Genomic DNA, 69101 nt, shown 5'->3' with positions numbered 1-69101 from the left:
TGGCAACCACCAGTTTGTTCTCTGTATTCATGAGTTTGTTTCTCTTTTTTTATTGTTGTTTGATTTATTTGCTTTGTTTTTTAGATTCCACATGTAGTAACATCATACAGTATTTGTCTTTCTCTGTGGACTTATTTCAATTAGCATAATACCCTCTAGGTCTACCATGTTGTCACAAACTTCAGTTTTTTTTTCAAGGTCAATACAGAAATCAATTACATTTTTATTGATATAAAGCAACATATCATTTGGAATAATAAGCAATAAACAATAAACAAGCAATAAACAACTGGAAAAGTAAAAACAATTCAATTTATGATATTTAAAATATGATATACTCAGGGATAAGTTTAACAAAAGATGTGTAAGACTTGTACACTGAAAACTAGAAAACACTGCAGAGAGAAACTGAAGTTGAAATACATGGAGAGATATAACATGTTGATGGATTGGAAGACTCACTATTATTAAGATATCAGTTATCTCCAAATTGTTCCTTAGTGTCTTTAGAAGAAAACACAGGAGGATAGCTTGACAACACTGAGAACATCTTGGTGAAACAGTACAAAATATTAATTTTATTATAAATCTTGACACTCGAGTATATATCTTTTTACTATTCTGTGTTAACAAAATGGGAAGTATACGTAAGTCACTTGTGCTACAAACCAGACCATGACGGTTGTCTCAAGGAAAAGCACCTGTACAATTATTTTAGTTGGGAACTGAAGGAAGTACTTTTCTAAAAAAAATAGAACAGCACTTTTACTTGAAAGAATGCCTGGCAAACTATAGCAATTGAAACATATCTGGCAGACTTTTTTTTAATCTTTTTTTTTTTTCTTAACCTATATTGCATTATTTGTTTCAGGGGTACAGGTCTGTGATTCATCAGTCTTGCACAATTCACAGCGCTCACCATAGCACATACCCTCCTCAGTGTCCATCAGCCAGTCACCCCATCCCTCCCCCCCCCACCACTCCAGCAACCCTCATTTTTTCCCCTGAGATTAAGAGGCTCTTATGGTTTGTCTCCCTCTCTGGTTTCGTCTTGTTTCATTTTTCCCTCCCTTCCCCTTGTCTTGTTTCTCAAAATCCTCATATCAGTGAGATCATATGACACTTATCTTTCTCTGACTGACTTATTTCGCGTAGCATAATACCCTCTAGTTCCATCCATGTCGTTGCAAATGGCAAGATTCATTTTTTGATGGCTGCATAATATTCCATTGTGTGTGTATATAATACCACATCTTCTTTATCCATTCATCTGTTGATGGACATCTAGGCTCTTTTCATAGTTTGGCTATTGTGGACATTGCTGCTATAAACATGGGGGTGCAGGTACCCCTTTGGATCACTACATTTGTATCTTTGGGGTAAATACCCAGAAGTGCAATTGCTGGGTCATAGGGTAGAGCTATTTTCATCTTTTTGAGGAACCTCCATACTGTTTTCCAGAGTAGCTGCACCAGCTTGCATTCCCACCAACAGTGTAGGAGACAAACATCAATTTCTATCATACATAACATTCTATTTTTATAGAAGAGACCACCTTAACTTTGCCATGAACAGTGCCTTCTACTTCCTAAATATATCTCCATTATACAGTTAAGAATATAATCTTGGGGCGCCTGGGTGGCTCAGTTGGTTAAGCGACTGCCTTCGGCTCAGGTCATGATCCTGGAGTCCCGGGATCGAGCCCCGCATCAGGCTCCCTGCTCAGCGGGGAGTCTGCTTCTCCCACTGACCCTCCCCCCCATGCTCTCTCTCTCTCATTCTGTCTCTCAAATACATAAATAAAATCTTAAAATATATATATATATTTAAAAAACTAATTTAGATTTTAGCTTAACTGAAAATTAAGGCCATTTGTAAGTCATTTTTTCTTCAAATGACTACCCAATTTTCTGAACAACATTTTATTTTGTTTCTATTTTATTTTATTTATTTATTTATTTATTTTATTTCAAAGTAGGCTCCACGCCCAATGTGGGGCTTGAACTTAAAACCCTGATATTAAGAGTCGCATGCTCTCCCAACTAAGCCTGCCAGGCACCCCATATCATTTAATTTTAAAATGCCTTAGGGGCACCTGGGTGACTTGGTCAGTTAAGCATCCAACATTTGATCTCAGCTCAGGTCTTGATCTCAGCTTAGGTCTTAATCTCAGGGTAGTGAGTTCAAGCCTTCCGTTGGGTCCCACCCAGCATGAAGCCTATATTAATTAATTAATTAATTAATTAATTAATTAATAATAAAATGCCTTATCATGTATGGGCTTATTCTTTCTTGTCTTTCATGTGTTGTTTCTGTATCTGAAATATGCCCTGCCATCTTCATCTTCTCCATTCCTCTTGGCTTGCTTTCTCTGTCTGAGCTGATCATAATATTTATCCCCAGTTTATCACCAGTGTCTCTCCATGACACCTTTCTACCCCCACCTCTGGTATATCCAGGTACTTTTTTTCGTTTCTAGTTTGGTTGAAGGATCTTTAGTATATCCCTTATTTTCAGAAATACAAGTATACTCAGATTGAAAAACTACACAATTCCCCACCTCAAAAAAAAAAAAGAAAAAAAAAAAAAAGGGCGCCTGGGTGGCTCAGTTGGTTAAGCAACTGCCTTCGGCTCAGGTCATGATCCTGGAGTCCCTGGATCGAGTCCCGCATCGGGCTCCCTGCTCGGCGGGGAGTCTGCTTCTCCCTCTGACCCTCCCCCCTCTCATGTGCTCCCTGTCTCTCTCATTCTCTCTGTCTCAAATAAATAAATAAAATCTTTAAAAAAAAAAAAAATCAAAGCCAAAATGAATAATGGGAGCCCCTGAAGGATAAGGAGAGAAGGGATAGAAAGAATACTTGGTTTTGGTTTTGGTTTGGTTTGGTTTTTTAAGATTTTATTTATTTATTTGACAGAGAGAGAGCAAGCACAAGCAGGAGGAGCTGCAAGCAGAGGGAGAAGCAGGCTCCCCGCTGAGCAAGGAGCCCAATATGGGACTTGATCCCAGGACCCTAGGATTATGACCGGAGCAGAAGGCAGACACTCAACCGACTGAGCCACTCAGGTGCCCCTAGAAAGAATATTTGAAGAAATAGTGGCAGAAAATTTCCCAAATTTGATGAAAAACATTAATCTGTACATCTAAGAAGCTCAACAAACTCCTAGGAAAAAAAACCTCAAAGACAGCCACACCTACACACAAATAATCAAACTGCTGAAAACCAAAGACAAAGAGAATCTTGAAAACAGGAAGAGAGAAATGACTTACCACATACAAGGGATCATCAATAAGATTAACAACTGATTTCTCAGGGCACCTGGGTGGCTCAGTCGTTAAGCGTCTGCCTCCGGCTCAGGTCGTGATCCCAGGGTCCTGGGATCGAGCCCTGCATCAGGCTCCCTGCTCAGCAGGGAGTCTGCTTCTCTCTCTCCCTCTGCCCCTCCCCCCTGCTTGTGTTCTCTCTCTTTCTCTCTCAAATAAATAAATAAAATCTTAAAAAAAAAAATAACAGGGGTGGCTGGGTGGCTCAGTCTTTGGGCATCTGTCTTCGGCTCAGGTCATGATCCCAGGGCCCTGGCACCGAGCCCCCCATTAGGGTCCCTGCTCCGCGGGAAGCCTGCTTCTCCCTCTCCCACTCCCCCTGTTTGTGTTCCCTCTCTCGCTGTCTCTGTCAAATAAATAAATAAAATCTTTAAAAAAAAAAAAAACAACTGATCTCTCATAAGAAATGATGAAGGCCAGAAGGAAACAAGGAGGCAAAGACTTGCACACTGAAAACTACAAACTATTGTTCAAAGAAATTAAAGGAGATCTAAATAAATGAAAAGACATCTAATGATCATGGATTGGAAAAATTAATATCATTAAAATGGAAATATTCTCCAAACTGAGCTATGGATTCAACACAAACCCTATCAAAACCCTAGATGCTCTTTTTGCAGAAATTGGTAAGCTGATCCTAAAATTCATTTGGAAATGCAAGGAACACAGAGTAGACAAAACAATCTTGAAAAAGAAAAAAAACTTGGAACATTCATACTTCCTAATCTCAAAACCTACTCCCAAGCTATAATAATCGAGACTGTATGTTGGGGCACGTGGATGGCGTCCAACTCTTAATTTCGGCTCAGGTCATGATCTCACAGTTGTGAGATCGAGCTCCATGTCGGGCTCCGTGCTAGGCATGGAATCTGCTTAAGATTCTCTCTCTGCCTCCCTCTTCCCCTGTCCTCCGCTCTCTGCAGGCTCTCCCTCACACACACAAAAAAAGACTGTGTGGTACTGTCTAAAGGATACACATATAGGCCAGTGGAATAGAATTGAGAATCCAGATACAAACCAAAACATCTATAATCAACTGTTTTTTGACAAGGGTACCATGATAATTTGGGGGGGGGGAAATTATCTTTTCAATAAATAGTGCAAGAAAATGAATTTTGATGTGAGGTATGCACCCTACCTCATATCACATACAAAAATTAACTCAAAATGCTTCAAAGACCTAAATGTAAGAGCCAAAACTATAAAATTCATAGAAGAAAACACAAATATAAGTCTTTGTGACCTTAGATTAGGCAATAATTTCTTAGAGAGGATACCAAAAGCAGAAACAACAAAAGAAAAAATAAGTTAAACTGGATCTCATCAAAATTTAAAACTTCTATGTATCAAAGTATACTATCAATAAAGTGAAAAGAAAACTCACAGAATGGGAGAAAATATTTGCAAATCATTTATCTAATAAAGGTCTAGTATCCAGATTATATAAAGAACTCTTACAATTCTTAGAATAAAAAGACAAAAACCCGATTAAAAAATGGGCATAGATTTTTTTTTTCAAGATTTTATTTATTTATTTGACAGAGAGAGACACAGCGAGAAAGGGAACACAAGCACGGTAAGTGGGAGAGGGAGAAGCAGGCTTCCCGCGGAGCAGGGAGCCCGATGTGGGGCTCGATCCCAGGACCCTGGGATCATGACCTGAGCCGAAGGCAGACGCTTAACGACTGAGCCACCCAGGCGCCCCAGGCATAGATATTTATTAGATATTTCTCCAAAGAAGATATACAAATGGCCAATAAACAAGGAAAAGATGCTCAACTTCATTAATCATTAGGGAAATGCAAAAACCACAATGAGATACCACTTCATAGCCACTGGGATGGCTATAATCAAAGAGACAAATAAGTGTTGGCAAAGTTGTGGAGAAACTGGAAACATCATACTGGTGAGAATATAAAATTGTAGAGCTGCTTCAGAAAACAGTCTGGCACTTTCTCAAACAGTTAAACACAGAGTTATGATATGATCTAGCAGTTCTGCTCCTAGGTATACATACCCAAGAGGAATATACACAAATGTTCATAGCAGCATGGTTCATAATAGCCAAAAGGTAGAAATAATCCAAATGTCCATCAACTGAATGGATAACCAAATTGTGGTATACGCATACAAATAATTATTAGTCAACCACTAAAAGGAACGAAGTACTGATACATGCAATGACATGGATGAACCTTAGGAATATTATGCTAAGTGGAAAGAAACCAGGCATAAAAGACCATATGGTATGGTTCTATTTATATGGAATGTTTAAAACAGGCAAATCTATAGAAACAGAGAGTAGAATAGTGGTTTCTAGGGACTGAGGGAGGGAGAAATTGGGGAGGGCTTGCTAACGGATATGAGGTTTCTTTTTGGTGTGATGAAAATGTTCAACAGTTGATTGTGGTGATGGATGCACAATTCTATAAATATAACCAAAAGCCACTGAATTGTACAATTTGAATTGGTGAATTATATGGCATGTGTGAACCATTATCTCAATAAAGGTGTTAAAAGGGGAGCCTGGCTGGCTTAGTCGGCAGAGCATGCGACTCTTAATCTCAGGGCTCTAAGTTCGAGCCCCATGTTGGAGGTAGAGATAATTTAAAAATAAAAGCTTTTTTTTTTTAAGATTTTATTAATTTATTTGAGAGAGAGAAAGCATGAGTGGGGGGGAGGGGCATAGTGAGAGGAAGAAGCAGACTCTCTGCTAAGCAGGGAGCTAGCCGCCAGGCTGGATCCCAGCACCGTGGGATCATGACCTAAGCCGAAGGCAGACACTTAACCGACTAAGCCGCCCAGGCGACCCTAAAAATAAAATCTTAAAAAAAAAATGTTGGGGCACCTGGGTGGCTCAGTCATTAAGGCGTCTGCCTTCAGCTCAGGTCATGATCCCAGGGTCCTGGGATCGAGCCCCGCATAGGGCTCCCTGCTCCGCGGGAAGCCTGCTTCTCCCTCTCCCACTCCCCCTGGCTTGTATTCCCTCTCTCACTGTGTCTCTCTCTGTCAAATAAATTAAAAAAAAAAAAAAGTTAAAAAAAAATTTTTTTTTAAATGTTAGGGCGCCTGGCCGGCTCAGTCAGTTAAGCATCTGTCTCCAGCTCAGGTCGTGATCCCAGAGTCCTGGGATCGAGCCCCACATCAGGCAGCAGGGAGTCTGCTTCGCCCTCTGCCCCTCCCCCTGCTCATGCCCGCCCTCTCTCTCTCTCTTTGACAAAAATAAATAAATAAAATCTTTAAAAAAATTTTTTTTTAAATGTTAAAAAATGCTTAGAAGAACAATTTTGGGTCAACTGACAAAATTAGAACATGGAAGGTAGATTAAAAAAAGTATTATATTGGGGCACCTGGGTGGCTCAGTCGTTAAGCGTCTGCCTTTGGCTCAGGTCATGATCCCAGGGTCCTGGGATCGAGTCCCACATCGGGCTCCCTGCTCTGCGGGAAGCCTGCTTCTCCCTCTCCCACTCCCCCTGCTTGTGTTCCCTCTCTCGCTGTGTCTCTCTCTGTCAAATAAATAAAATCTTTAAAAAAAAAAAAGTATTATATCAATGTTAAGTTTACTGAAGATGATGCCTATATCATAACTGTATAGAAGAATCATAACTTAATTCTGGGAAAATATCAATGAAGTACTTGAGAAGTAAATTATAGTGTATGAAACTTATTCCAATAGTTAAGGAGAATGCATGAAACTAATGTAATACTGTGTGTCAACTGTACTTCAGCTTAAAAAATTAGTTAAGGGGGAGAGTAGTGGCTCAGTCATTAAGCGTATGCCTTCAGCTCAGGTCATGATCCCAGGGTCCTGGGATAGAGCCCCGCATCGGGCTCCCTGCTCAGCGGGGAGTCTGCTTCTCCCTCTCCCTCTGCTGCTCCCCCCTGCTCGTGCTCTCTCTCTCTCTCAAATTAAATAAATAAATAATCTTTACAAAAAAGTTTTTTTTTTTTTTAAAGATTTTATTTATTTATTTGAGAGAGAGAGAATGAGAGACAGAGAGCATGAGAGGGGTGAGGGTCAGAGGGAGAAGCAGACTCCCTGCTGAGCAGGGAGCCCGATGCGGGACTCGATCCTGGGACTCCAGGATCATGACCTGGGCCGAAGGCAGTCGCTTAACCAACTGAGCCACCCAGGCGCCCCTACAAAAAAGTTTTTTAAAAAATTAGTTAAGGAGAAAAATATATACATTAGATAGAACACAAATGATAAAACAAATCAAGCAAAAATGTTGACCATAGGTCAATCTGGGTATGGATGTTCTCTGTCTATTCCTGCAACTTTTTAATAATTTTTTCCCTTTTAAAAAAATGTTTTATTTTTTATTGAAGTATAGACATACAACAACTTTTCTATAAATTTGAATTCTTTTTTAAGTTTTAAGAAATTACCCATTCTAGGCAAAGGACTTGAATAAAAATTTCTCCAAAGATGATACACCGATGGCCAACAAGCATATGAACACACTCAACATCACTAATCATCAGAAAGATATGCAAATTAAAACCACAATGAGCTATCACCCGTCACCCATTAGGATGGCTATTATTCAAAGAAAGAAAGAAAGAGAAAGAAGAAAGAAAGAAAGAAAAGAAAGAAAGAAAGAAAGCAAGAAAGAAAGAAAGAAAAACAAGTGTTAGCAAGGACGTGGAGAAATTGTGCACTGTTGGAAGGATTGTAAAATGGTGCAACTGCTAGGGTAAATAGTACAGAGTTTCTTCCAAAAATTAAAAACAGAACTACCACCTGATCTAGCAATCCCACTTGTGGGTATATATATCCAAAAGAATTGAAAGCAAGATCTCAAAGAGATATTTGCATACTTATGTTCATAGCAGCACTATTCAAAATAACCAAGAGGTGGAAGCACCCAATGTCCATCCACCAATGATGTATAAACAGAATGGGGCAGATATATACAATGGACTATTATTCAGCCTAAAAATGGAAGGAAATCCTGTCACATATTACAACATGGATGAACCGTGAGGACATTATGCTAAGTGAAACAAGCCAGTCACAAAAAGACAAGCATCGCATGCTTCCACTTCTAGGAGGTATCTAAAGTAGTCAAATTCATAGAAACAGAAAATAGAAGAGTGGTTACCAGGGGCTGGAGAGATGGGGTAAGAGGGAGTTGTTTTATGGGGTGTACAAGATGAAAAGATTCTAGAGATCTGTTTCACAACTCAACACTACCAAAGTGCACATTCAGAAATGGTTAAGATGGCAAATTTTATGTTATGTGTTTTTTACTACACACACAAAAGAATTTTAAGTATCCATTCTAGTAATCAGGACCTCTTAAGAACACTGCCTCCTCCCTTGGTCTTGCTTAGAGAAAGGTTTAAGTCTAACAGGTAGGTGTCCTCTCACAGTCTGGGCGACTGGAGTCCCCTTGTTTTTATAAAAAGGAATAAACAAGATTACATCTGAGGAACTCCTGGAAAACCCCTATCAACAAGGCAGAACTTAGTAGGGAATCACACTACTGCTCCCTTGACTTCTGCTGAGCTAGTTCATCCTTTCTTCACCTCCAGCTGCTGAGGGGCTTTGCAGAGCTTTTAAGGAGGTGCCTGGTATTTCCTAGACCCTATACTCTGGTCCTATGAGGTGGGTGGGATGGTTTAACTAAATCCACAGCTGGACCGCCTCACGTGAACCCAGGAAGATCATCCGGGCAGCGGGCCTGCAGAGCAATGCTGGATCCACCAGGGGGCATCAGGCACCATACTGTGCCATGTCCAGTACTTGGCCCAGTCCCCAGCCACCTACTCATGCTAAGCAAGGGTCCACTGGCCGGCCTGCCTCTGCTCTCCACAGGGGTTAGGCCTGGGGGGAAGGCCTAGGTGTCCTCTGGCAGAGGCTGGTTTGTTTATAAGCCATATTGACTCTCCCAGAGTAAATGCCCGTCAAGCATGCCAAAGGGGGCATCACAAGCAAGAAAACAACAGCTAAGTTCTCTGGGACTTGTCTTTTTGGTCCCCATTCCTCACACTCTGAGTCCATGAGTCCTCGCAGTCCTTCCTCCCAATCCTCTTCTAAATCCAAGAGGTTTTTCTGGAGGGCCAGGAGGGTGCTGGCTAAGAAAGGCTATACCTAACCCACAGCTGACTGCTTGGGGGCCTGAGTGGAGGCTCAAAGGATGAGTGACCAGATAAATAGTGCTCAGTGCACTACCACATTCCCCTGGGACTGGCCTCTGGACACAGGTTCCTCCCTGACCTGGGCACATTCTGGCAGCTTGGAAGGCTTATGGATGCCCAGCTCCCATTTCTTGGACCTCCTTGCCTCTATTTCAACAAATCCCTTAGAAGTCAGGTCCTTCACCTGTGACCCTAAACTCGGGAACCTCCCTTTCTGACTCCCACATCTGGACAACACACACTCCCTCTCTCCCATTTCACCTTGCTAACTCCCTAGATGGCTCTGGCCCTGCCCAGCTGTAGATACTGGCAGGCCAATCCCCAGCCATGAGCATCCCCCTGCCAGGTTTTGCAGCTCTCCTTCCCATAAAGCTGAAAACCAGCATGACTATGCATACCTAACTGCCAGGCAAATCTCCCAGTGCCCATTCCCCATAGGAATGGGACCAAAACGCCCTCACTTTCTTTCCTCAGGTCCCCACCCCATTCCTGCCACCCTCATCACTGACAGAGGACTGGCTTCCCACATCTTGTCAAACAAGCCTCTCAGGCAAACTACCTTGGCTTCCCTGCCTTCCACGGTTCCCCCACTGTCCTCCCTGCCCTATCTTGGAGGCAGGCCCCACCACCTCATCTAGAATCCTGCCCCTCCAAGTCCAGGCCCTACCCCACACTGAATTGCTGAATCTTCAGGCCTCCCCTCACTGCTAAGTGCTTTCTCTTATGTTGCAAACATACAAGTCACTTAGGAACAACTCCCTTCACCCAGCTTCCTTCATCTCCCCTACGCGTGTACTCTTATCTTCCCTTCACCTCTTGAATTCCTGAGGGGTAGTGGGCACATCTGTTTCTACTTCCTCATTTGCGGCTCACTCCACAATCCATTGCCCCCACAAGTGTTTGCATCTCTGTGCCATGGCTGTCCTCCAATCATCTGATTTTCAAATCAAACACCTTTTTGGTCTTTTTGCAATTGGATTTCTGTGCATCATCTGTTACACTTGATAGACTTTAACTTTTCCCTTCCCTGACACACATTCTTCTTAATTTGCCTATTTCTCTCACTCTTTTACTTTTTTTAAATTTTATTTTAAGTAGGTTCCACACCCAATGTAGGGCTTGAACTCACAACCCCAAGATCAAGACTGAGCCAGCCACGTGCCCCACTCTTTTACTTTTCTATCATAAATTACTTACCTGTCCCCCCACATACAAACACCCAGTAGATTAGGGTATATTCTTCCCCAAGTTTCCTCTTAAGCTCTCCCTTCTCTCTATACCAGTGGCTTTCTTTTTAATTAAAGTTTTTGTTTTGAGATAATTGGAGGTTCACATGCAGTTGTAAGATTGTGAGCTCCGGGGCGCCTGGGTGGCTCAGTTGGTTAAGCGACTGCCTTCGGCTCAGGTCATGATCCTGGAGTCCCTGGATCGAGTCCCGCATCGGGCTCCCTGCTCAGCAAGGAACCTGCTTCTCCCTCTGACCCTCCCCCCTCTCATGTGCTCTCTCTCGTTCGCTCTGTCTCAAATAAATAAATACTCTTTAAAAAAAAAAAAAAAAAAAAAAGAATGTGAGCTCCTAGGGGCACCTGGCTGGCTCAGCTGGTTAAGCGTTCAACTCTTGATCTCAGCTCAGGTCTTGATCTGAGGGTAGTGAGTTCAAGCCCCACATCAGGCCCTATATATGGGTGTAGAGCCTACCTAAAAAAAAAAAAGAGCTCTTTAGTACTGTTTGCCCAACTTCCCCAATGGTAACATATTACAAAACTAGTATAATATCACAACCAGAATCCTGACACTGATACAGTTAAGTCACAGAACAGTCCCATCACCACCAGGACTCCTTGTGCTGCCCTGTTATAGCCACAGTCCCCATCCCACCACCAGTGCCTTTTAAAGATAGAAATATATGAAGCACTTGAGTAGCTTCTTCTTCAACTTCTCACACACACCAGGGAGACATATCAGGACTGGGAATGGGGGGAAGCTCTCCAGATAATTCTGTTATATGCCCAGCTGAGAAACACTGCTCACACCTCCACACTATCCAACATCAGCTACTTCTGTAATGCTGTTTTTCCTAGAAAATGCTTTTTAAACCTGGGTCTAAAGTCCTACCAATCTCCAGAGCAGCCAGGACGTAGGCAACCCACTAGCTACTACCACCAGAAAATCCTGTGGCTCCCAAAACCAACCCCACCCAGCTTCCCTGGTCCTTTTCCTCCTCTTCCTAACCTTGGGTTCATTCATTCATGCACTGAATGTCTATTAATTCCTACAGAGGCCAGGGCGGTGACCTGACATGACACTCATCTAACCACGCAGCCCAGGGATCCCACAATGCCTCTGTGCTGCCCAGGTTCCTGGCCCCGAAGGGCCCAGAGAACTCACAAGTGTCATGTTTGTCTCCCGCTGCCTTCAGGGAGTGCCTGTGAAATGAGTGCCCATTCTGCCCCCCACTGACTCTTGACCACTCCCACCACAGATAAGGAGGTTGCTCTGGTGGAAAGCCTTCTGGGAAAATCAGGAGCCTCTTACCTCACAGTATACAATGTCCGCTCCATAGTCCAGGGCCAGCAGCCGCATGGGGAGAGTGCCTACCCGAACCATAGGGGCTAAGATGAGTTTGTTGTGGTAGCACAATGAGAGGGTGTGCTCAATCATTCTTCCTCTGCTAAAGCCTGCAGAAAAGGAAAACAAGAGTAAGAAATCCAAATAAAGAAAATCTCTTCTGTTATCCAGGGCAGGCTTTTCTTCTTCTTCCCAACACACAGGACTGTTTCCCTTTTCTCTGATCATAAAAATCACTCATGCTTATTTATTCACCTAAAGAATATTTATTAGTGCCAAGTCTGGGCCAGTCACTGTCCTAGTCTTTTGGGATATAATAGAGAACAAAACAGACAAAAATTCCTGCTCTGATAGAGCTTTTATTCTAGTAGGGGAACAAAGGCAAAAAAAAAAAATACATAACAAATAAATTATATAGTATGTTGGAAAATTGGTAATGCTACAGAGTTAAAAACAGCAGGGATAAAGGAAATTGAAAACACTGGGGCTGGGTTAAAATTTTTTTCCATTTTATTGAGATGTGATTGACATATACTGTTGTATTAACTTAAGGTATACAACATAGTGATATGATATACGTATATACTAGAAAATGATTCCCACAATCAGTTAACATCTATCACCTCACATATTAATAAATTTTTTTCTTGTGATGAGAAGTTTTAAGATCTACTCTTAGCAGGGTGCCTGGGTGGCCCCGGGCTCTGCACTCAGCTCGTAAAGTCTGTCTGGGATTCTTTCCCCCTCTGCTCTCACTTTCTCTCTCTCTCTAAAATAAATAAATAAATAAATAAATAAATAAATAAATAAAATCTTAAAAAATATATATCCACTCTAGGGGCACCTGGGTGGCTCAGTCGGTTAAGTGTCTGCCTTCGGCGCAGGTTATGATCCCAGAGTCCTGGGATGGAGCCCCGCATCGGGCTCCCTGCTCTGCGGGAAGCCTGCTTCTCCCTCTCCCTCTGCCCCTCCTTCCCGCTATTCTCTCTCTCTCTCTCAAATAAATAAATGAACTCTTAAAAAAAAAAAATCTACTCTTAGCAACTTTCAAATACATGATTTTGTCAACTATAGTTGCTATGCTATACATTACATCCCCAGAACATATTTATCTTCTAACTGGAAGTTCATATCTTTTTTTCTTTCTTTTTTTAGAGAAAGAGAAGGGGGGCGGGGAGGTGAGGAGGGAGAGGGACAAGCCGACTCCATGCTGAGCACAGAGCCCGACACAGGGCTCGATCCCACAACCCTGAGATCATGACCTGAGCCGAAATCAAGAGTCAGACATTTAACTGACTGAGCCACCCAGGTGCCCCAGAAGTTCATATCTTTTTACCACCTTCACCCATATACTCCACACTCCCAGCAAGAAAAATATAAATAAATGGTACATTAACATTTTATGGTAAAATATAAAAATATTTATATGAAATATTTACATTAAAATATAAAATTTTAAGTAGTGAAACAAAGATAGGCTTCAATGGGAAGATAACATTTGAGCTAAGACTTGAGTTAGCCAAGTTGGTATCTAATGGAAGAATACAGAGCAGAAGAAACAGCCAGTGCAAAGGCCCTAGGGCAGGAGCTTGCCTGGTGTGTTAGAGGAACAGCAAGGAGGCCAATGTGGTTGGAACACAAAGAGAAGAGAGAGTAATGAAAGTCAGATACACGATGTCACAGCAGTAAGCAGATAGGACACAGTGGTCAGATCCCACACGGCCTTACAGGACACTCTATGGACTTTGTTAGCTCTTCACGAAATAGAAGCCAGTAAAGGGTTTTAAGTAGAGGAGTAGCATGACTGAACATGTTTTCTCATGATCACAGTGATTGCTATATAAAAAGAAGTCTGCTGGGGGCCAGAGTAAACACAGGGAGACTGGGTACAAGGCTCTTTGGTAACCAACATAAAAGTTGATGGTGGCTCAGGCCAGGGAGCTGGTAGTAGAGGTGGTGAGAAGTGATCACATCCTAATTATACTTTGAAGGTAGAGCCAACAGGAGTAAAAAGGAGTAAAAACAGAAATCAAAATCCCATATCCCAGAGAGAACTATTAATATTAATTTATTTATTCTAAGCAAATATGGACCCCTCTAAAAAGTCACGAAGCTAGCTAGCCAATGCTATGCTCTGCTCAGTTACTAACATTGTCTCCATTTTCTTTTTACTATTCCCATTCCATCTGGCCCCCACCTCCACCGCTCCACTAAAACTGCTCAAAGTCACCAATTACCTCGAAGTTGTAGAATCAACCAGACACTCACCTGTCCACAATCTTGTTTCACTAACAGTATGGTGACATGGTTGAGCCTCCCATCTTCCTTGACCTCCGTGATCCCACACTTTCCTGGTTTTTCTCCCACCTCTCTGCCCTGCTCTTCAGTGACTTTCCTGGTTTCACCTCCTCTACTCACATGTTGAGTTTCCTCTTTAGTCGTGGGCCCTCTTCCCTTTCTAATTCCACACATTCGCCCTTGCAAATTTATTCACTCCCATGGCTTAAAATATTGGTAATATGCTGGTGATCTCCAAAGGCATTTTACACCAACTGCTCGATACACATCCCCACCCAGGTATCTTAAGGACATCTTATACTAAACATGCACAAAACAAGATCTTGATCTGCCCTCCTAAGCTGCCTCCTTTGTCTTCATTAATTCATTCAACAGACATATACTGAGCCCATATGATATGCCAAGCACTGGATGGCACTATGAGGAGGAGGAGGTACAGCAGAAGAGAGGGTTATAGAAAGGGAACTTACAAATACTTGTGAAATCATAACCGTGTACAGTGCTATAAAGGACAGGAGGTTTTGGGAATCTGTGCCAGCAGGAAAGGGATGAAGAGAAGGGCTTCCCTTAAGAAATAATTTCTTCTTCTTCTTTTTTTATTTTACTTATTTATTTTAGAAAGGGAGAGGAGCAGAGGGGGAGAGAGGTGGGGAAAAGAACCTCAAGCAGACTCTGCATTGAGCTCGGAGCCTGACGCAGGGCTCGATCTCACGACCTTGAGATCATGACCTGAGCCAAAATCAAGAGTCCGATGCTTAACAGACTGAGCCACCCAGGCACCCCAAGAAATAATTTCTGATTTAAGATTTCAAGGGAGAGAAGGTGTTAATCAGGCCAATACATGGAGAGAAAATGTTTCCCATTTCAGCAACTAGCATCTCCACTCACCCAAGTACTCATCCTTAATCCATATTCCCCACATTCCATCTATCACTAACTCCTGTTGAAACAACCTTCAAAATATAACTTTAATCCATCTGCTTTGCTCCATCTCCAGTGCCACCACTGTACACAAAGCCAGCCTCCTAACGGTCTCCCCAAATCTAATCTTACCCCCTCCTATACTGAGTGGCATTTGAAAAAGGCAACTCTGATACCATTCCTTTGTTTATATCCTTTAATGGCTTCCCACTGAGTTTAGGATAACTTCCAAACCCTTCTGATGACCCGGCAAGCCCTGCATGACCTGTCTCTGCCCACATCTCCAGCTCACCTTGAGCCTCTCTCCCCCCTCACTTTCCTTGCTCTGGCCACCCTGGCCTTCTTTGAAAGTCTCCCACACCAAGCTCTGGGGTGTGCACTTGCAGTCCTCTCTGTCTCAAACACTCTCCCCAACTCAATCATACACACACACACTAACGTCCTCTTGACCTTGAATGTCCCCCCTTTTTGGAGACATTTCCTTACCAGACCATCTAACTTCAGGTCCCGGGTCACATGCTCTCGCAACACTTTGTGCTTCCCTATAGCTCAGTTACCAATCCCCATGTATCCACGCTGATTTGTGTGGTCTCTTGTTTAACCCCCAGCTCCTGTTCTAGACCACCAGGACAAGTCCACAAAGACCTGTCATGGCTACCTAGTTCACTGCCAGGTTTCTAGCCCTAAGCCCAGTATTTGGCCCTTAGCAGCCACTTTGAAAGGAAGGTGTGACTGAATACTCACTCTGTGGTGGCTGAGAACACCCCCCTGGAAGGTGGCTGGTTCGGGAACTCCCTCTGGCCCACGACAACAGTGCCTGACAGGGCCTGCCTCCAAGAAGGCTCCTCTCAAAGAAGCTAGGCAGTCCCCACCCTTTCCTAGTTACCGTCACAACCATTCACCGCCCCGAGATCACACCCAGATCACCATTTTAGTCAAATAAACTGAGACGATTTCTCTACCATTCTTTTTTTTTATTTATTTGACAGAGAGATAGAGAGCACAAGTAGGCAGAGCAGCAGGCAGAGGGAAAGGGAGAAGCAGGCTCTCTGCTGAACAGGGAGCCCAATGCGGGGCTCGATCCCAGGACCCTGGGATTATGACCTGAGCCGAAGGCAGCTGCTTAACCGACTGAGCCACCCAGGTGCCCCTCTCTACCATTCTTTTAAGGGCTGGTCTTCTGACAGTTTTGATTACCTTCTCAGACAGTAACCTTAACTTCAGTTGCATAGATACAAAATCCCATTAATTATAACGCTTTCAGATTGCAGGTAACACCATTCAGGGAAAGCAATGAATGGAAAAAACTTTACCAGTCCCTTCCATGTAAATTTTCCTAGAGACTATGACCTTGCTTAAAAAGCAATTTCTTTAAAATAGAAATTTAGAGGCACCTGGGTGGCTCAGTCGTTAAGTATCTGCCTTCAGCTCAGGTCATGATCCCAGGGTCCTGGGATTGAGTCCCATATCGGGCTCCCTGCTCAGCGGGGAGCCTGCTTCTCCCTCTCCCACTCCCCCTGCTTGTGTTCCCTCTCTCACTGTGTCTCTCTCTGTCAAATAAATAAATAAAATCTTTAAAAAATAATAAAATACAAATTTAGAGTTAAAATGGAAGTCAATTAGGATTAAATATTCAGAGAATTATTCTATTTCCCACTCAAAACACGTGTAGATAAGAAAAAACTAAAGTGATCTATTATATTTATAAGAGAATGAGGTGATACAGCATCTCTCTGTTAAGATTCTGAACTTTGGAATCAGAGAGACCTGCACTGGAATCCCAACTCTACCCGGGCAGATGAATTAACCTAGTGGAGGCCCAGCTCCTCCGTCTGGAATATGAGGCTCCCACAGAATCCATGTCAGGTGGGATGCTATGAAGAGTCAATTCTATGATGCACAATAGCTCTCGGCACACAGTAAGGGTTTAATAAATGTTAACTGCTCTCACTATCGGGCTTTTACACTTTCAACACATTCTAAGTCTATTGTTATATCAACAAACATCTACTCGTTCTTTTGGGATGAAGGCACTGGGTGAAGCGCTGAAGGTAAAGAAATGGGAAGAACTAAGCTCTCGACCCCAAGGAGTGTCTCGGCTCAGCCAGTGCCATCTATCAAGTGACTGATGACAAGAGCCTGCAAACCAGTCTCTCTGCTTCCAGGCTCATTATGTTCCATCTATGTTCCTTCCAACAGCCAGAGGGGTCTTTCAAACCACAAATCAGGATAGGATATTCCCATTCTCCAAAGCCTTCCCTTCTGCCCTTAGAATTAAGTCCCAGCTCCTTCACATTGCAAACAAGGTCTGCTCCCTGCCTTCCTCAGAAGCCCTATTTTTCTTTTTTTTTTTCTTTTTAAGGATTTTATTTATTTATTTATTTGAGAGAGAGAGAGAGAGAGAAACAGCATGAGGGGAGAGGGTCAGAGGGAGAAGCAGGCTCCCGGCTCATGGGTGGGACTCGATCCCAGGACTCCGGGACCATGACCCAAGCTGAAGGCAGTCGCTTAACCAACTGAGCCACCCAGGCGCCCAGAAGCCCTATCTTTCATCACTTGCCCCCTGCCCTCTTAACTTCGCCATGCTAAGCTTCAGCTCTTCTGAATTATTTCTAGCTCCCCAAACTGGCCTGCTCTCTCTCAATTTGTAGGCTCTGAACAAGTTGCCCCTGCCTAGAACCCAGATTCCTATTCCTCCACCTGGATGACTTCCAGTAGCCTTTCAGAACCTCCATACAGATGTCACCTCCTCCAGAAAGCCTTCCCTGACACTTATCTCCCACACACAGAGTAAGGGCACCTCCTCTTAGCTCATTCCTGTGATGGATGGAATATACTCTTGTAATTACAAGAGCAACTATCAATCTGCCTCCCTCATCACAAAGGGAAGGCAAGCACCGCATCTTGCTCATCACTAGGTCCCTGTCCCCCAGAGCACACAATCTAGCATGAGGTAGGTGTTTAGGGTTTGTTGTGAAAAGAAGTTAACAGGTCAAATGGCAACGAGAACCACAATATGGCTCATGCTACAGCCACAGAAGAGCTCTATCACAGACAAATGTGCTCTATCACAGAGCATTTCAAGCGCTTTGCCCTATGTCCAGTTTGGTTACAGAGCAAATGACTACCCCCCTCCTTTGCTTACCCAGTAAAGGACTATGAGCCCTTTATGCAACTTGCATAAAAGCCACCACTTGAGTGAACAAGATTCAGGTAAGAAAGCAGCAGGAGATAAAGTTGGGGGCAGACTCTGGAGACTGATTAGGAGATAAGCTGTAGGCCAAGGGCAACCATTGATGGCTTTTGAGTCAAGGGGTGACAAGGCCATGGCTGTGCTTTAGTAAGATCATTCGGACAACAGATGATGGGCTGGAGAGTGAAAGACAGGAAGGAGGTAAGGAGTTGGGTTAGAAAGAGGGTGAAATGACCTAGGCATGTAGTGAAACAGGCTGAAAAGAGAATGGCCAGCACTTGCAGAACAGTCCTGATGCAGGCAGGAAAATGAAGGAACAGGGAGGGAATACTAACAGCCACTTTTTATCTTTGCAATGCCTTGCAATTCTCAAAGTGCTTCATTTATAACTGTGATTCTCAAATGGGACAGCACATTAAAATCATCTGGAAAGGCTTTAAAAAATACCAATGTCCAGGCCTTACACCCAAAACCAATTAAATCAGAATGTAACCTCCATTAGGGCAGGGATTTTACCTGTTTTGCTTGCCGTCTGTTTGAACAGTATCCAGCACATGCATGGTGCTCAGGAAACATTTACTGAATGAATAAATGAATGAATGAATGTATCGTTATCACCTGAGATCCAAGGGACAATTCTGTTTAAAACTTATGGAGTAACCAGGCAATGTGAGTTACCATGGCAGCCCTGGGAAAAAAATACTACTAAGTTAGGCCCCTACTCTCAGGAGCTTACATTCTTTCCACAATAAGTAAAACTTTCTTATTTCCAGAGCACTATAATATACAACATGTATCTCAATAACAACTAGAGGTTACTCAATGTGAGGAAAAGGAAAAGAGAGGAGCTTTATTCAGTGGCTAATGAACTGACAAAAAGAAATTAAGGGTCATGGGCAGAGACTGGCTCAGACAGATTCCAATCCTTATGAGATTTTGAATCAATCATATTGTCAGGACTTGAGCACGGTGAGAAAACAGCCATATACTAACCAGCTTCCCTGCCCCAAATATTTGGGCAGAACCCAAATGCAAGTACATACCTACGTATTACTCTTTTCTGATAATTCCTTCAGTGTATCTGTTCTGGCTTGATGCAAAGTAAGACTCTGTTTTTATCTGAAAAAAACAGTGGCACATGTAAATGGATAAAACCTGTTGAGTCAGATGTCCAAGAAGCTACATAGACAAGGAACAAGGAGCCCTGAGTTCTTGAAAGAATCATACAAGTAGTATAAAATCACAGTATCTTAGAGTGTCCTTTATATCAACTCCCCTCTATCATATTGCCAACCAGCAGTCATCTGGCCTGGATATGAACTTTTCAATGATGGAAAACTCCTCACCCTCAGGACAGATCTGGGCAATTCTAGTTGCTACAGCAGTTCTTTATATCAAATTCAGAATCTGCCTGTTACCTATGGGTCCTAGTTCTGCCTTCTGGAATAGTACACCCCACAGCACACCTCATCTCTTTTCCATGGGGTACATTCCCCAGATCCATAAGGACAGTTTTGTTCTCCCTAAACTTCTCTTCTCCAGCATCACTCCCTTGAATCACTTTTTCTTGTGTTTATGACTTTCAGGGCCCCCAACGTTCCTAATTCCAAGGGCAAAGCAAGCAATGGCATCGATGTACTTGCTACAGATTCTGAGGAGGAGGCGGAGCCAGTGCAAGTGTTTGTCAAATGTGCCTACCTAAAGTGAAAGCACAAGTAATCTCAGCCTCTCTTCAGTCCTCAACCTCTATGCAGGATTTCTCAACAACACACTATTCGCGTATTGGGCCAGATAATCCTTTTTTGTGGAGGGCTTTCCTGTGCATTGTACAATGTTGAGCAACATCCCTGGCCTCTACCCACTAGATGCCAGTAGCACCTCCCCAGATGTGACATTAAAAATGTCTCCAAACTCAGGGGGCCTGGGTGGCTCAGTCGGTTAAGTGTCTGCCTTCAGCTCAGGTCATGATCTCAGGGTCCTGGGATCGAGTCCCACATTGGGCTCCCTGCTCAGCAGGGAGCCTGCTTCTCCCTCTGCCTGCTCTGCATGCCCTCCCCGCTGCTTGTGCTCTCTCTAACAAGTAAATAAATAATAAATAAATAAATGAAATCTTTTTAAAAATTTAAAATTAAAAATAAAAATGTCTCCAAACTCTGTCAAATGTCCCAGGGTGGGGCAGGGGCAAAATCACCCTCACTTGAGAGCCACGGCTCTATCCAATGACTCTGTTCACCTGTCACTACTCAAATCTCTCTCCTCTGCTGGTTTAATGAGTAACTTTCCAGAAAGTCTACTTATGTATCAAAATGGCATTTGAAACTTTAAAAGTATTTATCATTTTGGAAACAACATGCATTGGTGAGGATGTGGAAAAAAAAGAACCCTCCTGCACTACTGGTGGAAATTAAAACTGGTGCAGCCGCTGTGGAAAACAGTATGGAAGTTTCTCAAAAAAATTAAAAATAGAATTGTCATATGATCCAGCAATTCCAGTACTGGGTATTTATGCAAAGAATACGAAAACATGAATTCAAAAAAACATATGCACCCCTATGTTTATTGCAGCATTATTTACAATAGCTAAATTATGGAAGCAACCCAAGTGTCCCTTGATAGATGAATGAATAAAGAAGATGTGGTGTATACCCACACACACACACACACACACAATGGAATATTAGCTATTAAAAAAAGAATGAAATCTTGCCATTTGCAACAACATTGATGGTATTAGAGGGTATAATGCTAAGTGAAATAAATCAATCAGAGAAAGATAAGGGTTTTTTTTTGCAACCTGAACATCTGAATTCAAGTAAAATATTCTGAGAAGGGCTATGTGAGACAAGCCACGTATCTGATCACTCAGTAGATTAGAAGGACCCTCCTCACCACTATTTAAACAATTTAGGTATCTGGGAAGCCAGTGGAGGTGAGTGATTGCAAGAATGGTAGCTTAAGGATGAAAAGTTGGGAGGGAAGGCAAGAGAATGGAGAGTGAACCTCAGCTGAAAAAGGGGGGAAAAAGTACAGAGAAAAAGGTCTGCTTGAAATAAAGCCTGAAGATCTTACCTCCCACTTCATAGAGAGGCCATCAGCTTGCCCTCGAGGTCCTCAGCTCTTGGCCGAGGGAAGTGGGGGTGCCTAGATCTAAGACACCTGGCCCTTGTCTTCTCCCCCAGGCCTGACCATACATTCAGACTCTCAATAAACACTTACTACCAGACCTTGCACGGGGACCACATCTGGGAAAACACCACCGCACCCTCGGAATTTACAGGAGGAGACCAGCACTGGACAAGCCATCAGAGAAGCGGTGGGAGCGACAAAGGAGAATAGCAAGGGTCAGACACCCAATCTCCAGAAGCCCTCCCCCCTGTCCAAAATGCCAGGCCCCCATCGCCGCGTATCGCCGGACCCCGGAGCCTGCCTCCATCGAGCCCGTTTCCCCAAGGTTGGTCCGGGTCTGGATGTCGCCAAACCCTATTCGGACCTACAGACCTCGCCGCAGTTGAACTTTACAGACTCTCCCTCCTTCCTCAGGGTTCGCCAACTCCACAAGCCTTACTGAGCCGCGCCAGACACCGTCCGCGTGGCCCTGCGCGCCCGTGACGTCATTGCCGAGCGCCTCTCGCACACCAAGAAGACTATGGCTCTGGTGCGGCCGCTGCGGCCGCTGTTGCTCGCGGTTCGGTTGCTTTTGGCGCCTCGACGGGACCTAGGGGTCCTTGGTCCCGACGAGCCCCTACCCGTGGTGCGCATCCCGCGGGCTCTACAGCGGCGGCAGGAACAGCGGCAGAGCGGGCGACGAAGTTCCCCGCGGCTGGTGCTGGCGCGACCGGGCCCGCTGCTAATCTCAGCGCGGCGGCCGGAGTTGAACCAGCCGGCGCGCCTCACGCTGGGCCGTTGGGAGCGCGCGCCACTAGCTTCGCGTGGTTGGAAGAATCGGCGCTCCCGCAGAGACTACTTCTCTATCGAGCGTGCGCAACAGGAGGCACCATCGCTGCGGAACCCCCCATCCGAGGGCAGCTTCGCGGCTCTGGGTCTGGAACCCCGCGTGCTGCATGCACTACAGGAGGCTGCTCCTGAAGTCGTTCGGCCTACAACCGTGCAGTCGAGCACCATCCCCCCGCTACTTCGCGGCCGCCACATCCTTTGCGCGGCCGAAACCGGCAGTGGCAAGACTCTTGGATACCTGCTACCTCTGCTTCAACGGCTCTTGGGCGGGCCAAGCCTGGACTCGCACACTATACCTGCCCCTCGAGGCCTGGTCCTTGTGCCTTCGCGAGAATTAGCCGAACAGGTGCGGGCCGTGGCCCAGCCCTTGGGCATCTCCTTGGGCCTCCAGGTGCGGGAGCTAGGGGGAGGCCATGGCATGAGTAGGATCCGGCTGCAACTGTCCAAACAACCTCCAGTAGATGTACTAGTGGCCACTCCAGGAGCTCTGTGGAAGGCCCTGAAAGGTCAACTGATCAGCCTGAAGCAGCTCTCCTACTTGGTGTTGGATGAAGCAGACACACTATTGGATGAAAGCTTCCTAGAACTAGTGGACTATATCTTGGAGAAGAGCCATATAGCAGAAGGCCCCGCTGACTTAAAAGACCCCTTCAATCCCAAAACTCAATTAGTGCTGGTGGGGGCCACATTTCCCGAAGGTGTAGGCCAACTGCTAAGTAAACTTGCCAGCCCAGACTCTCTGACCACCATCACCAGCTCCAAGCTCCACTGCATCATGCCTCATGTTAGACAGACATTTATGAGGCTGAAGGGAGCAGAGAAGGTGACTGAGTTGGTGCAGATCCTCAAGCAACATGACAGATCACAAAGGACTGGCCCCTCGGGAACTGTTCTGGTGTTCTGTAATAGCTCCAGCACTGTGAACTGGCTGGGATATATTCTGGATGACCATAAAATCCAACACCTAAGGCTGCAGGGACAAATGCCAGCCTCAATGAGGGCAGGCATCTTCCAGTGCTTCCAGGAGGGCTCCCGAGACATACTCCTCTGCACAGACATAGCCTCTCGGGGCCTGGACAGCACCCATGTAGAGCTAGTTGTCAATTATGATTTCCCCCTCACCCTGCAAGACTACATCCACAGAGCAGGTAGGGTGGGCCGTGTAGGGAGCGAGGTGCCTGGCACCGTCATCAGCTTTGTGACCCATCCGTGGGATGTAAGCCTGGTTCAGAAGATTGAGCTGGCAGCTCGCCGGAGGAGAAGTCTTCCAGGACTAGGGTCCTCAGTAAGAGAGTCTTTGCCCCAGCAAATCTGATGGTAGCCGGCTTAAATGTGATGCCATTAACAGGAATCTTTCCCTTTGCCCTGGGTGGGTGAGCACACTTGTTGGTAGGATGCACTAGGCTGCCCAATCACCTCCCTGAAGGCCTGGTGAGCTGCTCTCTGGCTTCCAAAGGTAGATTTGCCCAGCACTGGAGAATGAGCATGGTTCTTTGTGGTCTTTCACATGACTCCTGAAAAATAAAGTAGATTTTTTTGGCTTTGTATTATGTCATAATTTCTAACAATAAATGATGTTTTTATGGGTCTAATAATAGTTAATACTGGGGTAGAATTCATTGGATTGTGGGAAGATTCACACTCCAAACAACACATCTGGGACCGAGGCTCTTTCCACTGCTGTTTTAGTTTTATTTTTATTATTGTTTAAAGATTTTATTCATTCATTTGAGAGAGAGCGAGCACAAGTGGAGAGAGGGAGAAGCAGACTCCCCACTGAGCAGGGAGCCTGATATAGGGCACGATCCCAGGACCCAGAGATCATGACCCAAGCCGAAGGCAGACGCCCAACCGAGCCACCCAGCCAACCCATTCCATTGCTGTTTTAATTAGTAAACATTTAGATTTTATTTCTTGCCCCCAAAACATCCATTAAGCACCCCAGAGAAGGGAAAGGGGATATGAGTAGCAGATTTTCTTCACCAACAGTGCCCATGGCAAGCTTGGGCATTCTTGGTGAAATCTCTCTGGGAAGTACTGGCAGAAGAATAGAAGACAGACTGACACAGAAGTAATGCTTGGTGTGCATTTCCAGGCTCTGCCTTCTTTCTCATCTCTTGTGGCAGGGGAAGAGAAAAGAGGATTATACTTTTTACAAAACCGGCAAAATAGGCATGTAGCATCCTCTCTTTCCTAGGTTCCATTTTCTGCAGCATTATATAAGCCTAAAGTAATGCACAGTTGAGAGTCAAATACTCCACAAAACAACTTAAAAATACTTGCACACTGAAAAGGATAAGGTTGCATAGAAAAGAGATGGGCCCAGGGCAATCTTTGCCAGGAGAGAATATTGCACTAAATGTACAATCATATCTCTCTTTTTCATATGAGGAAGGTTGAGGCTCAGAGAGATAAAAGAACTTGCTCAAAATCATACACATAAGTATGACAGAATCTGGTCTGTCTACACCAAGGGTTGAGTTATTTACCAACTTTCAATATTGCCCACTTTGACTCAAAAGCAACCCGGTTTGGACAATAATTGGTTATTCTATCCATGGATCACTGTGGCAGAACTGTTAAAAATACAGATTCCAGGGACACCTGGCCGGCTCAGTCAGTAGAGCATGTGACTCAATCTCTGGGTTGTAAATTCAAGCCCCATGAGGGGTAAAGAGATTACTTAAAAGTAAAATCATAAAAAAAAAAAAAAATTACAGATTCCTGAACTCACAACCATTTGTCTATGCTATTCTGCCTTCCCCAGAGACGGAGCCAGGTCCTGATAAGGTATCTAACCCCACCAGGTCAGAGTGATGTTCCCAGACAAACTCTCTGGAGCCTTGGAGAATCTAAGTAGTCTTCTGCTGGCCCACCTGCCAGAAAGAACCTCCTCCAGAGCTCTCCCCTTCACATTTTTCCTCCTAGCTCTCCCCAAGGGCAGTCTGCTCTAATCAGGCCTGACTTCGTGTGTCCTAACATGCACCACACTAATTCAAGCAACTCAGGAATAGAAAGAACATGATGTGGTTCTCAACCAGGGTTGCCCAACCTCTAAAATAGTAGTCCCGTCATTTTCTACCTCCAGAGCACATCGCCTTTGCCCCCAGGAAACAAGCATCCCATCTTCACATATTAAAGGTCAGCAACAGGGGGCTCCCTCCTAAGGAAGGTTATCTCTCATTGCTAGGAAGTTCTTGGCTGCACTATATCCAAGGCTGCCCCAAATATGGTTCCTTCCTGTGGGCCTGATCAGGCTAAGGGCAGAGTTTTCTATTTCCTCCTCCTCGGAGTAGGACCCAATCAGCTTTAGTAACGTCTCTTCACAGTTTGACTGTTTTTAACCGGCACTTTTGCTGAGCCCCCACTTCATCCTTTCATAGTGGTAGGATTGTTATTACAGTATTTGCCTTTTGGGGGAGAGATGAAGGTAATGATTAAGTTGTCATTTTGTATTATGTCATTTTGTCATGAATTTGTTTTGAATTTTATACTATAATGGGCCCACCATTCCCACTGTGTGAAGCCACTCAGGACCCTCATTTTGCCTTGGAGCACCTTTAACATCTCTCCCGGTGTTACTCTGAAATGTGATGAGCTTGTCCTCACATTCCTATCAGGTATAAATCCAGAGCCCAACATGAAGCTCTACCATTGAGCAGAACATCTCTTCACTACTTATGCAACCTTGCATAGGTTTTTTGAGTCCCCCAGTTGTAAAAACGTGAGGGTTCTGTGAATTTATATTTGGGGCAGGACAAGTTCAAGAAGAGCTTGTCTTTGCTTTTATTCTTCCCAGCCTGGAATGTCTTCCCTCTCCTCTCCACAGGTCCAAATCTAACTTATCCTTCAGACCCACTGCCAAGGAGCCTTCTACACAGATCTCTGCCTCTCCAGCTGTTGAATACTTAGGGACAGTGCCATACAATGTAGCTGTCTCTTGGGTTAATCTTGCCTCTCAAGCCAATCCCAGAATGTGGGTTTCTCTTGCCCTCTTTTTGTCCCTGGGGCTGTGAGAGCCCACAGGTATGCTCCCCAGGGAGTGGCTACTTCACTAGGGCTGGCTGGAGAGAGAAGTGTGAGGGCCCAGGCAGGGTGCTTCTCTGCCTCCACCCTGCTCTCCTCCACAAAACCCTGAGGGCCTGCCCCTCAAGTCACAGGTTCCTTATGTGACCTCACTGGGTAGTGATGACCTCACAGGCCTTCTCACAGTTTCCATGGCAGGGTAACTACGCAAACGTGGCGCTCTCGGGGAAACTTTCCTACCAGTTCTCTACCAGCTACCAATCTGTTTGGTTGCCTGAGAGAGAATGTCTGACCGGATCTTCTATATTCATTCTAACTTGTCCTCTGTGCCCTGGGAGGGCAGCACAGCAGGTAGGCCTAGGCCAGGCATCTGTCCAAGAGTCACTGGTGTACACACAACTCCACCTGGCGGCCACATGTTCCTTTGGGGCTTCCCCACCACACCTCAGAACGTAACCAGCTGTAAGTAGAACAAGTGGCCTGGGGCCCCCTCAGGGACTTACGGTGTCCCTGCTCCCTGCTGAGGACAAGTGAAAGGACATCCCTGGGCAACTATTCAGAAAGCTTCTAATCTTTATAAATGCAGCCTTCCCTTTTGGGCTACAAGCTACTTTTCCATTCTGACCCTTTCCTGATTGGCCCCTTAGGGAAAGAAAGTCAAGTGAATTTTTGTTGGCAAGTGATAAATGGAGCAGTTTGAGGAAGAACTGTTGAGGGCTACTCATGAACCTCCCCTTCAAACCCAGGCACCTTCACCGTGCTGTCAGGTAGACACACACATGGGTCCCCTCAGAAACACCCCCAGACTGAGCTGCTGAATACTGGGGAAAGGTGGTGTCATATCGATGGGAAGAACAGAAGAGCCAAGGAGAGTGATGAGTGATACAAGACTAGAGGGCTGATGAAATGGCGTCCTAGGAGGTTGGGTTGACGTGAGCCTAGACTTGCTACCCAGAATCTGGCTCTGAAGCTCCTGCTCACTCTGCCTCCGTATTTGGCCTTTTCCTAATCTAGGTAAAAGTATCAGAGGGCTAGAGATCAGTGTGGTTGAAAGAGGCAGTGTGAATGGGGCCCAAGAGGAGTTGCCAAGGTGGGAGGGGTTCTTAGCCCATTTATATTATTTTTTTCAACACCTGAAAGGTATTTCCATTAAAGCCTCAGAAGTGACAGACCTTAAGAAATGCTTTTTCTGCTGTGGAAGGGAGACATGGAAGGGATCCTGGCTGCAACTATTTTCAGGTTCTACGGTTTCCTCTGAGAATGGGGGACAGATTTCCAGGTCTCCTGCTGCTGCCCTAAGCTCCACAGAATCGCTATTGCAGCCATATTCCTTCTCTAGGGGACTCATAGAGGTGATGGGCCAAGTCTGTGTTTTGGATACCAAGCAGATTAAAGGGCTTCAGCCAGAAACAGGGAGAGACATGAGAGGGGAGGTCCTGGCAAGTCACTGTATACAGCAGAAATGACTGATGAGATCTGATTTTCTTTCCAGCAGCAGTACCTCCCACTTCTCCTCCTACACCTGGTCACTACCATGTCCTCTACCGAGGGTGTGGAGAAACCCAGGTGGGCTGGCATGGGGAAACATACTGCCTGGTTGGTGGTTACCGGACCTATGGGGATGCTCCTGTGGCCACCCCAGCAAAGGCGGAAGCAGAGAAACCAATTCCCAGCCGGGCTCCCAAGAGACATCGAGCTTTCGCAGAGTCGGATAAAGACCTAGGTTGCTCCAGCCCCAAAATTCGGCGATTGCAGCATGGTGGCAGGAGGCTGACCCCACAGAAGCTTGCTGGCTGAGCCACTCTACAGAGATGGCAAACGTTTAACCGCCTAAGATAGCTAATGCCTCTTCCTGCAGTGACCCCCTTTGCCCACCACTGGAGGTTAGAACCTGAGCCGTTCTGTCTGAGCCTTCGTCGGCCAGGAGCCTCCTTCCATACTAACTGGCCATGGGCAAGGAGCCTTAGAAACCGAGACTTGAAACGAGAGGCTGCTCTGAACATCCCAGGGTGGAAACTGGCCTGGAAGAAAACCTGATGTTTCTCTGCTCAATACTCTAGAGTCCCTTCTTGAGAAGAATAAAGAAAAGTCTGACTCTTTGAGCCAAGGAGGATCCAGGAGCAGAGAGAGGGTTCATAGTAGTCTCAGCAGGAGCCCACCTATCAGATAGACTCCCGCCCCGAGTCATTGCCAGCAGCCATCAACACAAACCAAGAAGAGCTGGGCTTTTTGAAACTGAAAAAAGCAATTTGTGTCTACCCAGGGAGCCTCTTGTCTGGAGTGCCAGGAGGCAGAATAAAGAGACCCAGGAAGATCCGCTCCCCAGTGCAGGAAGTAAATGGAGAGAGTTGGGTGGGGCGGCACCACCACTGAGGCTCACGTGCTCCTTCATTCCCATCCCTTTCTGGCCCCAGTGGGATTTCTTACTGTTCAATAAAATGATTTTGTCTAACATATTTGACTTGAAATCCAGCTTGTCCAAGGCCAGGCCCCAAACCTCCTTGTTGCCTGAAAGTACATTCCCACATGGGGAACCTGGTGCTCTGAGACCTGCCTCCAAAAAAGACCCCTGAGTGCAGCTTCTAACTGTGTGGCTCTCACAGCAACACCTGTACAAATCGGGGCAGGACCCGGGCAGGTTCTTTAAGAAATGCAGAGCCTGGGGCGCCTGGGTGGCTCAGTTGGTTAAGTGACTGCCTTCGGCTCAGGTCATGATCCTGGAGTCCCGGGATCGAGTCCCGCATCGGGCTCCCTGCTCGGCGGGGAGTCTGCTTCTCCCTCTGACCCTCCTCCCTCTCATGCTCTCTGTCTCTCATTCTCTCTCTCGCAAATAAATAAAATCTTAAAAAAAAAAAAAAAGAAAGAAATGCAGAGCCTGATGAGAACTTCCCTCTGTGTGTGCACATGTGCGTGCATATGTGTGTGTGTGTGTGTGTGTGTGTCTAAGATGAGAGGCAGGACTGAGAAGACGTTCTGTCAATCCACCCATCTCTATCCATTTACTCCACAAAAATTTTTTAAGGATTTTATTTATTTGACAGCGGGAGAGGGAACACAAGCAGGGGCAGTGGGAGAGGGAGAAGCAGGCTTCCCGTGGAGCAGGGAGCCCGATGCGAGGCTCGATCCCGACCTGAGCCGAAGGCAGACGCTTAATGACTGAGACACCCAGGTGCCCCTACTCCATAAATATTTATTGAGCACCTGCTGGTTGCTTGGGCTATATTAGTGAACAAGATGATTGAAGCCCCTCTCCTCATAGCACCCAGAAACTAAAGGAAGAGATAAGTAAAAGATATAATTTCAACTAGTTATAAGTGCAATAAAGAAAAGTAAGATGGGATAAAAGGATAGAGGCATGAGGGGGTGCTAGGTTCCACAAAGTAGTCAGGGGAGCCTTCTCTGAGGAGGCAACATCTCAGTGAAGGGGTGAAGGAATCCTGTGAAGAGTTGGAGGGAGACAATTCCTGGAGGAGGAAATGGCAGGAGCAAAGACCCTGAGGCAGGAATGAGGCTGGCCTGTTGTGGGACCAACAGAAAGGCTTGTGGCCAGAGAGAGAAGAATGAAAGATGTGGTTGGAGAAGCAGGCATGGGCCAGACCACAGCAGGCCTTGTCAGCCATGGTGAGGAATGTGGATCTTAAGTGTGATGGGAAAGTCATGGGAAGAAGTTGAGCAGGGTAGTGAAATGATCAGACATAGATGCTAAAAAGAGCATTCTGACTACTGTGTGCCATGGCAGTGGGGTGCTGGCTGTTACCCATGGAATGTCTCTCTCAGCAGTTAAGGGGACAGTTGGTCCTAGGGAGTGGGGGTGGGGGAATATCAGCAGAGAAGAAAGCGCACAGGGTATGTGTGGCCCTGTGTGCCAGGTCCACGTGCCTTAGCTTCCCAGATCCAAAGTGGGCACTGTCAGCAGCTTGTAGCTCTCAGGCCCAGGTGAAGCCACTCACCCTGTGGACAGCACGCTCACCCCCAAGGGCCACACCAGCAAGAGTGTTTCTCCTCTTCTGGCACCCCAAAGGCCAGGAAAGATCCTGATAACTTAAGAAGTTTCCCTAACCTGGGTTAGAGGAAGGAGGCACAGGCCCTGGGGAGTTCCCACTGTGAGTCTCAGTTAACCCACAAAACACAGCTAATGCCTCTTCCTGCAGCGACTCCCACTACCCACTGCTGGAGATTAGAACCCCATGTTGCTCTCTGAAACTTGGTGTGACTGAGGAAGATTTGTGACCCTGGAGGAGTCAGGTAGGTTGGCAATTCCCAAACATGAGGCAAACAGACTCATGGGGCAGACTCTTAGGAAAACTAGAGATCCCCAGTGCCTACACCAGTCCTACTGAATACATTTTTCCAGGAGGAATCTGGAAACCTGCCGTTTTAAATTTTTCCCATAATCGTGATTTTATAGGAAATACAAGTGACAGAGGAACCTGTTAAATGACACCATGGGATGCAATCAGCAAGTTCTAAGACAATTCCAAAACTCTAAAGGACAAAGGACATGATTTTTTCAACAAACAAATTGCAAGGAAGGAGGGAAGAGGAACCCATGCATTAAGAGATATAACAACCAAATGCAATGTGGGTGGCCTTATCTACATTATAATCAAAACAATTATTTAAAAATTAGTCCCAGGGCGCCTGGGTGGCTCAGATGGTTGAGCATCTGCCTTTAGCTCGGGTCATGATCCCAGGGTCCTGGGATCGAGCCCCACGTCTGGGCTCCTGGCTCAGTGGGGAGCCTGCTTCTCCCTCTCCCTCTCCCTCTCCATCTCTCCCTGCTCATGCTTTTTCTCTCTCTCTGTATCTCTGTGTCTCAAATGAATAAATAAAATCTTTTAAAAAATTAATAAAATAAAAAAATAAAAATTAGGCAATCAGGGAAATTTGAACATAATAGATAATTTATGATATTAAGGAAGTATTGTGACTCTCTTAGGTGCCATAATGGTTTGGTAGTTGTCTTTTAAAAAGAGCCGTTATCTTTTAGAGATGCAAACTTAAATATGGATGGAATAAATGTTTGATTTGCCTTAAAATATTCTGTAGAAAGTATAAATGAGTAAGGTATAAATGAAACAAGATGGGCCATCCACAATTGTTGAAGCTGGACGACTGGTACATAGGGGTTCAATATACTCTTCTACTTTTTCATGTTTGAAATTACCCTAATAAGTTAAAAGAGATTTTTTTTTAAAGCTTCTCAGGTGCAGCCTGATGTTCATCAGCCAGATTTGGAATCAGTGAGGACTCGGGGTGAAGGGGGGTTGGCTTCATAGCATAAATTAGCAGGTGGGAGCCACGGCAGCCAGGCAGAGGAGGGCAGCCCTCCTGCATGAACACAGGAAGCATGGAGGGCTCTGAGGCAGGGTATGCTGTGTACAGCATGTTGTTGCTGGTCTGACAGGCCTCAGAGATAAGCAGGCTAGGTTGAGCAAAGGGACAGCAAGTCTGAACTTGAGGCTAACTGAAAAAAATCCCATATGCCGCATCATAGATGTTTGTTTGGTCAGAGCCAGTTCCCAGCACTTGGTGTGCACACAGCCCACTCTTCCAGATGCTTCTGTCAGTAGATGTTGTAGATAACTGCTGGAAACTTGTCCAGCCCCTTCACAGCATACCCCAGCACGGGGCCAGCTCCAGGGGGTGATCAGTGGGGAACGCCTAAACAAACAGAGGATGTAAGGGACTTGAAGCCTCTCCTGGTGAGAGAAGCAGCAGCTGAAAGTCAAGAAGTCCATGGAACCCCAATCTGACTTGGCCCCGAGGGCATGTGCAGCTGCTGGCCTCCCTACCCTTTCTTCCCCTTCAGCCAGGCTCAAGGAGGGTTCCGTCCTCGGGCCAGGAGGCTATTCTCTCTGCCATCACTGGTTTCCCCAAATGGCTGCCTTATGTCCCATGAAGCCACACTGAAGACAGGGCCAGGCCAGTCCAACTTTGGTGAGCCTGGCAGTGGTGAACAGGAAGTGGGTGGCATGTGCAGAAGCAGACAGGACAGACTTTACCAAATGGCTGGTAGTCATTCTCCAAAGTTCTCTCCCCACATGGGCCTGGAGCACCCACAGAGAGCGAGCCCAGAGAGATAAAAACTCTTGAGTAGCTCTGGCCTGGGGTCCCAGAGAGCCCTGGACATCAGGAAGCTAAGTACATTCCTCCACCACAAACTCAGTCCCATTGTCCTCACAAGTTGCCCCCAAATTTATGAATTCCCTCTGCCCAGTGTTCAGGGAGGCCTCCAGACAGAGGGCTACAGAGATCAAGAAAGGGCATCTGTTAGCTGGGGCAACTGCTTCATACCCGCAGTGGTCCGAGATGGAGAACAGAATCAGAAAGCTCAAAGCTGAAAAAATCTAGGAGTAAGGGAATTTTGGTTTCAAATCCCAGCTCCACCTGTCAGTTTCACCAAGATGAACCTCAATTTTCCCACCTAGAAAATGAGGCTGCTAAAAACCTACCTTGTGGGCTATCATTAAGATCAATCGGACTACGATGCATGAGACTGGTAGCACAGCTCTGGACACACAGTAGCTTTGGCTGCTCTGGCACGTTGTCCCTGTTGTCACATGCCCTTGCTCCATGAAGGAAGGAAAGGCAGCAGTCTGCTGAGCTCCAAGTCGACTCGCTCTTCAAGGAATGTTGGTTGAGCCTTTGCTGTGCACAGGTCTGGCACTAGGGGCCAGAATATGGTGGTCATGGCCTCACTGAGTTCACTTGCCAACTTCGGCAGGGCCAGCGACTGACTGCAGGCTGCTGTGAGGAGGATACGGACAAAGGCCAGGAGGAGGAGGAGGGAAAGGTTCCAGCAAACCTGAACCTGAGCAATCGGAGAGGCTCATCCACGCTCCTGTTTTTAAAGAGAGTAAGTTACTGAAGAGGGTTTGGATTTGTCAGGTTCTCCATGATATGCCCCCTCTCCAGGCGACTGAATATCACAGTTCAGAAGGTGCCATCTGAATCTCAGGCACTCCCTATAGGATCTTCCTCAGTCAAACTCCTATAGCCCCTGCCCGTCCAGCCTCCCCCCAGCTGATGGCAAGACCTCAAGAACATGGGACGGCATGCAAACCAACCTCAGGACGGGAGTCCCAAGCCCTGTGGGCTTCACCCCTAAATCACCGAAATATCTGGTCCCAGGAAACAGCCCTGTCAGACACTTAAAGCCTGCCAGACACCACGGTGCCTTTGCTCTGGGGACCCTGTGTACTGGATCCTCCATACTGCCTGAAATCAGGCTGAGTCTGGCTGCAAGAGACCCAAGATGGACAGGAAGGCGGGCAAGGACGTGGAAGACAAAGGTGGGAATAGGGAGAAGGCCGGCTGGAAACGGGAGACAGAGAGGCACTCGTGCTTACCTAGCAAAGTGGACGGTGACTGCCTTTTGAAGGAAAATGTGCTACCTGTTGGCCACTTCTGGAAGGGTAGCCTTAGCTTTGTGATTAGAGGATGTGTGTCCGTGGTGGCCAGGCTGTCTTCTGGCCAGAGAGACTGTTGTGACTTGGGAATTAGGCTCTGTCATCGTGGCAGCAGAACCAGCGTAACACCCAGAAAAAAGTAGGGGCAGCATGAGTCTCCAGGTGCAAGGAGCCCTGAATGAGGACGAACATCACCCGGGCAATGCTGGATACTGAGGAAGCCCCTGCTTCTGCCCCACTCCTGCGTTCTGAGCATGTGAAGTGGCCTGTCACTCAGTCTGACAGCCTTCTTCCCTGCATATTCTTGTAATACACTGGAGATCAGTGGTGTTAGGTCAGCTCTGCCACGAAAGTAAGCTTGGACCCAGGAGAAGCCTGTTTCTACCACTGCATCCTCTGCAGGTCTTGATTTAGGTAAACACTACATAGGTGAGGAATTAGAAGAGAGGGTGCTTACTCACATACCCCTTTGCCTACACTGGCCCTGCCTCAGCAGCCCCACGAGTGGGAGGCTTAAGGGAACAGCACGTACAAGGCCCCATGGTAGTAGGCCGCAAAGCAAGAAGGCAACAACAGGGTTTATGCCATTTGCTGAGACTAGAGAGGCCAGCCAAATAAAAGCATTTGGTACATGAGTATGGTAATGGCTTTTTCCTAAAAGCAAAAATCCTCTCCAGATTTCTTTTGGTTAGTAAAAACAGGCACTAATGTAGGTCTTTTGTAAAGGCAAGGTGGCATGATGCAAACTTTCCAAAACCTAGGGTACTCATCGCTTTACGCCATTCTGACTTATGAAAGGCTTCATGGGGAAGTTCTGACTTCAGCTAGTGGGGAAACCTGTATCCTAAGAGCAACAGGAAGGAACAGAAGAACTTTAGGCAAGAGGATGATAGATTCTTCTCAAAGAGAGATAGGTCTGGCTGTTCATTTGGGGAATGGACTGGAAATGGGGAGACCAGGAGGAGGTGAGAGATGAAAGTGACTGGTACTGGGGAAGAGTTAGTGGGAATGGAGAAGACACCCCTGGGAGATGTTTGGGGGTTGAACCAGAATGATCTGGAGATGCTGTTAAAAGGGAGAAGGGGGCAGAGGGGAGGAGACGTCACAGATGACGTTCAGGTCAGCTCTGGAGCCAGACCCTGGGCTTCCCCCATTTCCTCTTGTGTCCACTGCCAGCAAGCACCTGGATAATTTCTCATAGCCCCTCCTCCCAAATTGTCCAGGTCTGTCCACAGATACTGGAGTCTTCTGAAGGACAAGGAAGGGAGGGAGAGAGGGAGGGAGGGAGGGAGGGAGGGAGGAAGGAAGGAAGGAAGGGGGAGGGAGGGGGGAGGGGAGGAAGGAAGGAATGGGACAAGGAGGCTTCACTAGTGTGTGTTTATTTCCCCCTGCACAGGACAGGGCAGAGAGATGGCCTCGGGAGAGGTAAAAAGGAGAACAGTCCACTCACTCGGTTGGCTAAAACCTGCTTGCTACTTGAGTATGAGTGTTTACATGTCCCTGCGTGTATAAGGGTCTAGGTCTGTCTGTGTTTCTGTGATTGGCTTTGTATGGTCACCTCAAGGCCATGACTAGCAATGCTAGTTAGTTTAAGGACTGAAGTTGAACATTACTGAAAATTATTCTGCCTGGCTGATCTTCTACAGAGATGGTGCCCACTTGCTCTGGTTCACCTGCCTGCCTGTGCTGGGCTAGAGTTTCCTCCAAGTCTTGGGGTGTAAGACATCTGGCCCCTGGAGAAAAGCTAACAAACCTCAAAAAACTAAACTCTCAGGGCGCCTGGGTGGCTCAGTCGTTGGGCGTCTGCCTTCGGCTCAGGTCATGATCCCAGGGTCCTGGGATTGAGCCCCACATCCGGCTCCCTGCTCCGCGGGAAGCCTGCTTCTCTCTCTCCCACTCCCCCTGCTTGTGTTCCCGGTCTCACTGTGTCTCTCTCTGTCAAATAAATAAATAAAATCTTTAAAAAAAAAAAAACCCCTAAACTCTCCCTTCTTATTTCTCTGTCAGCAGCTGCTGTTTATCCTGGATTTCCTCCCTACCTCTTCAATTGTTTATACTCCCTACTTCCTGGGAGGCTATTAACAGTGGAATAGAGAAGTTGTTTATTCCCCAAACCAACATTTTTGTCTTGGAGACCAGCCGATCCAAGAGTTTCTCCTCCGTTTCCCCACTTGCTGGCTTCATGAGTGGGTGTGGGGCTGCTGGGGATAGGGGGAGAAAGGAGGGAGCCAGGTCTGAGTTTGGGTTCCCCAGCTACCCAGGGCAAGGACATACCCTAGGGGACGCACACTCTGCAGTGGGGCTGCCCAGACAACCCTCCAGTTGCAGTAGTCAGAGAGCAGACCCACCTTGAGCACAGTGCCACTGGTTTGCCCTTCACCCCTGCCTGCCTGCACTGGGCACCAGCATATGCACAATCACTCAAATACACCCAAGCTGGCAGTTTTTTGCTCATTTCCTTTCTAGGGTGGTTTCTAAGGTCTCCAGTCTTCAGACTTGGTCACTACCCCTGCACTGGTCACTCCTGCTACCTGGAAAAGGTCCCAAAGGTCAAGCAGCTCCAAAGGGTGCCAAGGTTCACAGTAGGACCTTGAGAGGCTGGGGAGGAAGGAGTTTGAGCAGAGACCATGAAGCATCTCAGTGGCAGAGCTTCGGGGAAAAGATGCATTCTGGGTGTGTGTGTGTGTGTGTGTGTGCACGTGCGTGTGTGTGTGTGTGTGTGTAGGGAGGTGGTTCTTGGAGGAGTAAACTAGGGTGATGAGGGTGGGGCCTTCAGAGGAAGAACGCAACTCAGCCTAGAGATTTCTGGGAGAGCTAGAGCCACAGGAGCTAGAAGATAAGGCGGATGTAGCCTCAGAACCCAGATGCCAGGCCTTTTCCTTAGGAGCCACACTTCTGACTTCAATGAAGACAGAGCTTCCACACTGAGGTAGGTGGGATCCTGATCAACAGCTCAGCCAGCAGTTCTGGGAGGAATGTTGCTGGGATGGGGGGGAAGGTACTCTGCTGCCCTAAAAATGACTTAATTTCCTTCCACTCAAACAGCTTACTGAGTTCCTGCTCTGTTCAGTAAACCATCCCTGACCCTCCCCAGAAGGTTGCTCAGTTCACATCCCCCAAATCCCTCCTTTCAGACCCAGTGTAGCATCTGCTGAGGAGGGACCTCTTTCCTGAGACTGACGGGAAGACTGGGGGAGGGGTGCCCCTGACAGTTCCCAGTTCAGGCTTGAGTCCCCCAGGGGATGGACAAGTAGGCAAGGAAGTAAGGTAGGGGAGAGAGAGGTCAGGGGCAAAGGGCCTCTTCCTGAATGCAAAGTCCACCAGGTTAACCCCTCATTTCCAGAAACTCTCGGCTCCCGACCCCACCCTCGCTGTGGCTCAGCCCAGGAATCCGAGAGCTCAGAGTACTGTGGCCAGAGACATTTGCATGTAGCCCTCAGGGTGGCTGGTGCAGGATGCAGGCAAACTGGGGACGTGATGTCGTTGACAGAGGCCTCAGGGCCGCGGGCTACTCTCTGGGAGGAGCACCCCAAGCCTTCTCTCTTGCAGAGCAAGGTTAGAGGCAGCAGCAGAGCAACCTGGGTCAGTCCCTCGGAACACTGGGGATGAGGAGAGAGGGGACAGCAGAGAGAGCCCGCCCAGAGGGTGGTGTCCTGTAGGCTGGGGGCGGGGACGGGGACGGGGGCGGGGACGGGGGGCGGGAGGAGGCGGAGCGCGTGCCTAGGCGGAGAGCCCAGGTCCAGGGTCTTGTGAGTCCGTTCTCCCCTTGCCAGACGGCGCCGCCGCGTGGTCCGAGTCGACGCTCTAAACTTTATCGTCGCTCTCTGCCCCTCGCCATCCATCTCAGGCTCCAGACACCGGCCCCTGCCTGCCTGTCCTGCCCTGCGCAGCATGCAGCCCCTGGGCCTCGAGAGTACCCCCGCCATCCGCCGGCGACCGCTGCTGCGTCTCCTGCTCCTGCTGTCTCTGCTGCTGCCGCGGCCGATAACCCATGCCCAGACCACACAGGGAACCCCCAGCTCCCGGACCCTGCCGGCCACCTCCAGCGCCCCAAGTCTGCGGGAGCGCGCGCGGGCCCTGATGCGGGACTTCCGTCTCGTGGACGGGTGCGTAGGTGCGGTGTGGGGGCGCGTGGAGACTGAGCCCACCTCAAAGCGGGGAAGGAGTTCTCAGCGTGCAGGGCTAGTGAGGAAGCTCCCTCATACCACCCCTGGATGCACTCTCCCATCATCCATGGGCGCCTTTTCCCTTCCTCTGTCATTGCGCCCCTGCTGGGAAGCCCCCAGCCTAGTGCTCAAGGGGTCCTAGTATAGTCTGTGTGACAGTGTGGTGGTGGGGGGGGGCATCCCCCCCACCAAAGTTGGCTCATGTCCCGCTTGATCCCAAGGCTTAAGGAGCCCACCCATTTGCCCCTGACCGGATCTTGCCTTGCTCACCCTCCAGCCACAACGACATGCCAATTGTGCTGAGGCAGTTTTACCGCAACGGGCTACAGGATGTCAATCTGCGCAATTTCAGCCGTGGCCAGACCAGCCTGGACAGGCTTAGAGATGGTCTCGTGGGCGCCCAGGTACCACACTGACGCACAGCATGGTTGAGAGGGAGTGTGGGGGCCCCAGAGACCACAGGTTAATCACATGGGAACTCAGTTACCTTACAGCCCCCCAAAATGCTACAACATGGATGCTGGGGGCTGCAGGGGTCACAGTGAGCTAGTTTGGTGGGCATCCAAGTACTACAGAATAAGCAGTGCATTACAAGTGACCATTTTTGCTGTGTGGGCTGTGAAGGGGAGAAGCCCATGGAGCTCCAAAGCAACCCCTGCCCAAGCCAACCCATGGCCTTCCCCCAGTTCTGGTCAGCCTACGTCCCATGCCAGACCCAGGAACGGGATGCCCTGCGCCTCACCCTGGAGCAAATTGACCTCATCCGCCGCATGTGCGCCTCCTATTCTGAGTTGGAGCTTGTGACTTCAGTTAAAGGTAGGCAGACGGGTGGGGGTTGTTAGGGACTTGTTTGAATACTCCAGCCTCTGAAAGTGATCACCTGACCTACCTGCCCCCAGCTCTGAACAACACCCGGAAGCTGGCTTGCCTCATTGGTGTGGAGGGTGGCCACTCGCTGGACAGCAGCCTTTCCATCTTGCGTACCTTCTATGTGCTGGGTGTGCGCTACCTGACCCTCACTCACACCTGCAACACACCCTGGTGAGCATAGTGCAAATGGTATGCGCCCACTGACACAGGCATCTGCCCAAGATCACACTGGGGCTCAGACCAAGCTTTACCCCTGGGATCTGGCACTGACCCTGGAGTGGGGAGGGGAGCAGGGGTTCCCAGAGCAAGACTGGATTCCCAGTAGGGACTGCCTCGTGCCAGGCACAGCCCAGCTTGGGTCTCTGCTCTTGCTCCAGGGGGTTGCTGGTATAGAGGATTCAATAGGCTCTTGTAGCCAAGTCATGGCCACCATTCAGACTGCCTCCTGGTCATCCTGCAGGGCAGAGAGCTCAGCTAAAGGCATCCATTCCTTCCACAACAATGTCAGTGGGCTGACCAGCTTCGGTGAGGTGAGGACCCTAGTTCCCTACCCTGTCCCCCATGAATGTGCATGTCCCACCAGTTCCCTACAGAAAAATGCATGGGCATGTGCACCCCTGATGCCCTTTCCCCAACCTGTCCCTGCAGAAGGTGGTGGTGGAAATGAACCGCTTGGGCATGATGGTAGATTTGTCGCATGTCTCAGACACTGTGGCTCGGCGAGCCTTGGAAGTGTCGCAGGCACCTGTGATCTTTTCCCACTCGGCTGCCCGAGGTGTGTGCAAGAATGCCAGGAACGTTCCTGACGATATCCTACAGCTTCTGGTGAGAGACTGCCCTGGCCCTCAAACCTCAAGCTAGAGGTTTAAACCAGGAGCCCTTGAGCCTGAGCCCCTGTTCCCTCATCTTCCTCAAACCCTAGACTGAACATCTGCCCCACAAACCCACAGTCCACAGCCCCTGAATTCTTGAACTCAGGTGTGGGGGTTCTAAGTGGCAAATGCTCCAAGACATTTCCATCCCAACAAGAGCTGAGACCCCTCCATTCACACAAACCTAGAGGTGAAGTCTCCTCTGAACTCAAAGCCAGAGATGAACATCTTCCTCACAGGAGCCTAGAGGCAGGTAGTTGTGCTGGGGTCGAAGCTGAATGTCCATTTGTCCGCCCCTGCAGAAGAAGAATGGAGGCATCGTGATGGTGTCTTTGTCAGCAGGGGTGCTGCCATGCAACCTGTTAGCCAACGTGTCCACTGTGGCAGGTAAGCCCTGCCTGGGCTCTCTGAATAACTCTGATTTGGACCTGAAGCCTTGGGTGGAGGGCCTTAGTACAGCCCCAGTGGTCTGACCCATTCTCGGCTGTAGACAGCTCCTAAAAACTCAGTGATGGACGGTATAAAGCACCTTGGTGCCATGTGGAACTGAAGACACAGAGTTGGTAACTACGATACTCATGGGCATAAGGGAGGCAGTCAGACATAGAGCCCAGGTGCCAACCATCTGTGCCTCTGCAGGGGCTCCCAGAGCTCCCTACCCCTGCCTCTGACCAAGACCTGGGCAACCCCTTAAGTCTCTGTGGTCTTTGTCAGTTGTATTCTTTGTCTCTTGCTCATCGTCCACACCCATGGAAAGGAGCCCCCATGGTTCTCAAGGAGACTGGAGGCAGGGTGATCCTGGATGAGAAATGGCCCAAATGGGTTCCACTCCAAATCTAAATTCCAGTCTAGAGTCAACTGGGATCAGCTTCCTCAAGTTGGTACACTGGGTGCCAGGAACTGGCCTGTGTGGCCTACGGGCTGCAAGAAAGGGAATCAGTAGAGTGCAGTCCCCAGCCCCCCTGCCCTGGAAGTCCCACACTGCTGACTCTCTATCCCCCAGATCACTTTGACTACATCAGGGCAGTCATTGGATCCAAGTTCATTGGGATTGGCGGAGATTATGATGGGGCCAGACGGTAAGCGCTTCTCTACGGCTTGTCTGGGGCTGGCTGTGCCACAGTAGGGCCTTGACAGTCCCCATGCCCATGACACCGTGGTCCTCATAGCCTTTAGGCCCACCTCGCATCTCTCCACACCCAGAGTCTGTTTCCTGGGCCCTTCTGTTTGTCTGTGACCCCTTGGCCCCACTCTAGGTCATCATCATCATCATCTGCCCAGCAGGTGCACCCACCCTTAGTGCCAGTAGACCTATTGCTTCTTTTTTTAAGTTTTATTTATTTAACTAATCTTTACACCCAATATGGGGCTTCAACTCACAATACCGAGATCAAGAGTCACATGCTCTTCCGACCAAGCCAGCCAGGGTGCCCCTGACCCACTGCTTCCGAACAGACTCTTAAGCAAGGTCTGGTGTGAACTGACCCTTTCCTCTGCCTGCAGCTGGGTCTGTGCCTCCAGGAGGTCAACCCAGTTCTTAAAAAGCTTTTCTTCTTTTTATAAATGGAGGGAAACTTTGTATTCAGTGAAAGGCATAGATCTTTTTGTGTTTTTTTTTAAATAGGCTCCATGCCCAGTGTGGAGCCCAAAATGGGGCTTGAACTCATGACCCTGAGATCGAGACCTGAGCTGATATCAAGAGTGGGATGCTTAACTGACTGAGCCACTGAGGCGTCCCAGCATAGATCTTAACAGTACAATTCAATGAGTTTTTATGAATATTCAAAGTGGTTAAGAGCTTCCTTTTGCAGGATAAAGAGCAGGTGTGAATCACTTACCCTCTCCAAGTCTCCCTTTCCCATATCTGACCAGAGCTGGGGTTCAGGAGACCTGGATACATGGGGCTGTGGTTCTGAGTCATGAACAGGGAACAGGGCTGAGGTTCCACAGCTGGTTGGCTCGCGGCCACACAGATTCCCTCAGGGGCTGGAGGATGTGTCCACGTACCCGGTTCTGATAGAGGAGTTGCTGAGTCGTGGCTGGAGTGAGGAAGAGCTCCAGGGTGTCCTTCGTGGAAACCTGCTGCGGGTCTTCAGACAGGTGGAACAGGTATGCTGGCCTGGGCAAAAGAGTAGCACATGGGCCTGAGCAAGTGTGTTGGAGTTGCTCTGGGAGCTGCTGACCCCTGACTGCTACTTCCAGGTACGGGAGGCAAGTAAGGGGCAAAGCCCCCTGGAGGATGAGTTCCCGGATGAGCAGCTGGGCAGTTCTTGCCGCTCTGTTCTCTCACGTCTGCATCAGACACAGTACCTGGCTCCAGACCAGAAACTAACTTCAGCGCATTGGACACCTAAGCAGTCACCTAAACAATCATTGTCAAAATCTCCCCCCAACATGGCTCCAGGCCTCACAGTTATTGCTGCCTGTTTAGTCCTCATGCTGTGGTTCTGGTGACCCAGTTCATCCTACCAGATGTTACTGTGGCAGCCGCAGACACCCCACAATGTTCCCCCATCATGCAGGCACAAATATTTCCTGAAAATAAATGTTTTACACATGGAACCGGGCATGAGTGTCCTTCTGTGTGGCAGGGTCTGGTGGCACAGGCTCCCAACTCTGGTGCTTGGTGGGGGGCCCTGCAGTTCAGCCACCAGTTACTCAAGTAAGACCTGAGTCTCACTAGCAGGAGCAGAGAAGACCCTGATGGTTGGACTCAGCACTGGAAGAAGACAGTGGATCGGGGCGCCTGGGTGGCTCAGTCATTAAGCATCTGCATTTGGCTCAGGTCATGATCCCAGGGTCCTGGGATTGAGCCCCGCATCGGGCTCCCTGCTCAGAGGGAGGCCTGCTTCTCCCTCTCCCACTCCCCCTGCTTGTGTTCCCTCTCTCGCTCTGTCTCTGTCAAATAAATAAAATCTTAAAAAAAAAAAAAAAAGAAGACGACGACGACAGTGGGTAGCTCCAGCTGTGGGAGAGTGGATCTTCTTCTGGGTTGCCTCTCAATAGCTCACCTCAGTCCACATCCTGACCCACTGACCACCACCTGGGGATCCCGAAGGGAACTCTGGTTCAGATTCCCAAGAAGGGAACCTGCCTGGATCACAAATGATCTTTGTTCCTATTTGGACAGAGCCCAGAATGCCAGGCTACATGATGAGCCATGGGCCTCCAATGACTGAACTTCCCTGGATGTGGACCCACCCCCTCCCCTGCCTCTCAGGGACTTCCTCTCTGAGAGGCACAAGCTACTTAGAAACTCATACTGTCTTATCCCCAGGCCAGCAATGGTAATAGCAACTGCCTTAATAATAGCCAAAATTAAGAGTTAATGCTAATAATGACAGCTAATAATAATAAATAACATATGATAATACATAATGGCTAATAAAAATAACAGTTAATACTAATAGTCTATGCATACTTCGTGACTGAGTAATTTCACCCCAGGTATATATCCAACAGGAATGCATACACAGGTTTTCCAAAAGGCACATGAAATATTTAAAGCAGCACTCTTCATAATAACCCCAAACTGTGTAGTTCAAAGACTGGGTGGCTCAGTCAGTTGAGCGTCTGACTCCTGATTTTGTCTCAGGTCATGATCTCGGGGTCGTGAGATAGAGCTGGGGGTCAGGCTCAGCACTGGATGTGGAGCCTGCTTGAGGCCTGCTTGACATTCTCTCTCCCTCTCCCTCTGCGCCCACCCCCCACCCCCCACTCGCATGCACACGCTTCTCTCTAAAAAAAAAATTAAATTAAATTAAAATCACATTAATTTGAGGAACAACTGACAACTGAATTTTATTAGAAATAATGGAAATCCATACACACTGGAATATATTTAGTCTGATGAATGAAAGTAACTACCAGTGTTCCATTCTGTGCACAGTGAAAATATTCTTCAAAAATGAAGTAAAAGTAATACATTTTCAGGCCAACACAAGCAGACTGAGAAAGTGAAAATATACAAATCACCTAATGAAAATACCAATTATTATGGGAAAAGTGCATATCAAATAGAAATTAAGGATATCATAGATGCCTGAATTTCACATTTGAAGTGAAGGTATGAAAATTTAAACGGGGTGCCTGGGTGGCTCAGTTGGTTAAGTGACTGCCTTCGGCTCAGGTCATGATCCTGGAGTCCTGGGATCGAGTCCCGCATCGGGCTCCCTGCTCGGCAGGGAGTCTGCTTCTCCCTCTGACCACCCCCCCCCTCTCATGCCCTCTCTATCTCATTCTCTCAAATAAATAAATAAAATCTTGGGACGCCTGGGTGGCTCAGTCGGTTAAGCGGCTGCCTTCGGCCCACGTCATGATCCCAGGGTCCTGGGATCGAGTCCCATATCGGGCTCCTTGCTCAGCAGGGAACCTGCTTCTCCCTCTCTCTCCCTCTGCTTGTGCTCTGTCAAATAAATAAAATCTTTAATAAATAAATAAATAAATAAATAAATAAATAAATAAATAAATTTTAAAAATCTTTAAAAAAAAAATTTAAATAAAGTGTCTTCAGATTTTGAATTCTTAATTGGAGAAAAGTTATGTTCTGTGAATACATATGATTTGTCAAAAACAGCCATGGACTTGACTCTTACATATTCTGAAATTTTAAGTCCTGTAGAAATTCCAACTAAAATAGTTTTAAGGGGTGCCTGGGTGGCTCAGTCGTTAGGCGTCTGCCTTCGGCTCAGGTCATGGTCCCGGGGTCCTGGGACTGAGCCCCGCATCCAGCTCCCCGCTCGGCGGGAAGCCTGCTTCTCCCTCTCCCACTCCCCCTGCTTGTGTTTCTGCTCTCGCTATCTCTTTCTCTCTAACAAATAAATTAAAAATCTAAAGGGCGCCTGGGTGGCTCAGATGGTTAAGCGTCTGCCTTCGGCCCAGGTCATGGTCCCAGGGTCCTGGGATCGAGTTCCGCATCGGGCTCCCTGCTCCTTGGGAGCCTGCTTCTCCCCCTGCCTCTCTCTCTCTGTCTCTCATGAATAAATAAATAAAATCTTTAAAAAAAAAATTAAAAGTCTAAAAATAATAATAAATAAATAATAAATAAATAAATAAATAAATAAAATAGTTTTAAGAGGGGCACCTGGCTGGCTCAGTTGCTGGAGCATGTGACCCTTGCTCTCGGGGTTGTAGATCTGAGTCCCGCTTTGGGTGTAGATATTACTTAAAAATAAAATCTTAAAAAATAAAATAAAATATTTTTAAGAAACACACAACAAAGATACTTAGCATTGTATTGGATTTTTAAAAATCAATTTTAAAAATTGATTAACGGGGCGCCTGGGTGGCTCAGATGGTTAAGCGTCTGCATTCGGCTCAGGTCATGATCCCAGGGTCCTGGGATCGAGTCCCACATTGGGTTCCCTGCTCAGTGCAGAGCCTGCTTCTCCTTCTCCCTCTGCCATTCCCTCTGCTTGTGCTCTTCTATCTCTCTGTCAAATAAATAAATAAAATCTTTAAAAAAAAATTGATTAACGATTTTTGCTTAGTGGAATTTTATGCAAATTTGGACATGGCCTTGAAAAAAATTTTAACTATACCAGTCACGATGGCATCCTATAAAAGGAGTTTCATTAAGCTGCAGTTACTTAAAAATTATTTAAGATTCTCACTTGGTAAAGAGAAATTGACAAACATTCAATCTCTCAATAGAAAATGAGCTAAGCAAAGAAGTAGATTTTGAAAATATTATTTATGAGATGTTCATTGTCACTTACTATCAGCGAAATGCAAATGAAAATCACAATGAGATATCGCCTCACATCTGTCAGAATGGCTAAAACCAACAACACAAGAAACAACACATGTTGGCAAGGATGTGGAGAAAAAGGAACACTTGTATACTGTTGGTAGGAATGCAAGCTTGTACAGCCACTGTGGAAAATAGGATGGAGGTTCCTCAAAAAGTTAAAAATAGAACTATCATACAGAGCCAACAACGCACTACTGGGTTATTTACCCAAAGAATACAAAAACACTTAATTCAAAGGGATACATACACCCCCATGTTTATAGCAGCATTATTTACAAAAGAGCCAAATTATGGAAGCAGGCCAAGTGTCCATCGAGTGATGAATGGATAAAGAAGACGAGATATATATACATACAATGGAGTATTATTCAGCTATAAAAAAAGAATGAAATCTTGCCATTTGCAATGACATGGCTGGAGCTAGAGAGTATAATGCTAAGCAAAAGAAGTCAGTCAGAGAAAGACAAATACCATAAGATTTCACCTGTGTGGAATTTAAGAAACAAAACAAAGGGAAAAAAGAGAGAGACGAATCAAGAAACAGACTCTTAACAGCAGAAAACAAACTGATGGTTATCAGAGCAGAGGTGGATCAGGGGATGGGGGAAATCGGTGATGGGGATTAAGGAGTGCACTTGTGATAAGCACTGGGTGATGTATGGAATTGCTGAAACTAATATAATATTGTGCACTTGAGACATATAATACTATATTTTAACTAACTAGAATTAAAATGAAAACTTAAAAAGCCAAAAAAAGAAAAAAGAAAGAAAATTTTATTCATGAGTTTGCCTCCATTAAAGCCAGTTAAGTGAAATTATAATAAATTCTGGTTTGGGTATCAGTAAAATAATGTTGTGAGTTAATACACCTACTTTTCAGTTTTTAAATATTTTTCAACTATTTTAGTGTTCTAGAAAAGTTCATCATTAAAAATACATTAAAAATGTATATAGGGGGCGCCTGAGTGGCTCAGTTGGTTAGGCGACTGCCTTCGGCTCAGGTCATGATCCTGGAGTCCCAGGATCGAGTCCCGCATCGGGCTCCCTGCTGGGCGGGGAGTCTGCTTCTCCCTCTGCCCCTCCCCCCTCTCATGTGCTCTCTTTCATTCTCTCTCTCTGAAATAAATAAATAAAATCTTTAAAAAAAAAATGTATATAGGAACACACACACATTTTCCTTTTGCCTCAGGCTCCAAATTGGCTGTGCTCTGCAGTGTATTACTCAGAAAGTTCTAATAGTGCTTTCTGTTCACTTTACCTGCTCTCTCCTTTCTTGACTCCTTTGGGTGGATTGTGTAGCACTCTGAGGTGACCTTAATCCCTTTACAGATCCTTCCAAGAGGAGCTGATCCAGCTCAGGGTCCATTTAGGAAAAAATGGGAAGAGGTGGTAGAAGATAGAAACTTATGGGAGGGCCCTGTGTTGCTATTGGCAGAATGCCAGGAAGCCAGCTAGGGGTCTAGGAAATATGGTTTTAAGAGTTTGAGCCCCAGCTTCACAGAGCAGAGAATAGAAGACTGCATCTGGAGTTGAGAAATAATTGCTTAATAACCAGAGTTGCTGCAGGCCTGGGGTAGGTTCACTTGTTCTTTCTCCTAGGTGCATTCTTTTTTGTGTTCTAACTCAAAACAAAGTGTTCATCAGGGTCCTCCTTACTTTGGTGGACCCTGGACGCTAATCTCTGTCTCTTTAGACCACAATACCCCTTGTGGAAGAGACAGCCCAAAAGTTGGGCTCATCTCTGGGTTTCCACCCTGGCGGGATCCTCATAAGTAATTTTTTAATATCTTGTTTACCTCTCTGATGTCTTTCAGGAAGATCCTTTTTATATTTTGCCCAACTTTTCCAGTCGTTATCAGGAAGAATGTAACTCTGATTTACTTAGTAAACCAAAACCAGACATTTGAAATGGTGTTTATGTATTACTTTGATGACATTAAAAATTAATTATAAACATCATGCCCTCTCCTTTCACCTAAGACTATTATAAGAAATAGCTGTATGTACAATACTTCAGAACTTTTAAAAATATATTTATTTGTTTATGAGAGAGCTAGAGAGCAGAGTGGGAGGGACAGAGGAAGAGGGAGAGAGAATCTCAAGCAGACTCCTCACTGAGTGTGGAGCCCAACGTGGGGCTCAGTCTCACAACCCTGAGATCATGACCTGAGCTGAAACCAAGAGTCAGACGCTTAACCGACTGAGCCACCCAGGCGCCCCAATACTTCTGAACTTTTGATAAACTATTAGCAAATTCATCATTCATTATGTCGTTTATGTCACTTAAATGAAAACCTCCCATGGCAAGACAGCTCAGTATATGAGAGACCAGAACAAACAATCTGTCTCTCTGTCTCACTCCTGAGAGAGACAAAGCTGGAGGCAGCAGGGTCAGACTTAGTCCTTAACCCCTCAGCATGAGTAGGGAGCAGTGATGAACAGGAGGCAGTAAGGACCAGAGTTCAAGGCCCTTCTCCTGGTGCCCAGAAGGGGAGGCCCAATTATCAGGGAGCTCAGATGGGAGAATAGGTGACAGGCCCAGATACAGAAGGGGGGCGATTCAGATTTTAGTCTGTGCTATAGGCCCTTCTCAGCCTCATAGGACCTGGTGCAGGCCCAGGAAGCCCAGATGCCACCCAAATGCAGTTCTGAGATCAGTTCCCACTGTATCAGGGTTTTTTCTGCAGAAAACAATGAATTATACTGTCCAGGCCTCTGGCCATCCTGGAAACCACCTTGTCTTGAAGGAGGATTTCTTCCCACATGAAATCATGTGTCAGACCAAGCCCCCTCATACCCTTACCTGCAAGAACTCTTGTCCCACTATTCTATGCCTTCAAGGACCTTCCAGCTCCTTCCTTACAGACGGCTGTCCTGTCCCAACCAGACCTTTGCCTGGGCTATTGTCCAACCTGGGATGCCCTCTCCACCCCCTGCCAATCCAGACCCCATCCTTTCAAGGGTCAGCTGCTGTGGTGCCTCCACTTCACCAGCACCACCCACGACATCCCTCAGCCAGGATGACCATATTACAGAAGAAGATGTGACGTAAACTGACCACCGAGTGGGTAACCCCCTTTCCAAGATGGCTACTACTAATGTTTAGTATCTAGAGTCTTTTTTTTGTGTGTGCACATATAACACATTACAGAAGCAAATTTCAATACCAGATACTAAAACAAAATGGTTTCCCATAATATTACTCATAAATTTCATTTTTATGAAAAACAAATAAAATCCTTTTTCTCTCAGTCAAAACAGACAGATCCAATTCACTCTTTTTCACGGAATGTTTGACCTATTGCAGGGCGGGGCACCTTCCTGCAACTAAAACCCCACGTGGACCTGCGACCTGTCTGGCTAGGGGTGAGAATGGGCAGACTGCTGGCCTCCACCGCCCTCCCCGCCATCCGTCCGTGGGTCCCAGGAGCCGGGAAGGCAGTAGGTGCAGGGGCAGACGCAGGAGCGGAGGGCGCGCGCGGCAGAGGCTGGTGGGGCCCACTGGGGCGCCCTCCTAGTTGGCGGCGGAGGTCTGTGTCGCCCCCTGCGGCCACGCTGCGCGGCGGCGTTGCGAATCCCCGCTCGGCGGTGGAAGCCTTCTGACTCCAGCCCCCTCCTCACGAGGCCGCGCCGCTGGGTCACCTTCATCGACGGTCGGTCAGGACCCCATCTCGCCCTCTGCCCGTCACCACCCCTCCTCTCGAGACCAGCCCCTGCCCGCCCGTCCGTTCAACCCTGAGCAGCATGCGGCCCCTGGGCCTCGAGGGTACCCCCGCGCTCCGCTGGAGACTTCTGCTGCGTCTCCTGCTCCTGCTGTCTCTGCTGCAGTGGCGGGTACCGCGCGCCCAGACCACGCCGGGAGCCCCCAGAGCCCAGACCACGCCCGGAGCCCCCAGCTCCCGAACCCCGCCGGCCATCTCCAGCACTCCAAGTCTGCGGGAGCGCGCGCGGGCCCTGATGCGGGACTTCCGTCTCGTGGACGGGTGCGTAGGTGCGGTGTGGGGGCGCGTGGAGACGGAGCCCACCCCAGAGCGGGGAAGGAGTTCTCAGCGTGCAGGGCTAGTGAGGAAGCTCCCTCGTACCACCCCCTGTATGCACTCTCTCCTCCATCACCCAAGCCCCCTCCCCCCATTCTGCTTCTCCCTCTCCCCCTCCCCCCGTCCTGGTGTACACCTTCCCCCCTCCAAAAGCTGCACCTCAGGAGTTCTTCCATATTGTCAGTGTGACACGGGGAGGTGGACCGGGAGAGGACAGGCTCAGGTATGTCGACATGCCCTGCCTGACCTGGAGGTCATGTCCCCAACTCTAACCTTGTCTTGATGCCCCCAGCCACAACCATTTGCCCCAGCTCCTGAGACAGCTTTTCCAGAACAGGCTACAAGATGTTAACCTGCGACATTTCAGTCGTGGCCAGACCAGCTTGGACAAGCTTAAGGATGGCCTCGTGGGTGCCCAGGTACCACAGGGATACACAGGGTGCCACAGCATGGCTGCTGGGAAATGTTGGGGCCACAGAAACCTGGATGGGCAGGCCTCTGGGTGATTAGAATCATAGGACACACAGTGTGTCATCATGTGGCTGCCAGGAATGTGGGGGCACTGGAGGCCAAGACAGGCCAGCCACATGGGTGCCCAGGTTCTGTGGAGACACACAGAAAGTGACCCGAAAATCTCTGGTGAGGGTGGGGCTGCTAGAGCCAAAAGGACATAGTGGATTGGCCTTGGGGCATTCACACAGCACATGGACAAACAGCAGACAATGCTGTTTCACAGTCTGACTGCTGGCGGCAAGCTTCACAGTCATCAGGATACCATAGGGTCATGCAGTATTTCATTCTGGGCCACTGACCCAAATGAGTGGCTTGGGGGCTGAGGAGGAATGGCAGGCCAGGGACATTGGAGACCACCCTAATCTCATTTTGGACCCCCGGGGCCTACCTCTAGTTCTGGTCAGCCTATGCCCCCTGCCAGACCCAGGACCAGGATGCCCTGCGCCTCACCCTGGAGCAGATTGACCTCATTCGTCGCATGTGCGCCTCCTACTCTGAACTGGAACTAGTGACCTCAGCCAAAGGTGGGCTGGCAAATGGGGTATAGTTAGGAGCTCACTCTGGTGGTTCTGGTCCTGGGCCCTGACCACTTGATGATCCAGCCTCTTCCAGGTCTGAACAGCACTCAAAAGCTGGCCTGCCTCATTGGTGTGGAGGGTGGTCACTCACTGGACAGCAGCCTCTCTGTGCTGCGTGGTTTCTACCTGCTGGGAGTGCGCTACCTGACACTCACCTTCACCTGCAACACACCTTGGTGAGCACAGTGCCTGGCTGGGGTGAAATGGTAGACAGCATGGTGGGGCAACAGCCAAAGAGGTGAGGACAGAGGAGTCCACCCCAGCAGGTCCCTCACACTCCCAGAAAGCAGCTGACTCAGGTCCTTACTCTGTTCCGGAGGTGGGACGGATGGACAAACAGACAGACTGTGGAGCCCCCAGGCTCTGATGCCCATGATGTGGCCTTTGAGAAACTTCCCTCTTCTGGTTGTCCTGCAGGGCAGAAAGCTCCACCAAGTTTAAGCACCACTTCTACACCAATGTCAGTGGGTTGACAAGCTTTGGTGAGGTGAGGACTCCTGTTCCATACCCTACCCCACCTGTTCCCTACAAACAGATAATGTGTACGTATGTGCATCCTTGACATCTCCCCCACCTCAAAAATAAAATTTAAAAAAACTGTCTCTGCAGAAGGTGATAGGGGAAATGAACCGCCTGGGCATGATGGTGGACTTGTCCTGTGCGTCAGACACCTTGGTACGACGAGCCCTGAAGGTGTCAAAGGCTCCCGTGATCTTCTCCCACTCCGCTGCCAGGGCCGTGTGCGACAGTGTGCTGAATGTTCCTGATGACATCCTACAACTTCTGGTGAGTAGCTACCTCAGCCCTCAAGCCCAGAGCTGGGTGTGCTTCATACAAACATTCTAGACCTTGAACAGAGCTACTAGCCCAGGCCTCCCCCTTGGATGCAAGGCTGGGTAACCCTCCCCCATCTCTGAAAATCAAAGCCAAATCGGCTCCACTCAGGGACCCACAAACCCAGAGGTGAAGCCTCTTCCGCCCCTGAAGCTAGGACTGAGCACTGTCCTACCAGGGCCCCCAGGGCCCAGAGCAGGCCATCAGGCCAGAAGAGCCAAACTGAGTGTGCATTTGTTTATCCCTGTAGAAGAAGAATGGTGGCATTGTGATGGTGACGCTGTCCATGGGGGTGCTTCAGTGTAACCTGTTTGCTAATGTGTCCACCGTGGCAGGTGAGCCTCACTTGGACTTCTGCCCTTCTAGTTTGAGCCTGTGACCACAGGGGGCCCTCGGGACAGCTCCAGCAGCTCAGTACGCCTATTGGGCAGTGGGCCGACCTCTGATGACCCAGGGGAGCAGACACAGCTCTTACTGCCACCCAGGTCTGGGGCCACAGTCAGTGCTGGTGTGTTTGGGGGAAGCAACTGCCTCTGCCTCTGAAATTCTTTGCTCTCACCTCTCTGGACAGGAAGGCAGGCTCTTAAGGAACCCAGAGGCAGGGTGGCTCCTGGGCAGAAAAAAATTCTAAAGGTGCAGCTCTGAAGTCCACTGTTGAGCCTATGGCCACGTCAGAACTCACAACTGGCCAGGGGCTCCCTAAAGTCAGCTGCCATGGCGTGGAGTGCCGTGGGCAGGAGAACTGGCCAGGGCTAAGCTTCCCCAGACCAGGGCTAACTCCAGCCTCTGCTGCCCACTAGTAACCCCTACCCCCTAGATCACTTTGACCACATCAGAGCAGTCATTGGATCCGAGTTCATCGGGATTGGCGGAAATTATGATGGGTCTGGTCGGTGAGTGTTTCCCTGGGCTTTGTCTTGGGCAGGAGAGCAGGGAGTCCTTTAGTCTCTGTTCCCATGCCATGGTCCTCCCATCCTTCAGACCTTGCCTATAGGCTCTGGTTTTCCAGCTCCCCTGATATCTCTCCATTCCAGGGCATGTTTCCTGGGCTCTCCCTGTCCCTCCTGTGGCCTGGTGGACCCACTCCCACTCCAGATCATCACATTCACTAAGTACCTTCCTCCTGCCAGCAGAGCTCATTTGCCCAGCACATGCTCCACTCCCAGCCCAGCAGCTCTGTTTTGGGCCAATCATCTGCTCAGGGCATAAATGCAACAGAAGGAGTTCCCAAAGTGACATTCAGTAGCCTGGAGGACATGGCCTTCAATTTTGCAAATGTGATTGGGGCTGGTGGGACGGTGGGCCCTAGACCAGGATCAAGGTTGAGGTTTCACAGCTGGCTGACTCACGGCCACACAGGTTCCCTCAGGGGCTGGAGGACGTGTCCACGTACCCGGTTCTGATAGAGGAGTTGCTGAGTCGTGGCTGGAGTGAGGACGAGCTCCAGGGTGTCCTTCGTGGAAACCTGCTGCGGGTCTTCAGACAGGTGGAACAGGTGTGCTGGGCTGGGCAAAAGGATGGTGCAGTGGTTTGAGTAGGTGCGGGGGGGGGGGGTGCCACTGACTGCTGACTCCCGCCCCCAGGTGAGAGAGGAGAACAGTGGGCAGAGCCCTGTGGAGGATGAGTTTCCAGACAGGCAGGTGGTCAGGTCTTGCCACTCCCACCTCCTGTCTCAGCCTCAGAGTAAACACCTGGCCACACACCTGGAGGTGACCAAGTGGCCAACCCATCAGGTCCTCCAGAGACCCTCGAAAGCCTCCCCATACTCCGTTCTAGATCTCGTGGCTGCTGCCACATTCTCAATCCTCACCCTGTGTCTCTGGTGACCTGGCCAGTCCCCCCGAGGCCACTGCGGCAAAGTCTCACAAAGTGCCCCTCCTGGTCATCCAGACACAAGTATATGCTGAGAATAAACATTTTGGGTGTGGACCCTGGTGTGGAAATCCTTCCTTCTCCCTGGGGAGCAGGGGAGTGGGGTCTGGTGGGCTCTTGGTTGGTGAGGGGTCTTGTAGGTCTAGCCCCAGGTGCTCAAGGTGAGTGGCCTCCAGCTTTGTCTCTTTTGGGAAGCACTGAGGGATCTTACCATATTCTTATGCTAAAAGCCTGAGCCCACAGAAGAGCACAAAGGAATCTAGTTCTGTGTGGTGTCTATCCCATCATGGAATATGACAATGGGTGGGTTCCCAGTCTCTGAAGGGTTCGTGTGTGTGTGTGTGTGTGTGTGTGTGTGTGTTAAGATTTATTTATTTTAAAGGGGAGGGGAGAGGGAGAGGGAGAGAGAATCCAAGCCGACTCCACGCTGAGCACCTGAGCACCAAGCTGGAGCCAGATGTGCAGCTCCATCTCATGACCAGATCACAACCTGAGCCAAAACCTAGAGCCAGACGCTTAACTGAATGGGCTACCCAGGAGCCCCGCTGTGTGTGTGTGTGTGTGTGTGTGTTTAAGAAGCTGAAGCTGATACCATTTATAAAATAAACAGTAACTTGTTTGGAAATGTCAAGAGAGAAAATTTATAAAGGTTTTATATTTTTTCAAATAAAGTCCTCATTTGTTGTTAAACTGATTTTTTAGTGGATGGGGAAACATAAAATCTTAAAAAGAAAAAGAAAAGGAAACTAGCACCATTTGCTTGGCTTACTACAGACCCTCCATCTTGGGCCACTTTTCCTCTCCTGATCCACTCAGGCCAGAGCCTGATCTAAGTTCCTTCCATGGGAACTTGAAATTGGGAGAAAGAGAAATTATACTCTCTGTGTATGTATATGTTATCTACAGTGCCTATGTTATAAATCATGTCCATATATGTGTAGGTCTATTTTCGAATTCTGTTCCATTTATTTGTTTATCATGGTATCAATACCACAATGTCTTAATTTCACTAACTTTCTAACAAGTCTTGCTATCTGGTAGAATGAGTTCTGTCACTTTAAGGGTATTATTTCAGTCAGTGTTTGATCAGGTAAGTAGATCCACTATGAATGATATAAAATAAGAGATTTATCATAGCGATTGGACTTCATGCATATATAAGAGCCAATGGAAAAATCTACGCAAGGCTGTTTGTTACCTGTGCATCTAGTGTTTGGTCTTAGTCTATACAGATAAGCCGGCCAGAAGTCAGGAGGGAGGTTGGATGTGACGTAAAGGAGAACAAGGACAAACTGGGACAACTGGATATTCATTGGGGGGGGGGGAGAGAATATTGATCCCTTAGCTCACGCCATACAGAATGCAACATACAATATAAAATTAATTTGAATATGTTATTGATCCAAATGCAGAAGGCAAAAGAGTAAAACTCCTAGAAGATAATGTAGGAAAATACTTTGGTGACCTCAGCACAGGGACCCTGGACATAAAAAGCCTTAATGACAAGGAAAATATTGATAAATTGGGTAACATTAAAATTAATAACTTACAATTGCCATAAGATACCATTAAAAGAGTGAAAAAGCAAGCCACAGAGTAAGAGAAATTTTCAACATATATAACTGACAGAAGAGGGGCACCTGGGTGGCTCAGTCGTTAAGCGTCTGCCTTCGGCTCAGGTCATGATCCCAGGGTCCTGGGATCAAGCCCCACATCGGGCTTCCTGCACAGTGGGAAGCCTGCTTCTCCCTCTCCCACTCCCCCTGCTTGTGTTCCCTTTCTTGCTGTGTCTCTGTCAAATAAATAAAATCTTTAAAAAAAAAAACAAACATAATTGACAGAAGACTTATATCCAGAGACAGACAGCCCAATATAAAAATGGGCAAGATATTTGAATAGGAACTTTATAAGAAAGGATATTCAAACGGCCAATGAGAGTATGAAAAGGTAGTCAACCTTATTAGCCACTAAGGAAATGCAAAATAAAACTCATAGTGAAGACAACTAAAAATTTCAACAGGTGAACAGTACAGAGTGTTAGCAAGAATGTGGAGAAACAAGCATACTTACACCCGGCTGGTGGCAGTATGAACTGATAAAAACTGCTTTGGGAGACAGTTTGACAGTTTTTATGAAAGTTGAAGACCCATATATCCAAAGACAGTTACACACAACTTGCAAGAATCTCTCAAAGTAATGTTGAGTGAAAGCCAGGACAAAATAATATATCTCATATTATTCCATGTATATGAAGTACAAAAACAGGCAAAAGTGATCTATACTGTTACAGTCAGTTTGGGGGGAGGTAATTCCTGGAAGTGGGCATGAGGAAGGGCTTTTGGGTTTCTGGTAAAGTTCTATATCTTGATCCGGGTGCTGGTTGCATGGGTGTGTTTATTTTGTGAACATTCAGCATGCTATATACACATATGGTATGTGAATTTTTCTTTTTCTTAATTTATTTTTTTTAATTTTATTTTTTTTTAAAGATTTTATTTATTTATTTGACAGAGAGAGACACAGCGAGAGAGGAACACAAGCAGGGGGAGTGGGAGAGAGAGAAGCAGGCTTCCCGCCGAGCAGGAGCCCGATGCAGGGCTCGATCCCAGGACCCTGGGATCATGACCTGAGCCGTAGGCAGACGCTTAACGACTGAGCCACCCAGGCGCCCTTTATTTTATTTTTTTAAAGATTTTATTTATTCGTTTGCCAGAGAGAGAGGGAGAGAGAGAACAAGCAGGGGGAGCGGCAGGCAGAAAGAGAAGCAGGCTCCCCATTGAGCAAGGAGCCTGATGAGGGACTCAATCCCAGGACCCTGGGATCATGACTTGAGCCGAAGGCAGACACTTAAGGTGTCCTGGTATGTGAATTTTTCTGTATGGATATTTTTTGTCAACAAAAAGGTTTTTGGCGATGCCTGGCTGACTCAGTCGGGAGAGCACACAACTCTTGATCTCTGGGTCTTGAGTTCGAGCCCTATGTTCAGCATAGAGCCTACTTAAAAAGCAAAATAAAAACCAGAAAAGGCTAAACTTAATGTTCAGGGATGTATCCTCAGGTTGAGCCTTTAAATAGGAAAAGAAGAAAGTGTTATCATCAAACTCAGATACTTAGAAAATGCCTGAGTTACACCACTTTATGTGTCAATTATATCACAATTAAAAAAAAAAAAAAAGACTAGGGGTGCCTGAGTGGCTCAGTCGATTAAGCATCTGACTCAGATTTTCAGCTCAGGTCATGATCTCAGCATCATGAGATCAAGCTCCATAGGGCTCCGCACTCAGCAGGGAGTCTGCCTAGGATTCTCTGTCTCCCTTTCCCTCTGCCCCTCCCCTCTGCTCTCTTTCTTTCTCTCTCAAATAAATAAAATCTTTAAAAAAAAAAAATTCTCTTGGGATACCTGGGTGGCTCAGTTGGTTAAGCATCTGCCTTCGGCTCAGGTCACGATCCTGGGGCCCTGGGATGGAGTCCCACATTGGGCTCCTCGCTCAGCAGGGAGTCTGCTTCACCCTCTGCCTGCGACTCCCCCTGCTTGTGCTCTCTCTCTTTTTCTCTCTGACAAATAAATGAATAAAATCTTTAAAAAAAAAAAAAAAAGGGTCGCCTGGGTGGCTCAGTAGGTTAAGTGCCTTCCTTCAGCTTAGGTAATGATCTCCGGATCCTAGAATCGAGCCCCACATCGGGCTTCCTGCTCAGCGGGGAGTCTACTTCTCTCTCTCTCTCTCCCTGCCTCTCCCTCTGCCCCTCCCCACTGTTCCTTCTCTCTCTCTCTCAAATAAATAAATAAAATCTTGGGGGAAAAAAAGATTACCTCCTCCCCCACCCCCTGCTCACACATGCACACATGCTCTCTATTTCCCTAAAATAAATAAAGAAAATCTTAAAAAATAATAAAATACAGATCTCATTTTTAAGTAATTTCTACACCCAACATGGGGCTTGAACTCCTGACCCTGAGATCAAGAGTCACATGCTCCACTGACTGAGCCAGCCAAATGGCCCTCATTTTCACCATTTTTAAGTGTACAAATCAGTGGCATTAATTACACTCACAAATGTACAAACATCATTGGTATTTCCAAAACTTTTTCATTATCCCAAACAAAAACTCTAATCACTAAGCAATAACTTCCCATTTCCCTTCACCTCAGCCCCTGGGAACCTCTATTCTTTTTCCAGGCTCTATGAGTTTATCTATTCTAGCTGACTTCTGTAAGTGGAATCATACAACATCTGTCCTTTTGCATCCAGCTTATTTCATTGAACCAAATGTCTTCAAGGTTCATCTACATTGTAGCATATATCAGACTTCATTCCTTTTTTATGGCTGAAAAATATTCCCTTGCATGGGCAGATCACAATTTGTTATCCACACATCTGTCGATGAAAACTAAGGTTGCTTCCACCTTTCAGCTGTGCAGTGAACAATGGCATACAGGCATCTGTTCAAGTCCTTGCTTTCAATTCCTTTGTGTATATACCTAGAATAGAATTGCCGGATCATATGCTAATTCTGTGTTTAGCTTTTTGCCAAACTGCCAAACTGTTTTCAATGGCAGCCAGCTGTACCATTTTCTATCCCCACCAGCAATATGCATGGGTTCCAGTTTCTCCACATCCTTGCCAGCACTTATCTTCCATTTTTTTGGTGATAGTTAACCTAAAGGGTGTGAAATGGTATCTCAACCACCAACCTCACATTGTGTTCTTGATGCGCATTTACCTAGTGACTAATGATGAGCATCTTCTCCAGTGCTTATAGGCTGTATGTATGTCCATAAACTCCAAGTCTGTGTCCTTTCCCACCTCTATGAAACCATTTTTGGGCCAGGTTGGAAGTTCATCCTATTCTCCCCAGAAAGCCTCATTATGTGAGTAATGAACGTTTCTATAACTCTCTGGGAGTGTGTGTAGTCTTGACATCTGAACCATATTTTAGGGAGGGTGGGTCGGTCCCACTTCTATAGGGTGACCTCAGTGCTTTGTTAGGACAACTGTTTTTTCATCTAGGGCTAAGCTAGCCTGATGGGGCAATGTCCTTATGAAGAGTCTAGCTAATGCCCCATATATTAAAAGGTCTTTCACTGTAGCTGGTGGGAACATGAACTATGTGAGCTGCAGGAATTGTGGAGCCTACTTCTTTCCAGTGGTTCTTTCCTTGGCCTTGACAGCTTCCTCTTATATGGGTGCAGATCAATTCTCTGGTGGACTCAAGAGGACCTGCTACAGATCTCCAGACCTCTCTCTTTGTGCAGCTTCCTCCTCTGGTATTCTATCCTGCAAATCTACCTGCTTTGGTCTTCCCAAAAGCTGATTTTTTTTTTCTCCTCAACACAGCAAGACCACTGGGTTCCATTTAGGTTCCCCACCCTTCCACGCTACAGCCTGGAAATTAGGCAATAAGCTAGTGCTGTCATAGGGCTCACATCATTTTTATTTTCCTTTCATCTGGGATCACAATCCTGTACTACCCATTGTCCAATGTCTGAAAATCATTGTTTTATACATTTTGTCAGGAGTTCTCTTTATTTTACAGAGAGGTGAATTTGGCCCCTGTTATGCCATTATGCTAGGAAGCAGAAGTTCTGTTGAGATACTCCTCACAACCAATAATCAGTTTTTGTAAATGTTCCAAGCATACTTGACAAAAATATGGAATTTTCCAATTGTTGGATGTCGAACTATACACATGTCCATTAGTTCAAGTTCATTAATTGTATTGTTCAAATCTTTTATACCCTTGCTGTTTTTCTCTTGACCACTTAGTAACCATGATGGTTGTGTTGAAATCTTCCACTGTGATTGTGTATTTATCAGTTTCTCCCTATAGTTTTAGCAATCTTTTTATTGAAGTGAAATTCACATACCATAAAACTAACCATTTTAAAGCGCATAATTCAGTGGCATTTAGAACCGTCACAATGTTGTGCGACCACCACCTATCTCATTCTAAAACATTTTAATCACCCTAAAAGGAAACCCTGTACCCCTTAAGCAGTTACTTCCCATCCCCTTCTTCCCCCAAGCACCAATCTGCTTTCTATCTCTATGGATTTACCTATTCTGGATATTTCTTACAAATGGAATCATACAATATTTGACCTTTTGTGTCTGGCTTCCTACATTTAGTGTGTTTTCAAGGCTTGTTCATGTTGTACTTTCCCCCTATTTTTATTTTACTCTTTTTTGGGGAATCCTATTGTGTAGATATTAGGACTTCTGTTTCCATCCTCCATCTCTTTTTTGTTTTCCCTTTCATTGTTTTTTCATTCTTCTTTTGGGAGGACTGCTTAATTTGGTCTTTCCAGTTTACTAATTCATTCTCAACTATAGCTTTCTGCTACCAGATCACCTATTGTGTCCCTTGTTTCAAATATTATTGTGGTAAGTTTTTTTTTTTTTCTTTTAGAGAGAGAGAGAGGGAGAGAGCAGAGTGGCAGGCAGGGGACAAGCAGGCTCCCCACTGAGCAAGGAGCCCAATGTGGGGCTCAATCCCAGGACCCTGGGATCATGACCTGAGCTGAAGGCAGCCGCTTAACCGACTGAGCCACCCAGGTGCCCCTGCGGTAACTTTATAATACATGGTCCCATATTCCTTTGATACTTCTCCCATCCAGAGATGGATTCAGTGTCTCTTCACTCTCTCTTGACTCTGGGCTTGGTTATTGCTTGAGCAGTAAAATACAGCAGATGGGGCACCCGACTGAGCATCTGCCTTTGGCTCAGGTCATGATCCTGGGGTCCTGGGATCGAGCCCCACATGGGGCTCCCTGCTCAGCGGGAAGCCTGTTTCCCCCTCTCCCTCTGCCACTCTCCCTGCTTGTGCTCTCTCACTCTCTGTCAAATAAATCAATGAAATCTTAAAAAAAAAATTATTCAAAAAACAAAAAAATAAAATAAAATACAGCAGAAATGATGCTGTTCCTGTTTCCAGGCCTAGGCCTAGAGAAACTGTCAGCTTCTACTCCCTGCTTCTGGGGATGCTCACTCATGGACTGCAGCCACTGTGCGATCAGGAAACCAGGCCGCCCATGGAGAAGTACTCATGCAGAGAACCCAATCCCCTGATCCACAGCCCCACTGAGCTCTCAGCCTACAGCCAGTACTAACTTGTTAGCCATATGAGTGAGTCATCTTGGAAAGGGATCCTCTGGCCCCAGCTGATGTCATATGGAGTAGAGACGAGCTTTACTCAACTAGCAGAGCTATGAGCAAATGTTTTTGTTGATTGTTGTTTTAAGCCATTATTGTTTCGGGGTAATTTATTATGTAGCAATAGACCACAGAACAATTATATTTTTCATATCTTATATTTCTGCCTGTGCTTTTTTTTTATATTTTCTTGTTTCATATTGCTAATATTCTCCCTTATCTCTTATAATGCTTATTAGGCTAATTTGGAATGTTTGTTCCATGTGTTTGAAGAATTTTCTTTTGAAATGTCTGTGTTCCTCAAATGTCTTTTTCTTTTTGCCTGCGAGTACCCTGATGGTACAGGATACTTGGACAGTCAGTGGTATGGGGGAAGTTGTATCCTAGCCACAGAGTCCCTCGGAGTCCAAGGTTGTCCGTTGGGGTGCAGTGGCCTATCTCCTCACACAGAACGTGACCGCACCCCTGAGGAGAGACTGCATGTAGGGGTGTACAGGAACCTTTGCAGAGCATTAGGCAAGACAGGAAAGAGGGGGCTCCTGTTCATTCTTTATTCAAAAGATGTGTTGGGGGGGAGGGACTGAGAATACCAAGGTGGCAAGACCAAAAGCGTACTGTCCTTGTGAAGTCCACAGTCTAGTGGGCATGAAAAACGTTAATCAAAGATTCCCACCAACACATGTCTCCCTACAGAGGGTACTGTGAAGGGAAAGTGCCTAAGAAGAACCCAATCCAGAGGAGGGTGAGGTGGGGTGGATGGATGTGAGTCTGAGAAGTCTTCTGGGGAGGAAGTGGTACTCCAGGGTGAGACCTCCCCTAATACCAAGGAGTTTGGTTAGTCAGAGTGAGGGCAGAGGGTAGAAAGGCATTCTGTCAGAGCGAACAGCAGGTAATGTGCAGTAAGGCTCTGAGTTTGGGGAAGTGAAAGAGGCCAGAAGACTGAGGCTGGGGAGGTTGGAGGGTCCAGATGGAGCAGGGCCTTGTGGGCCAAGAGAAGAGCATGGGCTTTCTCTTCAGAAGAGGTGGCTCTACCATGAGCAGTGGGAGAGAACAGGGAGTCCATTTGGAAGGCTGCTACTGTGGACAGCTGAAGGCGGCGTGAAGGACGGGAGGTCAAGTCGACAGGCTCTGGCCGGATGACTGTGGGGTAAGAGGCAGAGTGGTGGTCACCTTGGAGGTCCTCCTGCAGGACCCAGAGACTCTGATTCCTCATTCCATCCCAGAGCTGAGGCCAGGAGGAGGCAGCAGTCAGAGAGATACCACTAATTCTTCACTAATGTTCTAAAGTTCTCTGAGCCATAAAAGAGAGGGAGAAAAAGGAGACAGACAAGTCAGATGAGCTCTGGGGTTTTCTGATAGAGAAATAACTGAAAGGATAGCCTAGAAAGATAAAGATGTTAAAGTAAAGCCAATATGGATAAGTTATCTGAAGCAGTGGAGTAGAAAGTGAAAGAAAAAAGTTAAGAGCAAATAAGTAAACGACTTGGTAAAGGAACCCCCAGGTCGTGAAACAGTAAAAGAGAAAATTAAGATAAAAGAACTTGACTAAAGAACCCAATGTAGTGTCCCAAAGGGACCAACGGGGCGGCCGAGGGGGATGGGTACCCTTCCCGCCAGGGAGGCAGCAGCTTTTGGAAGGGGCATGAAATCTCCAGCCTCCTCCAACAGGGAGAAACTGCAGTGAGGGGCGCGGGGTAGGGACGGCATCTTCGCGGGGTTCGGTTTACAGAGACGTGGGAGACAGAGATGATGGGAATGGGGTGGGGATACCCAGGAATGGCGGGAGGCTCTGGGTAGGACTGGGATGGCCTGTGCGCTCCTGCTCCGATCCTGCCTACTCTTTCCCGTCCTGAGTAACAGAACTGTCTACTGGGCGCCTGCTAGGCACAGAGCGCAGAGCCAGTGCACCCCGCGCCCCATCTCGTGGAGCGCATTTCCCCGTTTTACAAGTATCGCATCTGAGGCTCAGAGAGGGCGGTCCCTCAACCAAGGTCACACAGAAATCGGGCTCTCCGCAGGGCGTGGAGCCGCTAGTAGCACTGTCTGGCTGGGGGGAGGTTGGCGGGGGGTTCACTTCGCCTAGGCCCCCCTCGGGGAGGAGCTGGCCCGAGCCCCTCCTGCTCCCCCGCCCCCGAGGGGCGGCCCGGGGGGCGGGCGGAGGAAGTGAGCACAGCGGGGAGGAATGCGAGCGGGCGGGGCGCGGCGGCCCGGGGCGGCGGGGACAGCCGGGGCCGGCAGCCGGGGCGGCGGGGCCGAGCGCGGGCGATGCCTCACTTCACCGTGGTGCCGGTGGACGGGCCGAGGCGCGGCGACTATGACAACCTCGAGGGTCTCAGTTGGGTGGACTACGGGGAGCGCGCGGAGCGGGAGGACTCGGACGGTGAGGGCGCTCCCGGTGGGGGCCTTGGCGCGGGGGGTGGGCGGGGGAGCGGGCCACGCTTGGCCGGCGCTCGCATAGACACCCGAACCATGCGAGCACACGTCGATGCGGGCCCAACTTTTCTTAGTCTGCGCCGCTGCCACCTCCCTCGCTCCGGGCGCGCAGACACTATTTTCCTGGGCCCCCGGCGCCCGCGGCTGGGCCGCCCTCCCCACCCCAGCTCCTCCCTTGCGGGCCGCAGGCGGGAGCTGCGGACGTGGCCGACGAAGGAGGCCAGGCCGGCGGGGCCGCCCAGATCGAGAATAGCGCCGAGCACCCGTCTCTGGCCCTCCCCGCCTGGGAGCACAGCCGCATCCCGGACCCCAGTCCCAACACCTTCTGTGAACCTCTCCTAGCCTACTCTCGTCCCGCCTACCCATTTGCGCTTCAGCGACTCTGCCCCTGAGACTACCCTCTCTCCTCTCCCCCCACCCCCCAGCTGCGTGTAGCCAGGAAAGAAGGTTGTGCCTGCCTGAGGGGGTCTCTGGGTAACTGCCTGTGAGTGCACTCCAGCTGATTCCACCTTAGAGCTGTAGGTACAGTGGGCATCTGTGGAGCGCTCCACAGAAGCAGGCTTGTCTAGGCGCTTCACATGAATTAACTCGTTTAATCCTCCCAGTTTCGCCCATGGGATAGGTCCTGTTATTCATGCTGAGGAAGGAGTGAACTGAGTGGAGCAGTTATTAAATTTGCCCCAGGGGATTCAAACCCAGGCTTGGAAACTCCAGCACCCTAACCTTCAACCTAGGTGTTAGAACTGCGCCTGAAGGTGGTCCCTCCTCCCTTCTCCCAGGTTCCTGCCTCTCCCAACCCCTTTCTCCATCTCCCACCCCAGGGGAGGGGTGGGGAGCTGTCCTTACTAGGACTCTCTTAGAAAACATGTCTGTACAAATAGCATATGTGTGCTTGTGCAAGTGTCAAGTTGTATCACACCTGACTGCTGTGTGTGAAGATGCCACAGGACAGTGGTGTGGGCTGCTAGACATCAGTGGTCAGCAAGAGCCAGTGTCCCCTGACTCCCTGTTAGCCCGGGGAGGCTCTTTTACAGAGGCTGGGCGGGGCTGCATCCCCAGGATCCACCTGGACCAGTGGGCAAGCAGAGCTGAGCCTAGCCTCTGGCCCCGCCTTGGCCTCTCAGGGTGCCTGGAGGGACCTGGAGCCACATTGGCTGAGTCCTGCCAGGTCCCTCCAAGCTGAGACAGCTCCTCCCACTACCCCCCCCCCCCTTCTCCTCTTGCTCCTTTTCAGCCAGAACTTGGCTGTGTCTGCAGTATGGGGGACGCTCTGCGCCCTGGTGAGTGATTATGATCCTTCTTGGTGGGGACTGCAAAGGGTGAGGGAGCACAAAAACAGCCTCAGGTCCATCTCATGGGGCCACTCCAGCCTGGTACCTGAATCTCTCAAGGCCCATACTTATGCTCCAAGGGGTATAGATGGGCCTCTCATCCAGCCCAATATGGCCTGTGGGCAGGGGGTAGGAAGGTTCTAGAAGGGTACCCCTGGCAGATGCTTGTGAGCACAGGGATGAGGACTCTCACCTGTTTCCCCAGTTGTAGCTGGTGTGTTCATAGCTGCTAGCAAGAACACACAGATATGTGTACCTCACACGTAGTCCCCAGGATTATGCCATGCTCTGGTTCACTGGGGGTCTCAGGTTGGTATCTGAGTAGCTCTGGCCTGGCAGGCATGTCCAGACCTGCCCTGGAATTTTTGGAATAGCGGAGGGCAGTACAGACATCCAGGCACTGCTCAGGTCTCCCCACCTCCTCACAGTTCCACGACAGCTGTCCTTAAACGAATCTTTGGGGAAATCCAGGGAATGACTGCTGGGTGTCTGGTACCAGATTGTTCCTTTTCTGACGCATCTGGGTTGTTGGAAGAGTGGGTGTTACTATCTCTACTTCATAGAAGAGGAAACGAAAGCAGCACAGAGAGGGTAAGCAGGTTGCCCTGGGTCACAGAGAGGGAGGGTCTGGAATTCAAGCTGGGCTGCCAGCCATATGAGCACCAAGAACCTTGGGTATGTGCACCCTGGGCTAACTGCAAACCCCAGCCACTCTCTAGTTAAAGGCTTGTACTGCATCCTGAGGTGCATCCCAGGATGAACCAGGGCCCAGAAGAGTAGGAGTAGGAAACCTGCAGCTTAGCTCCCACCTGATTCTGGTGGATCCTGGGACCCAGATTTGGCCCCTCTCACTGGGTGCCCTTGTCTCTGAATCTCTCTGAGCCTCACTTTCCTTGTTACTAAAAGGGAATAAATGGTATCTACTGGAGTGCTGCTGACTAAAGGCAACCCTTGGATGGGCTCTCAGCCACTCTGGAGTCATGGCCAAAGGGACAAGGATTGGGTGGGTTTTGGAGGACTATTCACAGGCATTTGGCGGGGGGGGGGGGGGAACGGCTGCTATGTGCTCAACTCTGCATTTTCTGGATACCAGTGCAGTCTCCTCACAGAGACAGGCAACAATGGTGGGGCAGGCTGCAGTGCATGAGCTTAGCACAATTTATAATTTATTTCTAGCCTACTTCCACAAGAGTCAGAAGAGATAAATGTAACAAAAGTATCTCCCCAAAGCACTGTCACAGTCAGAAAGATCATAACCATAAAGAGGAAGAGGGTAAGGACTCTGAGATGAGACCGATGGTGACTGTATCTAAGGAGTAAATTTAGCTTGGAGATTCCTGGCAGCCAAGGCAGGAAGGGAAATAAGATGAGCTCTGCAGTTGCCATTTTCTGACAAAATGAAGCATCTGACTTATTCGGGAGAGACACTTTTTTTTTTGGTCACAAAATCCAAGAGTACTTTTCTGAAGCTTCTCACTGAAGGGCCGTTAATGTAACGAGCAGTGTTACTGGGTTTTCTGATTTTTCTTATAGCTTCTTATCCTGATCCTGAACAAGTATCAAGGGTACAGCAAATGTCATAGGGTGTCTGAGGAGCCAAATGACCCCGTGAGGCTTTAATATGACTCAGTGGTCTGGCTTGACCTCTTGCTTGCTGTCTTTGTCCACTGTGCTGTTGGCATTGACCTGCACACAATCGTGTAGCTCACGGGACTGAGCTGCTTGGCTCCCTTGGCTCACTTAGCTAGTCCAGGTTCCTAGATGAGGTGATATATCCCTTTCACATGCTGTGGGAATGAAGAGCTGACTTTGCCCCCAAAATTTTCTTCAACACACTTTACCTGTCAGTCTCTGGGCAATGAGGAATCCACAGTGCGGCACCTACTGAGTGTTGTTGGCTCAGGGAAGGCAAGTTAAATCTTACACCGATGGCAAGAGAATGTATCAGATGGAGGATGCATCATTCAGCATTTTTAGCTGCAAACAAGAGAAATGAATTGTGGGTTATTTAACCAGAGAGGGTTGGCAGATATCTCTCACAAAATCAGGCTTGGCCAGTGCATGGCTGGAATACTCCACTAGTCTGGATCGGTGATGACAATAATGTTGCCACGTTTTTGCCATCCAACACCAAATGGCTTTTGTGAACCAAGATGATAGCATTCCATTTGCTATGAGGCCTCCAGCCACTCCTGCAGCTGCCATACTGTCTAGAGGGGGACAGAAGCACTTAATGATTAGAAAAGGAGTACCTGGGTGTCCTCTCCCTGCTCGATGGAAAACTGGGAATGTACCCCACAGAGACTGACAAAGGATAAAGTTTGGGAAACGGGAGTATTTGAATGCTGAGAAACCAGAAAAAGCAGCTGAGCTTTGAGTCGAGGCAGGCCTATTAAACAAGGCGCATCTGGCTCCTTTACGCGAGGTTTACTTGGAGCGGAGACACTCACCAGCCCGGAGGGTAGGTAGGTGTAGCCTGGTATGGGCCTCGCACCTAATCTGGGACAAGCTGCTGGAACCTGAGGCAGGGAGACCAACGGGGCTCCCGCCAGTAGTCCCTGCTTAGTCCACCACCCACCTGGCCCGGCTCTCTCGTAGGGCTTTCTCAGGCGTTCCTACGTGGCTCCTTGCACCACTTCCGCCTTCTGAACAGCCCTTCTTGCCCCTCCTCCCAGCATGCCCCGGGCTGCCCTCCAGGCGGCCCCCGCGCAGTGCGTGGTGGGATAGCGAGCAGGGGGCCAGCTGGCCATGGCCGCAGAAGGCCCCCTGTGTGGCTTCATATATCTGGAGGGCAGAGCCCAGTCGGCCCCTGAGGACGCTGAGCCCTTGGCGCCCAGCACGCTGGGTATTGCAGATGGCCCTGGGAAATGGGAGTCGGGGGTGCGGGGCTGGGATGGTCTGAGGGCCGGCCAGGACTTGGCCACGCCCCTCCCGTCAGGCCCCGCCCCTCAGCGTTAACACGTGGTGGAGCCAGTGTGTCTGGGGCCTTCACACAGGTGCCCTGGAGGAAGTGATGGGCTGGCTTTTGGTCATTGGTCACTCTGCTAATTTTGGCTCTTCATGGAGACTGGCAGAGTATGATGGGGAAACTGAGTCCCAGCCTGGTACACTGGCCCCTAAAGTGCTCCACAGAGATGTGTTTTGTGGGCTGGCTTGTTGGGCTGGGGTGCAGGCAGGCTGGGGGCTCGGGAGGCAGCCCCTGACTGGGATTTTGTCCCTCTCTCTCCATAGGACATGGCAACCACAGAGAGAGCAGCCCTTTCCTTTGTCCCTTGGAGGCTTCCAGAGGAAGTGACTACTACGACAGGAACCTGGCACTGTTTGAGGTAGCTGAGGAGCCATTCTGGGCCACAGGTGTGGCAGGCAGGTGGGAGTGGGGGGCAGGGGCCCTTCAGGACTCAAGCTTTAGCTAAGCAGGCAGTCTGGACGGTTGTGTTACCTATGTTTCAGCTCCTCCTTCAGTCTGTTTCCCTTGGCCCTTTGAACTGAAACTGCTTTCCCAGAGGCCACTCACAACCCCACACCACCCACTTTAGGGGTATGTACTTTTGATTTCCATGTAGCCTCCCAGCCAGGTGACCACTTGTCAGGATTTCTCACCTCGGGATTTCCTTTTTTCCCTTTACTCATAGGACTTTTCATTCTTCCCTCTCCTGTGAACTTTTCCTTGTCCTCCCTGGTTGGCTCTTCTAACTCTGTCCTCATGTTTACAGTCTTGGTCCTTCTTACTGGATCTACTTTCTCTCTCCACATCTGCAGCCTTAGTGGGCACCTCTCTGCAAACATTGCCAATATTGTGCCCCTGAACTTGAATTTTATCCTTTTCAGACTCAAGCTCAGAAGTTGGATCTGGATTTAAGGCATGGTTTAGGCCTCTTAACGCTGACTCACACGTTCAGCTGTCCCTTGGAATATCATGGGCTCCTCCGTCTCCACATGCCCCAAAAGACCTGCATCTTCACTTCTCACTTCAAACCAGTTTCTCCTTGTGTGTAGGGTCAGAAGGGAGATGACAGACAGGGAAAGACTAAATGGGCAAGGGGCAGGTAGAGGGATGGTGCTGGGAAGGGTGCTGGAACAGGGAAGGCCTAGACTCAGGTGGGGGTTGGGGAGCCTGAGCCCTGGGAGGCCTCCTGACCTGGAAAAATGGCATGTTTCTGCAGCAAAGGCTTTGACCTGGCTCCACCTGAAGATGGGTAGGGGGCCAGGATCCTACCTTGGGGATTGAGGTGTGTTACAAAGCCTGGGGCCTGGGGAGAAGACCATCTGAGAGGCTCAGGGTTTGGGCAAATAAGAGAGACTTAACTTGTTCCAGACATCCTCTTTCAACTTCCTTGGTTCGCTGAGAGGGCTTTTTTGGTGGGAGAGTTGAGGGCAGAGGTGAGTCCCAGAAGTAGCCGGGCAGAACAGGCAGGATGAAGTGTGCCATTCGCCTGTCTGCCAGCTGTGCCTTGCCCTGCCCTCACCCCTGAGGCAGGTCGTTTTCGCAAATGGGCTGGTAGCGATTGTAGCCAAGATAAGGCAGAGAGAAGCAGTCACTGGGCTGGGCCTTTGAGTGGCGTGTGCTGGGGTGTGGTGCCCACACCTGCCCGGTAGGCTGGCTTGGGCTGCCCCACACAAGAGTGGGCTCAGGCCCAGGCCTGCCTGAGGGCTTGGCGAGGGGCCAGAGCAGGCGGCTGGCTACACATAAGTAGCCTGGCACCATCCAGGCCCATTGCCAGATTGCCCTGTGGCTCTGTTTACAGGAAGAGCTGGACATCCGCCCAAAGGTGTCATCTCTTCTGGGCAAGCTCGTCAGCTATACCAACCTCACACAGGGCGCCAAGGAACATGAGGAAGCTGAGAGTGGGG

At 48.1% G+C, this 69101-nt stretch overlaps 6 protein-coding genes across 14 annotated transcripts in view; 5 read left to right on the top strand and 1 right to left on the bottom strand.

Annotated features, from left to right (window-relative positions):
• Nucleotides 1–22011, bottom strand: part of DUS2 (dihydrouridine synthase 2) — a 50589-nt gene extending 28578 nt beyond the window's left edge. The window contains exons 1-2 of the mRNA XM_044922157.1: nucleotides 21945–22011; nucleotides 12002–12144 (exon numbers count right to left, since the gene is read on the bottom strand). Coding sequence (XP_044778092.1) covers nucleotides 12002–12127 — 126 coding nt within the window. The 5' untranslated portion in view covers nucleotides 12128–12144; nucleotides 21945–22011. The remainder of the gene's footprint in view (nucleotides 1–12001; nucleotides 12145–21944) is intronic.
• Nucleotides 22012–22092: 81 nt separating this feature from the next.
• On the top strand, nucleotides 22093–23966 carry DDX28 (DEAD-box helicase 28). The gene has a single exon (XM_021703463.1). It carries the CDS (start codon nucleotides 22093–22095, stop codon nucleotides 23713–23715), a length of 1623 nt encoding a protein of 540 aa, XP_021559138.1. The 3' UTR covers nucleotides 23716–23966.
• Nucleotides 23967–26710: 2744 nt separating this feature from the next.
• DPEP2NB (DPEP2 neighbor) lies at nucleotides 26711–28223 on the top strand. Its single transcript, XM_021703474.1, has 2 exons — nucleotides 26711–26777; nucleotides 27919–28223. Exons 1-2 carry the CDS (start codon nucleotides 26711–26713, stop codon nucleotides 28221–28223), a joined length of 372 nt encoding a protein of 123 aa, XP_021559149.1.
• A 9478-nt stretch (nucleotides 28224–37701) lies between these two features.
• Nucleotides 37702–42297, top strand: LOC110592475 (dipeptidase 2-like). 2 transcript variants are annotated; one of them, XM_021703483.1, is made up of 10 exons: nucleotides 37702–37944; nucleotides 38282–38408; nucleotides 38691–38820; nucleotides 38904–39045; nucleotides 39335–39404; nucleotides 39523–39699; nucleotides 40049–40133; nucleotides 40750–40825; nucleotides 41720–41855; nucleotides 41949–42297. In XM_021703483.1, exons 1-10 carry the CDS (start codon nucleotides 37730–37732, stop codon nucleotides 42198–42200), a joined length of 1410 nt encoding a protein of 469 aa, XP_021559158.1. In that variant the 5' UTR covers nucleotides 37702–37729; the 3' UTR covers nucleotides 42201–42297. The 2 variants fall into 2 exon arrangements, with proteins under 2 accessions (XP_021559158.1, XP_021559166.1); XM_021703491.1 differs by lacking the exon at nucleotides 38282–38408 and having other exon boundaries at nucleotides 37702–37859; nucleotides 38686–38820.
• Nucleotides 42298–49244: 6947 nt separating this feature from the next.
• On the top strand, nucleotides 49245–53288 carry DPEP3 (dipeptidase 3). The gene is made up of 10 exons (XM_021705608.1): nucleotides 49245–49483; nucleotides 49830–49956; nucleotides 50445–50574; nucleotides 50663–50804; nucleotides 51046–51115; nucleotides 51238–51414; nucleotides 51713–51797; nucleotides 52280–52355; nucleotides 52822–52957; nucleotides 53046–53288. The coding sequence occupies exons 1-10, from the start codon at nucleotides 49245–49247 to the stop codon at nucleotides 53286–53288; spliced, it is 1425 nt and encodes a 474-aa protein (XP_021561283.1).
• Nucleotides 53289–62668: 9380 nt separating this feature from the next.
• Nucleotides 62669–69101, top strand: part of SLC12A4 (solute carrier family 12 member 4) — a 22570-nt gene continuing 16137 nt past the window's right edge. For 2 of the 8 annotated variants that reach the window (XM_044922293.1, XM_021705744.2), the window contains exons 1-3: nucleotides 62709–62866; nucleotides 67482–67576; nucleotides 68996–69101. The exon at nucleotides 68996–69101 is cut by the window's right edge and continues 26 nt beyond it. In XM_044922293.1, coding sequence (XP_044778228.1) covers nucleotides 62752–62866; nucleotides 67482–67576; nucleotides 68996–69101 — 316 coding nt within the window. In that variant the 5' untranslated portion in view covers nucleotides 62709–62751. Of the gene's footprint in view, nucleotides 62873–64177; nucleotides 64200–66998; nucleotides 67096–67481; nucleotides 67577–68995 lie in introns of those variants that run through there. The other 6 variants (XM_044922291.1, XM_044922289.1, XM_044922288.1 and 3 more) reach the window with 5 other exon arrangements.

The sequence above is a fragment of the Neomonachus schauinslandi genome, chromosome 16 (assembly GCF_002201575.2).
Source record: "Neomonachus schauinslandi chromosome 16, ASM220157v2, whole genome shotgun sequence".
NCBI lineage: Eukaryota > Metazoa > Chordata > Mammalia > Carnivora > Phocidae > Neomonachus > Neomonachus schauinslandi.
Note: the sequence above shows the minus strand (reverse complement) of the source record. Positions and strands in the feature narration are given on the sequence as shown.

What these genes read in the sequence shown, in the direction of transcription:
- DDX28 (XM_021703463.1), top strand. Translation starts at nt 22,093, where the DNA reads ATGGCTCTGGTGCGGCCGCTGCGGCCGCTGTTGCTCGCGGTTCGGTTG.
- DPEP2NB (XM_021703474.1), top strand. Translation starts at nt 26,711, where the DNA reads ATGTCTGACCGGATCTTCTATATTCATTCTAACTTGTCCTCTGTGCCC. An exon ending in CTGGGAGGGCAGCACAGCAG is followed by an intron (nt 26,778 to 27,918) that starts GTAGGCCTAGGC and finishes TTTTCTTTCCAG; the next exon opens with CAGCAGTACCTCCCACTTCT.
- LOC110592475 (XM_021703483.1), top strand. Translation starts at nt 37,730, where the DNA reads ATGCAGCCCCTGGGCCTCGAGAGTACCCCCGCCATCCGCCGGCGACCG. An exon ending in CACACCTGCAACACACCCTG is followed by an intron (nt 39,046 to 39,334) that starts GTGAGCATAGTG and finishes GTCATCCTGCAG; the next exon opens with GGCAGAGAGCTCAGCTAAAG. An exon ending in GGCTGACCAGCTTCGGTGAG is followed by an intron (nt 39,405 to 39,522) that starts GTGAGGACCCTA and finishes CTGTCCCTGCAG; the next exon opens with AAGGTGGTGGTGGAAATGAA.
- DPEP3 (XM_021705608.1), top strand. Translation starts at nt 49,245, where the DNA reads ATGCGGCCCCTGGGCCTCGAGGGTACCCCCGCGCTCCGCTGGAGACTT. An exon ending in ATGACATCCTACAACTTCTG is followed by an intron (nt 51,415 to 51,712) that starts GTGAGTAGCTAC and finishes TTATCCCTGTAG; the next exon opens with AAGAAGAATGGTGGCATTGT. An exon ending in TCTTCAGACAGGTGGAACAG is followed by an intron (nt 52,958 to 53,045) that starts GTGTGCTGGGCT and finishes TCCCGCCCCCAG; the next exon opens with GTGAGAGAGGAGAACAGTGG.